This window comes from Lissotriton helveticus, chromosome 12 (genome assembly GCF_964261635.1).
Source record: "Lissotriton helveticus chromosome 12, aLisHel1.1, whole genome shotgun sequence".
Taxonomy (NCBI): Eukaryota; Metazoa; Chordata; class Amphibia; order Caudata; family Salamandridae; genus Lissotriton; species Lissotriton helveticus.
Window position 1 is genome coordinate 632,609,896 of NC_136073.1, and position 72,089 is coordinate 632,681,984.

Here is a 72,089-nt window from a genome sequence, read left to right on the forward strand (position 1 = left end):
CATCCCAACTTGGAGACTATCTCCAGATCTACTTGAGGACTCTGTATTTCGAGCCTCCCTGTCTGACACTATAGTTACATACTTTTCCACAAATACTAACACGGCCAGCTCCCGACTAGTAGAGTGGGACGCCTTTAAAGTTTGCCTAAGGGGGGCGGCAATGGCTGCTGGGACGGGTAGGAAACGTGAGGTAATTGCCCAATTGAAGGAAGTGGAGAACTCACTTGCGCCCTTAGAAAATGAGGCAGCTGGCACCAATGCACCCTTCACGCCACTACAGGAGGCTCACATTAGGCATGCGGAACTACTGGAAGACCTGAGGCTCCTAGACTACAAAGAGTACACGAACAGGCAGCATACACAGGCGGATAGGGCCGGCCCCCTGCTAGCTCGCATTCTACGTGACTCCCCAATTCATCATCCCATCCTGAATATTCTGGATCAGGCGGGCAACCCAACTAACACCCAACTCGGGATTAATACGGCGTTCAAGGACTACTATATAACACTTTACAGCCCTCCGCAGCCCCTACCCGAAGATGCATTCGAGACCTTCATGAGGGACCTGACTCTACCTCAACTCACTGAGAGCCAGGCCAAAGATCTGAAGCGCACCATTACGATCGCTGAAATTAGGCAGGCGATAAGAGCTCTCCCCAAGGGCAAAACCCCTGGTACGGATGGCCTACCGGCCGACTTTTATGCGACGTTCGTAGACCTCCTGGCACCGCGCTTGCACACTATCTATATTGAGGCCTTACGGACGTCGTCCCTTCCACAGTCATCAATGCAGGCATTGATCACATCTATATTAAAGCCTGCCAAGGAAGGGCTGCAAATGGCAGATTATAGGCCACTTTCCCTCCTCAATACTGACTCCAAGATATTGAGCAAGGTACTGGCAGCGAGGCTTGTGCAATACGTACCGCAATTGATCCACCCGGATCAATGTGGTTTTATTCCGGGTCGTAGCACGGCCATGAACCTTAGGCGTTTAGCACAGCTGATGCTCGGAGGCGGTGGAGACGGACGCTCGGAGGGCTGCATATCTCTGGACTTGAAACAAGCGTTTGACTCCCTTAGATGGGACTTTATGTTCGCCACCCTGTCCAAATTTGGGATACCCTCTGAATTCCTTGCCTGGGTCAGATTGCTGTATACCGTCCCCACGGCGAGAGTACGCACCTCTGGACTTATATCGGCTCCTATAGCCATAGCAAGGGGCACCAGGCAGGGCTGCCCGCTATCCCCCCTCCTTTTTGTCCTTGCCCTTGAGCCTATGCTTTGTCGGCTTCGATTGATGGCTCCCCGCTATGGAATACGCAGACACGGGACTGCACATATTGTATCTGCTTACGCAGATGATATTATATTGTATTTCCGAGACCTGAGGGGAGACCTGAGCTCTGTTTCCCAGGTCTTCGAAGACTTTAGGGCGATCTCTGGTCTGACCATAAGCGAATCCAAGTCCTATGGCTACACATTTGCGGCAACGGACTTGATTACTCCCTTACCCTTCGCCCCTCATGCATTCCAGATGGCGGAAACCACCTTTAGATACTTGGGGATGCAAATCTATAGGGAGTCTGACCTGATGATTGACGGAAACCTTGGGAGGGCCATCAGAGCGCTGAAATCACAGATTCAATTCTGGTTGACACTCCCACTTTCCATACCCGGCAGGATAGCGATATCAAAGATGGTGATGCTTCCCCGTCTTCTATATTATTTCACCAACTTACTCTACCTGATCCCAGCAGCGACATTTAAGACCCTGGACACTCTCCTTTCGGAGCTCGTATGGGGGCACGGCCGCAGACGTATAAGTTTGTCTAAGTTACGACTCCCCTCTGGCGCAGGAGGTATGGGCCTGCCGGACTTTAGAGCTTACAACTACGCGTGTCAGCTTCAATGGCTGGCTTACTGGGTGGCTGGCCGCAATCTCCAAGAGATCGACATGTCGGTGGAGGGCTACGGTAGAGGGAGATTACACATACTACTCCTACCTAATTCGGACATGCCGAGGGATGCCCCACCACTTCTTAGACTAGCGATCCTTTACTGGAGGAAGGCTCTGAAATACACTTCGCCTACGTCATCCTATGCCCCCACTATCCCACTTCTGGGCATTCCATTGGGCACAGGCGCTCTCACGATGACCGCACTAACCGCATGGCATAACGTGGGAGTATCGCATGTGGGCGACCTGTTTACAGACGGCCAATTGTTGTCCTTTGAAGACTTCAGAACCACACAAGGCATACCCGGGGGCTCATTCCTTCTGTACGCCGGTCTTCGCAATTATATCACACATACATGGTCACCGGAGGGACAGGAACCTGACACAAACCCTCTCACTAAGATGCACTATCTAATGGGATCGGGTGCACATCTGACGAGATGGCTTGCTGCGGGCATCAGAGAAGGGAGGACATTCCCTCTCTCGTTTCTCAGGGAGACATGGGAGGAGGATATTGGTAGGCCCCTGAGAGACAAGGAATGGGACCGAATACTGCAATTTCCCAGAAAGGTGGCCAGGAACCCCAAGTTCAAATTCATTCAATTAATGCTGTTACATAGAGCCTACCTGACCCCACACCGCATACATACGATGTTTCCTGATGCTAAAAGCAATTGCCCCCGTTGCGACACTGAAGATGCATCACTGATACACATGATGTGGCAATGCCCCAAGTTAGGATACTACTGGACCACGGTCCATGCATCACTTGAGAGCGCAGGGGCCCTGTCCCGATCTCCTACATTAGAAGGCACGTTATTGGGGCTGAGACCCTCCCAGCGCAGCAGGACAGTGGCGACACGTTTTGCAGATTTGGCCCTATTATTAGCGAAGCGAGCTATCACGATGAGATGGAAGTCACCTAAACCACCTAACCCTGAATTATGGAAGGCAGAGGTAGTGCGCTGGGGCAGGGCAGAGGGAGAAGCGCTACAACGCGAAGAATACAGAGGGCTACGGAAAAGGCCGATCTCACTGGACTGGTTTGTCACGCTGGGGGAGTTTGAAACGGGGGATGATGGGGAAGACGGGGATAACAGTGATACACCGAATATGGAATGAAATGTCCGGAGCCGGAATTTCATCTCACACACAGTCACCGGCTGTGATGCATGGTTATGGGTTGGGGAACATCCAATCACTGGCTTGCTGCCTCGCACCGACTAAGTGTACTGAAAAAGAGGCTACATGTTGTACTATTAAGGGTGACCCAGATAAATGTTCGTTCTATTCACTTCATTAGATAGCTGCAAAGAGAGTGTCGGGAGGGTTGTTAGAGGGTGGTGGGAGGGTTTCTAAAAGCAGGGGTTTGTTTAACTGCGACAGTTCTGATCGCCATAAAATGTAAAATCGAAATGACAGAGCAACATATTTGTTTTAAGCAGACATCTGCATGGTTTACCTAGATGTACTGAACCTGAAATATGTGTAACTGCTCCACATACTATGCTAATAAACAGATTTTCAAAAAAAAAAGAGAAGGAAGACTGTTCAATAAATCCTTTTATTGAAAACGCCCGTCTCTCTATTTCTCTGCACCTCTGGTGAAACGAAGCATGCACGATTGACTGAGTAAAATATCTATCTATTGTTTCCGCGACTCTAGAGATACATTTCTTATTCTTGGGAAACAAAGGCGGTTGTCAGAAACTAATCCCTTCTTGTGAATTCGAGAAAGTTTCTAGTGACCTCTGAGCTAGCTGGCACGCACAATTAAGTCTAATATATTTGATAGAGTCCTAGTCGACCCAAGTCCTACTTCCTATCTATAGGATATATTATTCCAATGCGCAGAGCCTATTGGGAATATAGGAACTACACTGGGAGCTCTGGGGTACCTATGCCCTGGGTACCTTAGTACCATACACTAGGGACTGATAAGGGTACCTCAGTATCCAATCTGGGATGTACCTAAGTACTTCCCAAACCAAGTTAGGGGAGAAAGCACAGACACTGGGGACATGATTAGCAGGATCACAGTCAGACTAGTAAGAAACAGCATTACATCAAGCAAAAAGTGGGGGTAACCATAAAAGCAGATCCTACTTTCCTACACAACCCCGCAAATGTAAGGAGATGAGACTAAACTTGCCCAGTTGAGTCTTCTTTTTCTAAGTGGAAATGTCTGGAGAGTCCATCTGCATTGGTATGGTTACTCCCAGGTCTACGTCCCACTGGATAGTCCATCCCCTGTAGAGAAATGGACCACCTCAAAAGTTTGTTCTGTTTAAGTCATAAGAGAGGCTTGTGGTCTGTCTGAACAATGAAGTGAGTGCCAAACAGGTATGGCCTCAACTTCTTCAGGGCCCAGACCACAGCAAAGGCTTCCCTATCAATGACTGACCAACGTTTCTCCCTGGGGGTCAACCTTCTGCTGATACAAGCTACTGGTTGATCCTGGCCCTCTGCATTATGTTGAAATAACACAGCCCCTACCCCTATCTCAGATACACTTGTCTGGACAATGAAAGTTTTGAAGTAGTCAGGGCTTTGCAGGATGGGAGCAGTGCACATTGCCTGCTTAAGGTCATCAAATGCCTTTTAACAGCTTACTGTCCACTGAACTTTCTCAGGCATTCTTTTTGATGTCAAATCATTTAAGGGAGTCACAATGGACCCAAATACCCTCACAAATCTTCTGTGGTACACAGTGAGACCCAAGAAAGCTCTGACCTTAGTCTGGGTAGTGGGAGCAACTCAGTCCACAATGGTCTGGATTCTGCTCTCCAATGAATGAACCTGGCCTCGACCTACCTGGTATACTGGTGAGGTGTGGCACTGCTATCCTTACTAAATCGCTGCGCCGTTTGTCTGTGGAGACCGCTCCCTGTTGAATCACGTGGTATGTGCTCATCCTTAGAGATGTTCGTTTTCGCTTTTGGCTGTGTTGGCTGGTCCAGACATGGTGTGGGTATGGGGTCACCAGCCTAGGTGCCCTAGCGGGGAGCTCCATGTCAGAGCTCCTCTAGTGCCACCTTATTGCACACACCTTCCCCCACATTTTGAATGTTGCTGAAGATAGTGTAGACACCGGTGGTATGCCTTTTCTCATTTGAAAGTACTCATGTGTCCTGTCCACCTTCTCCTGCAAGAAGGAGCACTATGGTAATCATCTAACATATGGCATAGCTGGAGTTATGTAGCACCACTGATACCACGTGGGCCATTTCCTATTAACTGAATCTCTTCGGCAGCCTCCCAAATATATCGCCTCCATATCCTGACCTGTAATCGCCCCTTGAATCCACTCTGCTGTGTTGACACTTTTCTTCTGTGCCAGAACACTCTTCTTTCCTCTTTCTACTTGTGTTACCTGTGAGGGAACCTTCTATTTAAGTCGGGGGTCTAATTATGCCAATGCTGACTGCTTTTATGCACAAAGGTTTGGTCAGTGGCGGTTGCTCCTGGACCCGGGTGGTGGGCCAGGAGCAGCAGTGTGGGGAGATGGAAAAAGTAAAAAAAAACACTTACCTCTTCTTCCTGTCTCCCGGTCTGCAGCAAGATGCAGGAATCAGCAAGAAGCACCCTCCCAGCCTCCTGATAGCCAATCACAACACTGCAATGCAGCGCTTTGATTAGTCTGAGCGCTGTAGATCGGCACTCAGCCAGGGAATGGAGGCGTGGGCCTGTTCTCCTCGTGGGCTGTAATGCAGCCTGCATGGAGAACAAGCAAGTGCAAACAGTCATGTGCACTTAGGAGTGGGCAAACCACTCCTCTGTAGTCGGAGCAGCCCGCCCCGAAAGATGCCAAAGCAAAAGGTTTCCTTTACTTCGCTCCTCTGCCTTAGTGGAGGAGCGGCCACTGCGCTTATGTAGTAATCGCTCAGCATTCTAATGTAAAGGAAAATTTGATGTGGAAATTGATTTTGCATGACTATTGTGTGATGTAAACAACACATTGTTCCATTTTGTAGACAATTTTCCATTTTGCCAACTAACGTGCTTCCAGTTTCAGCATTTCTCTATCAGAAATATTACAACTGGCTCTAAAGTGTGTGAAAACGTTGATACTTCCTGGCTGATAAAGGTTTCACTTTTATCTGTATTTATTAACTTTTATTTATTTGCTGATCTCCTCAATCCCAAATGCTTAAAACAGGTTGTTTCCCAAACAATAAAAAAAAAGTCAACAATGGTTGTGGGAAAACCAGTACATGCACTTCAGAGAAAGTGAAATGATGAGTGTGAGATCATATAGTCCATTATTGTATAAGATATTAATAATGTGCAGAAAATACGTCAAGCATGATGGTTAATAACAGTGAGCGTTTAATTTCAAACTTTCATCAGACTTTTATTAATGTTTAATTTATTTTTGTAGGGCAGTGCTTCCCAAACTATTTGGAACCACAACCCAACTTTTAGGAAAACAAACTTTTGCTAACCACCTACCTTTAATGGACATGAGGCAGGCAGTTTTTTAAAAGTAACTAAAGCATCATGTGGTAGAGCCCTGTCATTTACAGACAGCACATTTTACATTGATGTGGCAACTACATTTGCACAGACATACAGTGTTACTGATAAAACAATATTGCATGCAAACAATAATGTGTTGAGATCTGGTTTCAGTGAATATTTATCTTTTGTGCATCACCAAATAAAGTGTCTTGATTTGTTTTGATCCTTGGAAAATCTTTGTTTCCATCACACATCAGGATTACAAAAAAGTACTTCATTTTTGCTTTCCTAACAGATAAGTGTGTGCACTTTATTTACACACTATTTTGTTATGTTACAAAAAAGTACATCCTACAGCCTGCCCTTTCACTCTCCCTGAACCCCAGCAAGATTGCCCCATAATTCACTTTACTTTTCTTTCTCCGACTGCAACGTTTGTAAATAGCAATTCCCATATTAAAAAAATAAACACCAATTTGTCAGAAGACATAGCCCAACATATGACCTCTGTTTTTTAAGTTCAGTAAATGCGACAAATAAATACAGAATTTAAAGGCATTTATTTTTATTGCATGACCTTTCGCGACTCACCAAAAATCAGCTTGCAACCTTGAGAAATACTGGTGTAGCGTTAGATACCTTTGTTGAAGCAGATGATCCATGGGATGCGAGATGTGGGGCACCTCTATTTAGACTGGATGGTGTTTCAGGGGACGATGTATTCATGTACTTATACATCCACACACTAATGTAAACAAAAGTATAGAAGTAGTGCATTGGCTTTTGTGGTCGTTAGAAAGCCAACCTGAGAGCACAGAGAACCTGTGTAGGAGAGGAAGGAGAAGGACATGTTGGTGCCATGAGTGTAGAGGTGGTAACAAGAGTCCAGTTAAGTAATCAGAAGAAAATCTCAAGTACCAGACATGCTGGGGTGTTGAAACTGAAATAACAAGCATTTGCAATGCAATAGATCTCGCAGTTGTGAGAGTACGAGCTATTGGCATTGTAAATGACAATGCCTTTTATTTATGTGTTGGTTTATAAAACATAAATAAAAGGCATTGCCATTTACAATGGCAATAGCTTAATCTATCACAAATACGAGACCTAATACATTGCAAATGCTTGTCTTCTATGCACTTTGTATGTGAAAAAAGTAGGACAGGGCTGGTGTTTTGAGAGAGAATAGCTTATTGCACATGTCACTTTTTTCCCTTGTCAAGGAACGATACTCTCTTTATGTGGTAAACATAAGATGCACTAGGTTGTTTATGACAGACCATCTCAATGCACATGTCACTTTTTTCTTTGGTAACGTACTATGTGAGAGACTACCTTAATGCACATGGCACTTTTTTCCATGGCAACATATGATGCACTTTTCTCTGGAAAATTCCAGTTTTTTAATGCATGAGTCACTTTATTCGCCTTCTAGTAAAACTCGATCTATAGCATTTCTAAAAACTCAGGCGGAAATATGCAGCTCTAGGTGAAGGCAAGATTAAGGTAATATCATTAAATTCCTATGGCCTCAATAATAAATGAAAGGCTTAGGCAATAGCTGCATGGTTGATAGGACACATGCCTGGATATTGTGCTCTTACAGGAAACACATTTTACAAATTGAAAAATGTCATGAGCAAACATTTTCAACACTGGGCTGGTTTTCAATGTCTAGTAAATGCTGGTGCTGCACATAGGGGTGTGGGGGTTTACATTGGTAGACACCTACCCTTTCGGATAACATTTACACAGACTGATTTGGAAGGAAGATGGGCGCTAATCAATGGAATTTTGAATAAAACAAGGATAACTATAGCCACGATATACGTATCAAAACTAGATTATCCACTTCCCCTCACAGAACTGATACAGGTCTTAATATTCCAGGGCAGGTGAACTTGGGTGGAGATTTTAACATCTTGAAAGATTCGGCACTGTACATATCTTCTATCACATGGAAGCAAAATAAGCCTCAAATGGATAGAGCATTCAGCCAATTGCAAGAGGGAATTAGATCTAGTTGGTCTTTGGCCAAAACAATACCCTAAGAACTGTGGATTCTAATATTTTACACCTAATTATAACTCTGCTTCAAGGATAGAGTACTTGCTTACTACCTATAGCTTGAAGATGGTTAATTATGAGCATTACAGAATACCTCCTCAGATCATGCCATGGTTAAAATGGAAGTGACAGAAATTAAGCTTACAAGAACAGTGGGCCGATGTATTTCAATAAAGTCATCTTAGAGGATGAAAAGTGGTGCACAGAGGTTCGCAATGAGTGTAGGAAAGTAGGATCTGCTTTTATGATTAACCCCAATATTTGCTTGATGTAATGTTGCTTCTGATTAGTCTGACTGGGATTCTGCTATTAAGGACACCAGTCTCCATGCTTTCTCCCCTAACTTGGTTTGGTAAATACTTAGGTACATCCCATATTGGGTACCCTTATCAGTCCCTAGTATATGGTACTAAGGCATGTATTATGCCATCTATAGGAGACCATTCAAACTATCTCTACAGGCCTGTCATTGCAGCCTGTGTAAACTGGTGCTAGCACCACTTATGAAAAGATATAGTTACCTATATCTAAGGTCACTGCACTTAAAAACTATATGTCACCCCTAAAGCAGGCCTAACAATCCTTAAGGCAGGATGCTTCGTTCTACGTTTGAGGGTGCCCATGCAAAAGCAGGGCACCCCTCTAGCCTTCGGAGTCAATTCTTCCAGGTTGTAAGTGAAACAGTCTTGTAACATATAGAGGGACCCTGCGTCATTACACTATGACCATCTTGAAACTGGCTGTAACTAATCCATGTTGGAATCATACCCCCATACCGTAAACGGTATGGGAGGTATGATTCCATGCACCATAATGCTCTTTTAGGCGGCCCTCTGGTCTCCCGGTACCAGTCTTTTAGACCCAGACAGTAAGATACCGGCCAGAGACATGTTTCTGCCCTCCTGCTGCTGAGCCAAGCCCAGGCAGGGGAAGGCAGAGCAACAGGCATCCTGTCACAGAGAAGTGTGACCACATCCCAGGCAGGGTTTAGAGCATTGGGAGAGGGTGAGGGCGCTTGCCATCGCCACATCATCTGCATACAGGGCAAACCTGGTTCACTCGATGCAAAGTCCAGTCTAAACCAGTTCAGGGAGCCATTGTATCCCGCTCTGGCGTAAAACTGGACAAGGGACAGGGCAGTATCCTGCCCCTTGTCCAGCCCCTCCTTAGGGAGGGAACCCTGAATCGTGCCAACCCTTTCCTTAGGTTACTTAAGGACTTACCTGAGTGTGGGTCCCTAGATTCATCGTGGTACAAGATTCCTTTTAGACACCACTTCTTATTCGACCGCCTGGGCACCCTGGACTTCGCTGAACTTCGCTCTGGGCATCAAGGCTGCAACCAGGGAGACTCCTGCTGCTCCTGATCTCCTCACCCTGCTTGTGTGCTGCAACATCCGTGCCTGTGCACCATACAGGAACCTTCCAAGGCCTATGGACATCCAAGACACCTGAAGGAATCTCCCTTGAAGTGAAGAAGTCACTTCCCTATATCTTCGGGCACCGCAACTAAGCTGACTGGTCTGCTGATCCTTGGCTTCCACGGATTCCGAAAAGCTCAACAACACAGGTGGTGGTTCTTCTCCTTCCTTGATGCCTGCCCTGTCTTCTCACCATATTTGAGGCCAGTATCCCTAGTCAGAGCCGCAGAAACCAAACCCCTGTGCAAATGTGTTGACTTTATTGAGGAAAGTCAAGTCAGACACATTACACTGTGCAACATTGCAGCTCAAAACGACAGAGTACAAATCAAGTCAAGCATTTGGTAACAAGTAGACTACATCTTACAGCGAGTGGAAATACGCGAAGGTTGAGATCACAGCTCCACCTCACAGAGGTCCCTTCCATCAAAGGGGGACACACATATGATAATAACATCAGTGGGGAGTGCAGAGGGGCGGGGGCGCCAACAGAAAGGGAGAAGGCAGTCATTGACCAGCACCGGCGGCCGCCGCGGCGTCAGGGCCGGCGGGGAGCGCGGGGAGGAGCATCACTAGAGTGGGAACGGGAATGGAGATAGGTAACCAGAGGGCCCCAAATATCAACAGATCTGTACTTGGCGGGTAGTAAATCCCAGAACTCCGATAAGAGAGTCTGACACCGAGAGGCGTCCTCCAGCCAGCTCTCAGCCCTTGGAGCAGGTCTACGACCCCAACACATGGCCACCCTGCGCCTAGCCAGGACCAGCAGCATCAAAATCAGGCGTCAGAAAGCATCAGGACAGAATTTTAGGAAACCAAGGAGGCACAGGGGAGGGTCGGGATGCACTGTGTTACTAGTAATGTCAGAAATGGTGGAACACACCACCCGCCAGAATTCAGAAACCTTGGGACATAACCACGATAAATGTGCAAAGTCTGCGGCAGGGGCAGCGCACATCATACAAGTGTCCCTTGGAATGAGCCCGACCCTGTGGAGCTGAGCAGGGGTGCGGTACAGCCTGTGCAGATACTTAAAATGTATCAGACGGAGCCGGTAATTCGGTGACAGCTTTTTCGTCTGGTTACAACAGTATATCCAGTCGGCCTGCGCAATGTCCATACCAAGATCCGCGCCCCACTCCTCCCGCGCCCGGTCCAAGGAAATAGAGGTGGACATTAAAGTAAAACTTCAAAGGAGTCCTCCAATAAGATCATTGCGGGGGATTTTAAATGCACGTTTGAGCCTCTTGGTTATGTGGACGGGAATCTAACCAGTGGCGAAGATGCGGTTTGAACCCCCCCGTCATTATCACTTGCCCCAGTTAAGAAATGGACTGAAGCTGTGCTTCAGCTTAAAAGTCTTACAATGGAGTGTGGGCTCCGTGCAGTAAATGGTAGAACAAAATTAGACATGAAAGCCAACTTCACCTTCAGCAATGGGGCAAGGGAAAGTAAGATTGATGATTTTCTCATTAATCTAGAACTCTGGCACAGGTTGAGGGATATGGAGGTCGTGAAAAGAACAGAGAGCGACCATGAACCTATTTTTCTGACACTAGATGTGATCTGCACCCAGAACCGGAGTGGTATCCCGGACCCGGTACCATCAGATGTGATTATGTCCAATGACTCGCGCAGGTTAAAATGGGCGCAGGTGGCCGCGGAAGAGGCCACTGTAACCCAAATCAAGCTAACGCTAGCAGATTCCTTGGTAGCACTTTCCCAACTAGATCTTAATGAGGACACCTTATTAGCTCTTACAGCACATCATGAGGCCCTGTTCACCAAGCTTGGATCCTATCTGGTAAAACCTAGAGCGCGGAGCAATAGGGGCCCAGGGTATAGAGCAGCCAAGTGGTACGATGGGGCTTGCAGGAAGGCTTACAGGGCTCTGTCCAGCGCAATCAGGGAAGGCTCTGTCCAGCAGGTAAGGATTAGGAGGTCTGAATACAAGACTATCCAACAACAGGCAAAAAAGGCCCATGATGAGAATCGATGGAAGGACCTGTTAGTAGCATGTAACGGTAAAAACGGGTGTAGTATCTGGCAATTAATTAAGTGCGAAGGTGACAATGCGGGCCCGGTACCTGCTAATAATGTTTTACCAGAAGCTTGAGTTACATACTTTCAGTCCCAATTCTCCTCCAACATGCACGACTCAGAACAGTTTAAGTGTATTGCTTCAGATGAGATATTATCATTTACCCCGCTAGAAATAGAATGTGCATGGGGTGGCTGCAGGTAGAGCCCCGGGGCCGGATGGCATTCCGGCAGACGTATTTAAATCTGACCGGGAGAATTGGCTGAAATACATCTTCATTCTTGCCAATGGCCTAGCTAGAGGTGCCCCCATCCCAGAATTGTGGCATGGGGCGAAGATTATCCCCATATACAAAAAAGGGGACCGAGCCTCCCCATCCAACTACCGGCCCATCTGTCTTATTGATACTATGCAAAAGTTGGTAGCTAGATTAGTGCTGAGTAGAGTAAATAGGTGGATTATTGATAATGAGATACTATCCTCCTATCAAGAAGGATTTTGTTCCCATGTCAGTACTATAGACCAAGTCTTTAGATTTATAATGTTATATTGGAACACCGTGATCTTAGCTGGGGGCACCCTCTATGCAGCATTCATTCTTAAGTCTGAATTTGACTTAGTTCCCCGTAATAAACTCTGGGCGACTCTTAACAAAGCTGGGATGCCCGCAGAGATCCTCTCATTCATCATTAAACTACACGACTCTACTTATGCCCGAGTCAGATGGGACAACAAGGGGAGACAAGAGAACGTTTTATGGTTAACAAGGGAGTGCAGCAGGGGTGCGTTTTAGTCCCTACCCTCTTCTCCCTGTTTATCAATAATGTGGTTTCATATTACTCTGACTATCCCACGGATGCTCCGACTCTCACTGGTTCGAGGGTTCCTCTATTAATGTTTGCGGACGATTCTTTAATTCTGTCAAAAACTCAAGTTGGTCTGCAAAGAGCCCTCCATCGATTCATCTTGTTTTGCGATGACCATAAACTTATAGTTAATGTTGCCAAGACTAAATTCATGGTTTTGCATAAATTTAAATCAGTGAAAACAAGAGTAGTAATGAATAATGTCCACCTTGAAAAAACTGATTCTTTTACCTATCTAGGGGTTACTTTGGGCAAAAGATTGAATTGGAAGCCACAGATGGATCTATAGGTTGCAAAGCACAATCAACTAGCGGGGGCCCTCCTGAAAGAACATAGTTTTTCCTTAACCAAACCAGTGGTTCCGGCAATGTCTATTTATCAAGGAAAAGTTAGAGCCTCAATAATCTATGGAGCAGAACTCTGGGGGTTTGAAAATGTATCTTTTTTAGTCCAAGCTTAGAACAAGTTCCTGAGGGCACTGACTGGTCTCCCAAAGTCAACACCCTTAAGGCCGTTATTGATGGACCTTGGGTGTATTTCCCTTGAAGAGGAAGTGGGTTTCAAACCTCTTGCCTATTGGCGACGGCTTTGAACCACACCGGAATTGGCAGACTATGCGCAGGCACTCAAGAAAATTAGAGAGGCTGATAAATCCAATAAGATTACATGGTTACACAAGATTAAGGTGGCTATTTCAAGTATGGGTCTTACCCATTTATGGCAGGACCCAGAAGGGAACTTGTTTCCCCCAAAAGCGGAATTCAAAGCCTTATATAGGGAGATGATCTGGCAGAAATCCCTTTCTCAGGTGAACGGAGATTCCTTAACAGGCCTCTTTCTGTCCCACAAAATTGAGCATAGTATGGAGGCCTATTGGGACATCATTACTAGCTTTGGAGACAGGAAGCTTTACCACCAATTTAGAGTGGGAAGCCTCCCTATAAAATTGTTTACTAAAAACTGGGGGCCTGTTCAAGACTCACTCTGTCACTCCTGTTTATATGGGGAAGAGACTCTGTTGCATATCCTCTTCGTCTGCCCTGCATACCAGGTACCTCACAAAAAATGTCTCAAGCCAGTTTGCACCAAAATGGAACAAGATCCTCCCAAATGGCTTTGCGTATTATAAAATCTGACACCAGCGAAGTCGTAGTGGCTATGGCAACATTTTGGAGCTGGACATGGGCCACAAGAAGGATCAGGATGCAGGGCACTACGTAACTATGTAATTATGTATTTATGTTATCACCTTAAAACTGTATCTTCTATCTTGTACCAGGGTGCTGAGTTCGGTGTTTCAGTACTCTAATATAAATAGGTTAATAGGTGCTTATTCCTTGCGAATTTTCTGTTGCATTTAATTGTGGATCTATCTTTTGGTTTTGACCCTATTTACCCTTGATGATAGACATTTTTGTATGTACTGAGATAAGATTTGAATATGGATTTTATTGATTTTATTCTTGATATTTTATTTGTTTTACCAGCCAATTTGTTTTTTTTTAAATGTCTTTTTGCACATGTGTCTTTTATGATTGTTTATAATCGAATAAAGACTGATTGACTGACTGACTGACTGAGTAAGCGCGTATAATTAAGTAACTAATTTGTGCGGCGTCGAGGACGTATATATGAAATCCAGAGCTGGCATAGTGGGTGGGGGCTGAGGGAATGGAGAGTGCAGTTTCCAGCAAATGGCACGGAGCTGGTAAAATAAAAGCGTGTCCAGCAGCCCTGAGGAGTCAGGAAGAGAGTAGAAAGTGTTCTCTGGGTAAAGATCTGCCACCGTCCGCAAACCCAACCGTGACGCAAGCCTAGACATGCCTGAAGGCTGAAGTGGGGGAAAATCTGGGTGGTTTACTATCGGCACAGCATTAGCAGAGAGCAGGGGAAGATTGGAGAGCCAGTGTAGGCCGGACCAGGCCCAGCGCAACTTCTCAACCGTGTCGACCTCCGCCCGAGGGTGTACCACGGGTGCGAACCAGGGGGAAGCAATATCTGTCTCAACGGTGACGTGTGGCTGTTAAGGGGTAGGGTGGATCCAAACAGAAAGCTGGCCTGGGCACACAAGGCATTGATCCTGAAATCAGGCGCGCCCATACCGCCGGCAGACATGAGGAGAGTGAGGATGTCGTAAGCGATTCTTGGCTGTTTACTTGCCCAGACGAGCGAAATGATTAGGGAGTGTAATTTGTGAAATAAATGAGAAGTGAGAGGGAACAGGGATGTTTTAAAACAGATAGAGACATTTAGGCCGGACCACCATCTTGGCGATTGCGATTCGGCCCACCAGGGATAGCGGAAGTCGACTCCACGATGGAATCCTAGATTTCAATCAGTCAACCGCACAACCGAAGTTAGACCTCCACAGTTCGTCCAGATCCCTACTCAGCCAGATGCCCAGATATCGCGTGGGACCGGAGGCCCACATGAACGGAAAGTCCGGTGTGAATGGCATGGTGGCATCTGTCAAGGGGAATAAAACAGACTTGCCCCAGTTCACTTGAATGCCAGAAAGTCCGCCAAAGCGTATGATTTTCCGGACCAGGGGGCTGAGGTTTTTCCGACGATGACAGACGTATATGGTGACATTGTCCGCGTGCATGGAGACGAGTAGGGAGCGGGATGAAAAGCCTATTCCTCTGTGAGTATGGTGCTGCCGAAGCTTGGCGGCCAGGGGCTCCATTGCAATGGTGAAGAGCATGGGCGATAGAGGGCACCCCTGACGTGTGCCACGAGCAATACTAATAGGGTCAGAGACCTGGCCATTAATACGGAGATGCGCCGAGGGATTAGTGTAAAGGAGTTTAACCTTGCACATAAAAATTTCGCTGAAGCCCATGCGTGGCAAGAGGTAGAATAAAAAGGGCCACTCCAGCGTATTGAACGCCTTTGTAGCATCCAACAGGGCAGCTACGGCTGGGAGGTTAGGATTGATTTGATGCAAAACTGAGAAGATCGTGCGGAGGTTGTGCGATGTCGCCCTAACGGAATAAAACCTGACTGGTCGGGAAGAACAATGAGGAGCATGAGTAATAAAAGTCGTGAGGCGATCAATTTGGCAATTTTTTTTATCAATGTTGATTAGGGAAAGGGGGCAGTAGGATTCACGACGGTCGGCAGGTTTGTCAGGTTTAAGGAGTAAAGTTATGTTGGAAATGACACAGGAACCAAGAATAGTTATCCAGTTAGTTTATTATAAGCGGCACAGCAGCAGGAAAAGACAGACACTGTGCAGGCAGAGGCAGCAACTGACTCAATGCCTAGCAGCTACTGTGAGTTCTAAAAGGAACTCTGAACATACAAAGGAATACAAATCATTTAAAGATACAGAAATGAATATACATGTGGATAAGAATGTAACACATCTCCCTTCAATAAGAAAAACAAAGTGATAAAACAATTGCATAAACACAGAAGCAAACTGAAGGAATGAAAAAGGTTATTAAACATAGTCGGCAAATTTCTTGGGAACAAATTTAGGATGGGAAAAAGACTTAAGCCTAGATGCAACAGATTCCATAGTTTTCTGTTGTGGAACAGGAAACTTTGTAGTATGAATCTCTGGACACTTGGCAACCCGTTTGATGTTCCACAGTTTACCATCTTGAGTGATAACAGAGTTACTGAAAACTTTAACAAGCTTCATAGGTTTGCCAAATCTATCTGAACATTTGGTTAGGAAACCTGGCCTTTTAATCCTAACCCAATCACCCACAGATAAATCCGAAACTTTGGCATTCCACTTATTATCATACCACTCTTCTGTCTTAGCTTGTTTAGATTCAACTTTATGAGAAACATGTTTAACAAGATCCTTTGAAAAGCAATTATTTGAACACTTGTCCTTGAACCACCAAGGACAAATATTAGAAGCAGGATCTCGTCCTTTAAGGAGACGAAAAGGACTAATCTCAGTTGTTGAGTGTGGAGTAATGCGATAAAGCGAAAGCTTTTCCCGCAATAGATTTTTCCAGTTACACCCTGACTTGACCACCTCAGACACAAACCCTTTCAAAACCCTGTTGAATCGTTCAACTAAACCCTTCTCATGAGGTTCATAGACAGAAACAGTATGATGTACAATGTTTTGTCGTTTAAGAAAGTCTTCCCTCTCTAAAGAAGTAAACTGAACACCATTGTCAGTGACAAGTGTCGAAGGACAACCTTCTCTTGAAAACACCTCTTTAAAAAAACTCAATAACCATATTGGTAGAAGCAGAAGAAACAAACTTGACTTCCGGCCATTTAGAGTGGTAGTCAATAAGAACAAAGGCATAGCGAGAATCATTGGGAAGACACATAAATGGCCCCGAGATGTCAAATGCTATTTTTTTTCCAAGGCACAGTAGGCCAAGGTGTACACTTCAACGGGGGAACATTTACTTTTAACATCTTCTCACCACTCATACAAACCTCACACTTTCTTACCTTGCGATCAACCATCCAATCTAAACCTGGCCACCAAAAATAATTCCTTATTAAGCGTTTCATCGCAGACATCCCCGGATGTGTCTTATGAGCCAGTTCCAAAATGACATTTTGCATGGCAAATGGTGGTACACATTTTCCAGACTTGAAAATAAAATTATTTTCTAATTCCAATTCATCATAAACCTTGAACATAGGCATAAAGTTCTCAGTTAAATTTTTCTTGTCAGGCCAACCCTCCAAAATATATTTTTTAATAGTCTGTAAAGAAAGATCTTGATTGTCTGCAAGAGTCCAAGACTCTTCTGAAATATCCTCAAACGTACCCAATAACACATCTTGTAAACAAGTGACAACATCAGTATCCTCAGAAATGTTGTTGACAGAAGTTTGACAAGGAAGACGAGACATGAAATCTGCAACAACATTTTTTTTTCCTGGAACAAATTCAGGGGTAAAACAATACTCATGTAATCTAGACGTTAGTCTAGCAATACGTGCAGTTGAATTCCAACCTCCTCCTGGAAAAAGAATGTTAACTAACGGCTTGTGATCCGTTCTCAGATCAAATTTACTTCCCCAAATATAGTTTCTGAAATGTTCAATCGCCCACACACAGGCCAAGAGTTCTTTTTCAATTACAGCATATCTGCGTTCGCTTTCATTTAAAGTTTGCGACGCAAAGCAGACATTCCATCCTTCTTTACCAGATGACTGAGATAAAACTGAACCAATGCCATACATGCTTGCATCAACAGTAATGATACATGTCTTATTTAAACAGAAAGGTTTAAGTGTAGGAGCATGTAAAATCTCTGATTTGATATGTTCAAAAGCAGACTGTTGTTTTTTACCCCATTCAAAAGAATTTCCATGTCTGAGAAGCTTCCTAAGAGGTTCCATTTTGGCTGCAAAGTTGTTAACAAACTTACTATAATACTCGCACATACCTGCGAAAGAAAGTAATTGTTCTTTGTTGCATGGAGGGGGGCATTGCTAATACCTTCTACATTAGACTTCTTTGGAACCACCCCATCACGGATAATGTGTGACCAAGGTATTCAACAGAGTCTTGAAACAACTTACACTTATTTGACTTTAAAGTCAAACCACTTTTCCTCAACTTGTCACAAACACATCGCAAATGTAATATATGTTCTTCAGTAGTACCAGAATAAATCAGAATGTCATCCTGAAAACACTTTACAAATGTGTCCACATCTCTAAAAATATTAAACATAACCCTCTGAAAAACAGAGGCCGCCGAAGCCAATCCAAACACATTCTTGTATATTGATACAGGCCTTGAGGAGTGATAAATGCCGTGAGACGCTGGAGGGACCGCTGTGGAGGAGAACGCTCGTTCCACGACGCTCCTGTAAACTTTGCTGGACCGACCGGCCAGACTGCCTTTCACCGCGATTAATCGCACTAAAAACAGATCCACCGCACTCTGCACGACCCGACCCCTCCAGTCCAGATTCTTATCTTGGAGGCCACAGAATGAACCAGACAAGGAACACCCCGTGAGGCCGCTGTCCACACACATCTCCACTATGAATTCTTCATTCAGTTTCGGCTATATCCAGTCCGTGTCCTGAGGAGAACCCTCAATCGTTTTGTGGTTCGAAACGCGTTGACCCTGAGCCAGGGACAAAGAAGAAGGGTTCCACTAGAGACTAAAATCAAACAACATTCTCTGTCCCTAGTTGTGTAACCGTAATAATATCTAATCACTGGCTCAATAAGACTAGCAGGCAGTTTCCATCAAATGTGTTGTCCGCTTGTCTTTTGCTATAAAATCTGAAGGACTGGTGCCTATCTTTTTGAAATATTATACTTAGGCATCTCATTTATTTAATTTGTTTATTGTCATTTAATTCTTTGGTGTGTTTGCAAATCCTGTATTGATGATGTATATATTGACCACTTGTATATATTGCGCACATTGCTTCTTGAATGCATTCTTTATTGTTTGATGACTGTCTCTTTTTTATGGCATACAAAAAACGAAATGTAAAAAGTATTTTCGAAATGAAAGAAAATAAATCAAAAACAAAACACTGACCGCTCAGTACTTCCAGGCTGGGTCAAAATAAATAAAAAACAAGTAAAACCTGACTAGCCTTCCCTTTGTTCAGAAATTGGAGTGGTCCAAGCTAGTCAGAGACAGGACCCAAACCTTTCCCTTTGCCCCGTGAGACATTTAGAGTCATCAGTCAGGGGAATCTGGTGATAGGCAGATCTAAGATCGAGGGTGGAAAAAACTTTAGCTCCTTCCAACATAGAGACAACTTCATTTATGTTAGGAAGAGGGTGACAGTCCACAAAGATGGCAGAATTTAAGGCCCTGAGATCGACACACATCCTCAAACTTTTGTCCGGTTTCCTCACTAAAACAATGGGAGAAACCCATTCGGCCAAATCTATAGGTTCAATGATCCCTTCTAAAACTAATTCATCCAAATTATTCCTAAGTTCCTCTCTAACATTAATCGGCACCCCCCTTAACTTCTGTTTGACTGGAGGAACTCCCAATTTGAGTTTAATTTTATGGGAAAAATTCTGGATCATGCCCAACTTATCTGAAAAAACATCTTTGAATTCAGATTTAATAATGTCAGTGTTCTTCTCAGACATAATAGAAGAAATGTTATCAAAATTAACCGTTTCATCTAACATAACTGGATCTTTTGCACGGGGATTGAGTATAATACCAAATCTCCACTGATCTTTCCAACCGATGACATTCACACCTTTAACCGCAACATATAGTTTAACACTAACACACCTACACCTGAAAGTAAGGTCCACCTGAAAAAATCCCAACATATCAATTTTGGAACCATTGAAACTCAAAGGACATACATCAGATGGTAGAATATCAACCAAATCCAGAACGGATCCTAGACGCTCTTCAAAATAATCTTTGGAAATTATGGTCCAAGGCGAACCCGAATCTGCCATGAGATCAAGTCTAATTCCTAACACAAACATTTCACAAATGGGTTTCTTAATGGAATCCTCTTCAACAGAACCATTAAAACTAGAAATACCTTCACAAAGGAAAACAACAAAACCCTTCTTTTCCTCAATACACAAAGTTCCACTAACACAAGTACATTTGCATACCGTAGGTGTATCTTCAGTAACATAAGAAATTTTGCTTCTTGGATTTTGGACAAATTTCCTGACATCCCTAAAAACAGTAGAGAAATGTCCCAACCTCCCACACTTCCTGCACCCTTTGTTTATTGCAGGACAGTCAGCATACGAAGCCACATGTCCCGTACTTCCACATTTAAAACATGTAACAGATTTGTCAAATCTTTTGAATTGCCCCAAATTATTAAACTTAGAGTAGCTCTGAGATAAATGTGAATTATCAGTAACTTGACCATCAGTGTGTTTAACCAAGCAGACTTCATCAACTGGCTCAGATTTATGCTCATTGTGTTTTTTAACTGTAAGCATCCATTTCTCAGATTGTTCTAGCGATTTAGCTATGGCAATGGCTTCCGATAATTTTGGATCCCCCAACTCCCACAAACGTTACTGCGTTTTTAATTTTTTTTATTTTTAACATGGACAATAAATTGGTCTCTCAACATTCCACTAACACAAGTACATTTGCATACCTTAGGTGTATCTTCAGTAACATAAGATATTTTGCTTCTTGGATTTTGGACAAATTTCCTGACATCCCTACAAACAGTAGAGAAATGTCCCAACCTCCCACACTTCCTGCACTCTTTGTTTATTGCAGGACAGTCAGCATACGAAGCCACATTTCCCTTACTTCCACATTTAAAACATGTAACAGATTTGTCAAATCTTTTGAATTGCCCCAAATGATTAAACTTAGAGTAGCTCTGAGATAAATGTGAATTATCAGTAACCTGACCATCAGTGTGTTTAACCAAGCATACTTCATCAACTGGCTCAGATTTATGCTCATTGTGTTTTTTAACTGTAAACATCCATTTCTCAGATTGTTCTAGTGATTTAGCTATGGCAATGGCTTCCGATAATTTTGGATCCCCCAACTCCCACAAACGTTACTGCGTTTTTTTTATTTTCAACATGGACAATAATTTGGTCTCTCAACATTTCATCACACATACTACCAAAATTACAATGTATAGACAGGGATCTTAGAGCAGTAATAAAGTCATCAAAAGATTTCATATCATGTTGTGCACGTGTGTAAAACTTATACCTATTTAAAGCAATATTAGAAACAGGTTTGAATATTTTCTCTATTCTAAGTAATGCTTCTTTATAAACATTTGAATCTTCACCTTCACCTTACACAGGTGGAATAGGTGGTAAAGCCCTAAATATCATTTGTCCCTCTAAACCTAAGCAATGTAACAGGATACTTTTCTTCCTCTCGGCACCCATACGTTCACCATCAATAGCCTTCATGTAATTGAAAAATTCTTCCTTCCATCTTGTCCATGGACTAGGAAGGTCTCCTTTATTTTGTAAAAAAAATTCCTGTGGGTCAAATTGCATTCCTCAAACGTAAAAGAAAATCTATACTCAAGAACACTAATGGGTAAGATGATGTTCAATTTAAAGTGATGAAGAAAATAACGAGATGCTCCAATATCCAAATGTCACCTTATAGCCACTTGGTGTAAAATAATGCAGGTGGTTCTTGTAGTAATGACTAGTGCAGAAAATATATTATAAATCCTTCCCAAGATAGATGTTCGCTAAGGCAATTATGACAAAAAAATGTTTTTGAGCGAAACGATTTAAATAAAATATTGTCCTTCCAAACAAAAATTAGAATTACACTTACTTCAAGTATCTCACCGAAAATAAAATAAATAATGCTGTTCCCGTAATGCCACTTTCAGTCTTCTTCGTTTTACAGGTGGATCGGTAAATAAACGCTACCGACCGAAGACAGTAACTATGGAAACCGGGAAACACAAAACCAAAATGGCCGTCACGTTATGTTACGTACGTTGCAACATGATGACGTGGTCTTGAAGAGATCACTCGGAGCTCAGAACTCTCCTTGCATTCGCATTACCTGCGCAAGCGCTTTGTGCACACTCCGTTTCCTCTCAATGGCGCCAGGCTGGAACTGCAGGAATGCGTCCTCTGCAAGCTCGCTCCAATTACCGGTGAAACTTACTTGAAGGTAAACAATTTCCAAACTCTCCAAAACACTTTAAAATGTAGCGTCCACTGCTGGTAGGAGTAAAAATTACGGGATTTTCAGTCCAGAAAGTTTTAAATCCTCTTGGAAACAATGGTGCAGACAGTTTCCTTCTTGCTATGGTCCAGCAAGTAATAAATTTAAAAAAAATGAAAATACGAACTCCACACCTGTGCCGCTTGGCTGGTTCTTCTCACTCGTCGCCAAATTTTGTTGGAAATGACACAGGAACCAAGAATAGTTATCCAGTTAGTTTATTATAAGCGGCACAGCAGCATGAAAAGACAGACACTGTGCAGGCAGAGGCAGCAACTGACTTAATGCCTAGCAGCTACTGTGAGTTCTAAAAGGAACTCTGAACATACAAAGGAATACAAATCATTTAAAGATACAGAAATGAATATACATGTGGATAAGAATGTAACAAGTAATCATTGCCTCATGTAATGATAGCGGGAATAGGCCAGTATCAAAGGATTCGTGGGCCTGCTTCTTTGGTGAGCTGCTCAAGGTCCTCTCGCGACTCCAGTGCCTCTGGCCTTTGGGTCCTCTTGAGGGTCATTTTTTTATTCTTTGGGGCTCCCCTGATTTTTCGGAGCCTGCCCTGGATCACTTACTCGTGGTGAGTCACCTGGACCTTGCTGGTCCCGACATTGCACATTCTTAGCTTTCCATGTTGTTTCCAGTTGCCAAGGCTTGTTGGTGATCCCGACGGACACCGACTGCTCAACTCTCGACATCTGAAATGGAACAGCTTGTGAATGACTCCTGGTCTTCCACAGCATCGCCTGGTCCTCACAGCTGCAGCTCCAAGGCCATCGTCAACTCTCCTGCAGCACCCGACATTGGTGGTCATTCGTCTTCTGTGCCTCCTGTCACTTCCAAGTGGCATAGACTCTGTCCTCTCTGCTTTCAGGTACTTCTCGACTTGAATCCACCTTTGGTTTCCACCAGACACTTTTACCTTGTCCAGCAAGGACATCTGCCTGAAGCCCTCCATTGGGTTCGACTGAGGTTTCCGATGCCACTTCACACATTTGTACCGGCCCCCCCGGGGCAGGTATACCGGTTCCTAAGGTATTCCCTGCTAGGGTGACTCTTCAACGTTCTGTCTTCCATGGGGTTTCTTCAGGGTCCACTGGGAAGGATCCTTCTTCTTTAAAATTGCAACTGCGACGTACCCATTGACTTGCACTGATCCCACAGTCGTTTTCCCACTCTGCACACAGCCTCCGTGGGGCTCCTGGTTACTTATCTTGGGTGGTACCTTGAGTCCTCGGCACTTCTACGTCTTCTGGGTATAGTCCAGTGTTATCTGGATTGGTGTAAGGTATCAACTTACATAAGTGTACATCCTACACCAAGCCAACTTCTCACATTGGTTTGCAGAGGTTGGGATTCAAGCCTTCATTGTTTTACCATATAATTTTGGTGTGTATTAATCGAAAAACCATCACTAATCCTAGACACATATAATACAGGTTAGAATGAGTAAATTCTACTGCATTTAGGGTTGGGTAGTTAAGGGTCTCGCACAACCCTATCTCCCAACTCAGAGAGTTTCGTTTTCACTAGGTTAGGTAGGTGCAACATCTCATTACACTTAGAACCATGTCTTTAGTTGGTGATCCCTGTGTACCCCAGTCTGCTAAGTACATTTGTCGAAAGGAACTAAGGACCCTGTGTAGCCTTGGAAAGATAAATAAAGGTGGCAACCCCACCATTAAGCTGCTCTCAGAGTTACTGCATAAGGATGATGGTCATCCTGTGAGGGCAGAAGAACAGGAAAACATGGGTGGAGATACTCCTGAAAAGGGAACACCAGGAGCTCTTCCTGATGATCCCAATTCTGACTATGGGCAGGAGGACGCCAATGAGTCCAACCTGCCAAACTCTGACCCCTCTGGGCATAGTGCAGAAGGAAGAGAGGAGACAACCTTTGCCCTCCTGGGAGGGTTCAGGATAGACTGAGGAGGTCTAGATCCTCCTCTAGGGAATACAATCCTTCAGGACATTCAATAGGGACCTCTATATCTAGTATGAGGGACAGCTCTTTTGACAGGTAGTGCCAACTGCTTGAACTTGAGAAAGCTAGGCTCAGGCTCAGGAGAGATCAGTTGGCCCTTGACAAAGAGTCCCTAGAAGTCCAGAAAGCCAGGAGGAAATTAGGACTACAGTCTCATGGTGCCAGCTACAGTGTCCCTAGCATTAGGGAAACCTATTTTGATAATAGGAACCTGGCCAGGACAGTCCCTTCTTACCAGGAAGGGGATGATAACCATAAATGTATCACTTCTTTGGAGAGGGCCTTTAAAGTTCAGAGGGTCCCTCAAGAGCAGCAGGCAGCTATCCTGTGGCTCTACTTCGCTAACAAAGGTAACTAACAAAGGTCGCTAAATAAGCTCCTAGCTGTTAGAGAAGAAGATGCTGACAATTAATCATTACTGAAGAGTGCTCTCATAGATGGGGTTGGCTTAAGATTAGTCCCATACATGACTGGCCATTCACTAATAGGAGGGGACTTTAATAGGGTGGCTAATGTAGGATTGGACAGATCCCATCCCCACTGCATGACTCAGCAACAACATGCACCACGCGAGCATTCGCCTCCTGGTAGAAACACTGGTGGCTGCTAGACTCTAGGAGGAATCTCCACCATCACGATAGGGACTACTCTTACTTCTCGCTCATGCATGAACTCCATGTCCGACTAGATACCTTTTTGTGTACAGTAGATGTGCAGAGTGCGGTGTCCTCTGCCAAACATCTGGCCCGAACAATCTCGGATCATAACCCAGTTTTGCTAGGACTTCAATAGGTGCAGACCCAGCCTGTAATTCCAACATGGAATCTCCTCTTGATGACCAGGTTTCAGGGAAGTGCTCTGGATGAAAATCACACAATATTTCAAGGACAACGCAGGGACAGCTTCTCCCCAATGACGGAGTGGGACGCCTTTTAAGCAGTTCTGTGAGGTTACTGCATATCGGAAAGCAAGGGGATTAGGCGAACGCTCCTCTTGGAGATAGAAGGGGCAGAGCGGACCCTCAGGGACCTAGAGAAGGAACGCCCAGGACCAGATATCCAGACAGAAGTGCAGGACGCTAGGGAGGAAGTAGCGAAGCAAACAGAACACCTTAGAAGCTTCAATTATTAGCAATACCTGGGCAGTGCACATGCGGAGAGAGACAAGTCCGGGTCTCTGCTAGCATGGCTGGCTAACCCCAAAAACAGGAACTCCCTGATAGTTGAATTAGAGGTCCAAGCAGGCACTAGATGCTTTACCCAAGAGGCAATCAATAACATATTTGCACAATATTATGCTGGACTATACCACAGCTCCGCGAGACAGATCTGCAGCACGGGAATACCTAGAGGGGGCACAATTGCTAAGACAAGAACTAGAGGAGAAGGATGAACTAGGGGACGACATCGCAGAGCAGGAGGTACGTGGAGCCATACAACACATGGCATGTAACAAAACCCCCTGCACCGATGGGTTGCCGGTGGTGTTTTACAGGAGATATACCGAAGAATTGGCGCCTAGACTCATTGTTCCGATACTAAAGCCAGGGAAGCCGGCACACGACCGTACAGCCTGTCGGCCCCTTTCCATGTTAAATATGGACTAAAAAATACTAAGTAAAATCCTAGCAACATGACTATTACCCTACAAGACAATGTTAGTGCACCCGGACCAGCTGGGTTTATCCTGGGACGAAACACAGCAATCAACATACAGCGGCTCCTGGCCATCATGGACTCAGGGGATCACAATATACCTGAGGCAGCTGTGTTCACAGTGGACATCGAGAAGGCCTTTGATAGCCTTGAGTGGTCCTTCCTCTATGGGGTGCTGGATGCAATGGGACTTGGAGGTGGTTTAGCTGCATGGGTGAGATTGTTGTACACCAGCCCTACGGCAAGGGTGTGCACAGGTAAAGTGATATCCAGAACACAGGCAGTGTAACGGGGATTGCGTCAGGGCTGTCCCCTCTCCCCGCTGCTGTTTTCCCTAGCTATAGAGCCTTTAGCCTCCCCAGCGAGACAGGGACTGGCCTTTAGAGGCCTCCTGGTTAGAGGTGTGCAATACCACATAGCACTATATGCGTACAATCTACTGATCTTCCTCCAAGACCTAGGGGGTGACCTGCGGGGAGCACAGACCTTGATAGAGGAGTTTGGCAACCTGTCGGGACTCAAATTTAATTGGCAGAAGTCTAAACTATTCCCCATGGTGCCAAACACACCGCCACCCCTGGTATTGGATAACCTCTAATCGGAGCCCCAATGCCTGCCATATCTGGTAGTAATAATCTACCATGAAACAGCGGACCTGCTAGATGGCAGTAAGCTCTCTGAGAGCATTCATGACCTTCTGGGGAACCCTGCCATTGTCTGTGGCTGGCAGAGTCACCCTACTGAAGATGGTTGCACTGCCCGGACTGCTGTACTTTTTCAGAACCCTCCCAGCATGGATCCCAAGGGCAACATTTAAGGACCTGGATTCCATGATCACATCATGATGGGAAACGGGGCATAGGTGAGTGGCTCTAATCACGCTGAACGTTCTTCAGCAACAGGAGGACTGGCGGTACCAGATTTAGAGCTTTATTACCTGGCGGCGCTGCTCAGCTGGCTGATCTAGTGGCTGGCAGCGGGGTGGAACCAGGAAAGGACCCAGTATAAATTAGTGCCGTTAGAGGCAGAACAGGCAAAACTGTTACTGAGAGTATGAAGGCAGACAGCACAAGACACTGTGGAAACCAAGGTGATCAATAAGTACTGGCCCAGGTACCTCCAGCACGCAAATCATAAAATACTGTATTTACCCAAGATGATGATGGCACTACTTCGTGGCCTCCCACACAGAGGGAGTTAGGTGGGTATGGAAGACTGGGAGGTGGCTGAAGTATAGAGAGTGGGAGACGTATACAGTGACTCTGAAATGCTCCCCTTTGAGGACTTTCTGGCAGAATATGACCTGCCCCAGGGTCACTTCCTACTACATAGGGCAATCACCATGAGTATGAGGAAGCACTGGGGGACAGGAACCATGGAGCGCTGGGCACTGGACGGCTGCCGGTATGTCGCCACGATGGCGGGGAGGATAAAAACAGTTTCTTGCCTATATAGAGCCCTGAGCCAAGACATTCAGAAGCCGATAGAGCGATTGTGGTCGCAGTGGGAGGAAGATCTGGGGATCCTGCTCCCAGAGGAGGCCTGGGAGAGTATAGTCGAGAGAACACTAAATCAACTAGGGATGCAAGGTTTAAATTAATTAACTATTACGTCCTACAAAGGGCCTTCCTCACTCCAGCACACATCAGGAAGCACTTCCATGTTGGAGAGGTGGCATGCCCTAGATGTGGGTTTAAAGAGGCACTCCACCTACGCATGTTCTGGGACTGCCCCAAGTTGAGTCCATTCTGGGAAGACGTCCTTCACATCTTAGGAGTGATTGTAGATAAAGACACCCCGGGGCACTGAATACTGGCCTGGTTCCCACATACAGCCAAGACCAAAATAACAGCGAAATTCCAGGATCTTGTTTTAGTATTAGCCAAGCGGGAGATCACTAGGAATTGGAAATCCCCAGGGGGACCAAGGGTTGGAACATGGAAGCATGAACTTGAAAAATGGGCAAGTTCAGAAGGGAGGATACTGTTGGCAGAGGCAGGAAGGGGCATAGGCACCATTGACAGACCCAGAGCGTGGGGATAATTAGTAGATGAACTGACAGCACCTGAGCAGGAACAGGAGCAGCCAACTCCAGATGACCCCCCACCACGAAACCAGACAGTAGAGGAAGAGTGGGCCAGATAGAGAGGAGCCAAGTCCTACCCAGGAAGCCTCTCCATTGACATAAGACACATGACATATACAATCAAAAGATCCTACTGTAGGAAGATACTAGTCGTCAACTACCTAAGGAGAGAGAACAATAAGCAGAAGCAACTCAAGAGGGCCAGGGACAAACGGGATACTAGTTGAACGTTTGAGTATAGAGTAAATTAAACAAAGTCCTGGGCACACATTAAGGGTAAAGTCTACAGGCAAGATAATCACAGCTGGCTGGTTCTTCCTATGATGTTACTGTCTGAAGAAATTTCGCTAAATACAAACAGAAAAAAGTATCGACTCGTGTCAACCTTTTGTAATTATTTTGCCTGCAATACAATTGGAGTGGACTGACATTCTTGTACTTTACCCTTAATGTATGCCCAGGACTTTGTTTAATTTATACAGTGCAGGCCTTTTCCCTCACTTTCAGGGGTTGTTGGGTTCCCCCTGACCTGGTTAGCACCATATCCATTTCGGACTTTCTCACCCTACCGCTTACTGCTTAGAGCGCCATGCTTCCTGTTCACGTAAACCCTACACAGAATTGTTAGTTTGAGTATAGAATGCCAGCAATGCATTAAAGATATATGTATGTATCACACATACTGGTTTGTATGTACTGTGAAGGATTTTAAATGCCAATAAAATGAGGTTACAAAAAATAGATGGGTTTGGCTTAACCACTGAGCAGTATAGGATTAAGTTCAGAGACACCCAGAAAGCACAGGCCAAGGACTGGGTAGATTTTGTATACAGTGCTATTAAGGCTCTGGAAGGCTGGCTTCATAGAAGCAAGGTACAGGACTATGAGGGGTTATCCAATTTGATTATGAGGGAGCGCATCCCTAATAACGATCAGAATCGGCTTATGCATCAGTACCTGGTGAACACAGATCTGACTTCTCCCCAAGAATTGGGAAAGAAGGCAGATAAGTGGGTCAAAACCAGGGTTAAGCAGAAGAACCATGGTAATGGAGGTGACCAGAAGAAGCAAGATTCTTCTAAATCCCAGGATAAGGGTGGGGACAAGGGCAAAGATAATAAAAAGTCTTCTCAAGGCCCCCAAAACCTGTCCCAAAATTCCAAAAAAGGCTAAAAGAAACCTTGGGGCCACCTTTGTAAAGTGAAGACCCATTGGCAAAGAGATGCTGATTGTCCAAGGCCAAGGAGACTTCTACTACCACTGCCCCTAGGTACCTGCTCCCACTAGCACAAGTACAAGTGGTAGTAGAGCAACCAAGGGATACGTGGGGTTAACCTTGGGTTCTGAGATGGGTTCTGAACTCCAGCTCAGGCTGTTTTAGTCTGTGATGGTGGCATAGATTTTGTCACCTTACTAGTCAATCCCACTAACCTGGGCAAGTAAAGACAACAGCCTTTGTCAAATGGAATAAAGGCAATTGCCACAGGGACACAGGTATCAGTGTCACTATGGTGACAGAGAAACTTGTGTCTCTTGAGCAGATCAAACTTGAACACCTGTACCAAGTAACCAACTCTAGCAATGTCAGCACTGACCATTCCTTGGCAGTTGCGAACCTCATCTGGGCGAGGGATAACTGGACCTAAGAGGGTTGTGGTATCTCTGGACCTACCTGTAGATTGTTTGTTGGACAATGATCTGGAAACTTCAGCCTGGTCTGAAGTGTAGTTCAAGACTCATGCATAGATGATGGGCATCCCTGCCAGTGTGTTTGCTGTCGTCATGGCTCAGGCCAAACAGTTCACCACTGAAAAAGCACTGGCTCCTGTAACAATGGACCAGGAGCTTCCGAGGTATTGGAGTAGGACGGGTAAGGAATTGCCCTCCTCACAAACTCACAGTGAAGAGCATTCTCCTGAGGGAGATGATCTTAGTCCTTGTGCAGGAACTGTCCCAGAGGAGCTTGGGCCTGATCAGGCAGATTTCTTGGGGGCAGGGGGCCCTCCCAGGGCAGATTTGAGTTTGGAGCAGCAGTCCTGCCCCCTCTCTTGAAGCCCTCAGACAGCAATCTGTTGCTTAGGAAACAGGGAATATTAGTGGGTCCCATCAGATCTATTGGAAAGGTGGACTCTTGAACTCTGAGGGTAGTGACCCCTTCCTGGTGCCACCAGGAGGTTGGTAATACCCCAGAAGTTTAGAGGTTTCCTTCTGTCCCTGGCACATGCTATTCCTCTTGCAGGACACTTAGGGCAAAGTAAGACCTAGGACAATCTTGTCCCTCACTTTCACAGTCCCCATATGTCTGAAGACACCAAGGAGTTTTGTAGCTCCTGTGCCACTTACCAAGCAAGGTGGAACCACATACGCCCCCTTAAATTCACTTCCGGTGGTCAGGGTGCCCTTTGAGAGGGTAAGAATTCACATTGTTGGTCCCTTGAACCATCCAGCTGCATCTGGGCACAGTTACATACTATTGCCACTAGGTACCCAGAAGCTATTTTCCTTAGGACCACCACAGCTCCAGTGGTAGCTTGGGCCCTTCCTGTGAATCTTTTCAAGAGTGGGCTTCCCTAATGAGGTCATAACTGGCAGGCCTAGCAACTTCATGTCAAGTTACATCACTGCAATGTGGAAAGAGTGTGAAGTAAACTATAAGTTTACCACACCCTATCATCCTCAATGCAATGGGCTTGTTGAAAGGTTCAACAAGACCCTCAAGGGTATGATCATAGGACTCCCAGAAAAGCTTAGGCGAAAATGGGATGTCCTACTACCCTGCCTTCTCTTTGCCTACAGAGAGGTACCTCAGAAAGGGGTTGACTACAGCCCATTTGAACTTCTGTTTGGGCATCCAGTTAGGGGTCCACTGTGTCTGGTGTAGGAAGGTTGGGAGCAACCCCTCAAACCTCCTAAACAGGACATTGTAGACTTTGTCCTTGGCCTGCGCTCTCGCATGGCTGAGTACATGAAGAAGGCCAGTAATAACCTGCAGGCCGGCCAAAAACTTCAGAAAGCTTGGCATGACCAAATGGCTGTCTTGACTGTTTATCAGCCAGGCCAGAAATTTTGGATGTTGGAGCCTGTACCTCTAGCGGCTCTCCAAGACAAGTTCAGTGGCCCCCACACCATCGTAGAACAAAAAGATGAGGTCACCTACCTGGTAGACCTAGGTACTCAAAGAAGTCCCCATAAGGTTCTTCATGTGAACTGCCTAAAACCTTTTGTTGACTGGGCTGACATGGGCTTGCTCATGGCAACTGATGAGGGTCAGTAGGAAGAGAGTGACCCTCTCCTTGATCTCCTCTCTCAGAACCCTGATGATGGATCAGTAGATGGATTAGCCTTGGCAGGCAGCCTCACTGATCAGCAGCAGACTTTTGCAGGCAAGTCCTCAATCAGTACAATCAATTAATCAATAAGTTTTTTTTTAAATCACGCTACTCACCCATGAGGGTCTCAAGGCACTGGGGGGCTTTAGGCTCTTCCTGAAGGTATGCAGGGAAGGGGAATGCCTGATGATGACTCGGAGCACGTTCCAGGTCTTTACTGTGATGTAGGAGAAGGCTCTTCCACCTGCTCTGGTTCTGCGGATGTGCAGGGTCTCTGCTAGGGCAAAGTCAGCGGAGCTGAGGTTTCTTTTGGGTATGTGGAACTACATTATTTTGTTGAGGTATTGGGTCAGATGATGTGGGGAGATTTGTAGACGTGGGTGAGTAGCTTGAAGATAACTCTATTCTTGACGGGTAGCCAGTGGAGGTCTCACAGGTGTTGGGTCATGTGCTTGTGTTGTGGGGTGCCAAGGACGAGCCTGACTGCATTGTTCTGGATGGTCTCGAGTTTGTGTAGCAGGGATTTCTTGATTCCAGCGTAGAGGGTGTTTCCATAGTCCAGCCAGCTAGTTATGAGTAAATGGATGACGGTCTTTCTGGCTTTGGGTGGATCCACTTGAAGGCCCTGCGGACGATGCGGAGAGAGTTGAAGCAGGTGGAGGTGACGGCGTTGATCTGGTGAGTCAGGGTGAGGGAGGAATCCCCAATGATACTGAGGTTCCAGGCGTGGTCTGTCGAGGGGGGTGGGCTTCCGAAGGCGGGGAGCCACCAGGAGTTGTCCCAGTGGTATGGGAGGGTCCAAGGACAAAGATCTCTGTCTTCTCCGAGTTGAGCTTTAGGCAGCTGTTGGTTATCCAGGCTGCAACATCCTTCATTCCTTCCTGGAAGTACAGACATATGTTCTCCCTGATGCCTAGTCAAACCACCTGGTGTAGATACAGGTGACAGTCTGCCTGTGAAGAATAAAATCTACAGACACCCTGACCATGTCAATGACTGCATCCGTACAGAGGTCCAAAAGATGCTGGAATTGGGGGTCATTGGGCCTTCTGATAGCCCTGGGCTAGTCCAATAGTCCTTGTACTGAAACCTTACACCAAGGGAGGAAAAAGAGAGATGAAGTTTTGTGTGGACTACAGAGGCCTCAATGCAGTCACTAGGGCTGATGCTTATCCAATTCCCAAGGCATATGAACTCCTAGATACTTTGGCCTCAGCCAAGTTTCTGAGCACATTTGAACTAACAGCTGGCTACTGGCAAAACAGACTAGCTGAGGATGCCAAGCCAAAAACAGCATTACCAACCTCCAGTGGGCAGTATTGATTTATGGTGATGCAATTTAGTTTGAAGAATGCTCCTGCCACATTTCAGAGGCTGGTGAATAAAGTCTTAACAGGCCTGGAAGTCTATAGTACAATATATCTAGATTATATAGCTGTCTTTAGCTCCACCTGGGAAGATCACCTGTTCACCTCAGAAATGTTCTAGAGTCCCTGCAAAAAGCAGGCCTCAGTATAAAGACCACAAAGTGCCAGATAGGGCAGAGCAAGGTTTTATACTTGGGCAGCCCTCTGCATCTCCTCCAGTCATAGAAAGAGTCCTGCAGCTGGGTACTCCCAGTCCTGGATGGACATCTTCATCTAAAGACTAACAGTAATATAGGCTAGCACTGCACTCTATGATTCATTACAAATAAAAAAAAAGTGAGGAAAGTTGATTGCTTTTAATTCCAAGAACCTACATTTCCGTTCTAAAGTGTAAAAACACTTCTTATCTCCACTCCCCACAGCAGATGTCTCACATGGCCTAGAACCCTACCTGCTCTATGTGTGACCCTTTGCTTTAGATCCCTGTAAATCGCGTTCTCTTCCCACTTAGTCCTACAATGCCTGGAAGGCTGCTCGCTCGTGGAAGAGTCTCCACCCCCTGAGCTTTGTGTCACATGATGTCAAAGATCACCCTCCCTCTGTCTGGGCTTAGACCTCTTAAATTGATCAATCGAAAAGGAAGAGATTGGAGCAGCACTTTTATAGAGATGCTACATGGCTCTGATCACAGCGAAAAACAACAAAACAAGCCTGCCATGGAAATGAAAGTGTCTTTGTAGAAGGGGTTGTGATCCCCTCTAAGCCAAGCGCTGCGTTTCATGGACAGGGCACACAAGGGCGACTTTCATCCCTCCGAGCACCGCGACCGGATGCTGCTGCTCGACTTGAAAGGCCCGGCGCTGCTCTCCGTCTATGTCAGCCGCGAAATGGAGGGGAAATGGGTAAACAAGCATTGTCCGTGCGGCAGTAAAGCCGCGCGGCAGTGAAACTGACAGCAGGGGGAGGGGGCATGGGCACGGCAGTGAAAGTGGCAGCAGGGGGAGGGGGCATGGGCGATTTCCTTTCAGGAGCGTGCGACCATATGGCGCCACCATATGGCGCCACGTGCTCCCGAAAGGAAATCACTAAGATATGCAAGCGTTGCATTGCATTGCAAGCAATGCAATGCATGCACGTTTTTGCCCCCACAGCTGTGGCGATGGCTACAGGTCTCTGTCCTATGCAGCGCATGTGCGCTGCGTAGGCAGCGAGACCTAAAAAAAGTACTAATAATAATGATGCATTTCTCTGACTACCTAACTAAAGCGTCATGTGCTTTAAACTGCATATTAATCCAATTTGACCTGGCCAAAGTGCAAAATATAATATAAAGTGCATTATGTAATAAAAAGTGTATTTTATACCTTAAGCTTGCTTTCCACTTTAATGCAATCTCTTTGTCCTTCTTTGACTTCACTTTTGTCATTCTTATAGTTGTTCTCATTTCCACAGTTCTGGCTTTGTTAAACCCCCATCCAATGTTGAGAAACATGTACGCAAACTCTCAGTTTTTTCCTTTTCTCATCCCCACAACCTTAAATTGCATGTGACTTTCCCTAAAGAAGGATTGCCCAGACTTCCCTCCCCACTCCATCTTAATCTGGATGCCTTTGTGTTGCACCCCTTCTGCGCTCCACCTCAGACCCTCCGGGCCATCCCTCTCCCCCCAGACAGATCCAACATGATTATTAAAATCTAAACAGCTACCACTTTTTAGGATTTCTAATTAGACATTTTTGTAAGCAATGACTGAGCTTCCCAATGTCAGAAAACAAAATTTAAAAAACTGGTCCTTTGCTAATACTATAAGTTTAGTTTGTTAGGCTACGGATGCCTGCGCACCCTTAAAATAAATCAATCATTGTCACAAATTATTTTCGTCCTCGTGCTGTTACTGCTGACATATCTGATTTTTTTTTGATTGGGATATTTCTGGAGTTGAGAAAGTTCTCCTTGCTCTGGCCATGCTTAAGATGCGATCCTTATGTGCAGGGCCGGTCCTAGGATATGTGGGGCCCCGGGCAGAATGGGAACATGCGAGGCCCCTATAATTTGCATACGATTTAACCTCACAGGAAGTGACATCATAGGAAATGATATAAATTGGCCATTATTTATATGGCATTGATGAAGCTGCTTTGCAAGAAGCTACTTATCTAGTTTGGATATCAGTAAAATGGTTAAAATAGCATTAATCATTCTAATAAAATGTACATAGATATTAAATCGCTATTAAGTAGATTGAATGAAGTTTAAATGTAGTTTAAATTAATTAAACTTGGCTATTGTTCTATTGAAAGGGATGAATGAAAATGATATGCTAACTGGGCATTCTGATTCTGACATTTCGAGAAGTCCAAAGGAGAGGTGCAGACTTTACTAATGTGGAGAAAGGACAGTTTTAAGAGTTATTCCAAAAGACTGAAGTTACACCATGGCTCAGAAGTGAGATAGTTCCAGTACTGCACAGCTAGAAAGGAGAAGGATCTGCCTCCAATCAGGGCCATCTAAATTTTAGGATGACATAGGAGTTTGGTTGGCACAGAGTATGGGGTTCTGAACTGAACGTAAGGAGTGCTGTAGAAAGAGAGAACCGTTTTAATACAGTTCACAATGACAAATGTGCCTTGCAGATACATAGTTTTGGACCAAAAACCCAGCAGACAGCATAATGGTGAGAAGAAATGGCATAGTGATGCAGCCATCTCCGATGAGGAGCCTAGCACGGTTCTGAATGATCTGAATGGTACTGAATGGAAAAAGGCAGGAAGCCCAAGAAAGAGCGCATTTGTATAATCTAGTGAGAAGATAATTGACTGTACAACAGCCTCACGGTAGTGAGAGGGTAGAAAATGAATAATTTTCTGTTGCTTATGGCTGTAGTAAAGGGAAGTGGATGAAACATGGATGCCTAAAAATGAATCCGAGATTTTTTTGCTGACTCTGCCAATGTGGGCAATTGACCTACATCCTTCAGCCACAAAACAGAACACCACATGGTATGAGAGCCTTTAAAAATGAGAACCCTTGATGTGTCACTATAAGGTTTTAATGAATTTGTCTTCATTCAGAAATCAACTGCTAGCATGCACGTACAAACATATTCTTCAGCAGAGACTTGATTTCCACTGAGGGAAATCATGCTTGGGTATCAATATGCACAAGATATCAGCAAGAAATCAAAGGACTGTAAGAGTAAGGCTAACTGGGGATGATAAAGATTAAATAGCGTAGACCCAATAAAATCCACAAGCCAGAGGTTTAGTACGTAACAGAAATAGGTGGCGAGTGGATTGTTCCATGTAGGCTGCAGTGCAGCCTACATGGAGAAGGGCAGAGTGCGCATGACTGGTTTGGGCGGCCCCAGAGGGCTGGCCAAACTGTCAGCGCCCTCAGGAGTGGGCAAGCCACTCCTCCCCTGCCCTAGAGCAGCCCAGCCCACCCGCCCGCCCCCAACCAAAACCTTCTGATTTCCCGCAGTACGAGAAGCAGAAACATAAAATGGTAGTTATTACCATTTTATGTTTCTTCTTCTTGCACTGCAGGAAAGCAGTGGGGCGATGCTCCTCCGCCCTAGTGGAGGAGCCGCCCCTGTAGAGAACAGTATACAATAAGGTGAGGTGATTATTGGGGGAGAATGTTGCAGACAGGAAAGTGTATTGTTTAGAAGGGTTAAATGGAGCATATGGGAAAGTGGGGATTACAGAAGTAGGAAGGGAAAAGACAGGAGTGCGGTTCTTACATGAGAATGAGGCACAGGAAAGTGGTGCAGACTGATTAGAATTGATCACACATATAGCAACACATATTTATGGAATCTGAGCCACAAATACTACCTTCTGCCATGTTTCAAAGTATTCTTGGGGAGGGTTAATACCCAAAATCACTGGGAAGGGTAAAGGTTGCCTGGCACACCACAAATTAATGTATGTTTTATTAGGGACATCTGCATTTCAAAGTTCACCAGTGTCCCTGCCTCTTACATTTTTTGTGTAAATTCTGTTCCTCTTTTTTTTTTAACATACTTTATTGATGACCTTGACATCCTATCCAATGCAGTGAATATTTTACAGAGACAGTCTTTTGTACTTGTAATAGGTACAACATATACGTTGCATGTATCTACCATATATTTTTCGCACTATTCCGTAGGAAATGAAGAACAAATGATCTCTAAAGACAACGTGAGTACCAGATTATTGTAGTTACGGAAAATAAATTGACAGCATAAAGCATTTACATTTCCAATTAACGAGAATAACAGATTCAACCATGTCCCTAACCCTCCCAACCCATACTCCTGGTCAGTCGATATTTAACTTCCATAGTCACCGAAAGGAGGATGTTAGTAGTGTAACTCTGGGAGGTCTGCAGTGCCCTTGGGTTATAATGCATGAGTCTGAGTCTCGGAACATAATGATAAAGAGTCGCAGAGTGGCACTGTGTGTTATGAGGGTGGGGTACCCTGTGGGTGTAATAAGTCAAGTGATTCATACTCATGTAACATAATCTGCCAATCCATCGAAATGGGTTGCTTTCGTAGCCCCCTCTCTTCTTCCCTTCTAAGGCTGCTCTCCCCCACTGAAGCATATCAGCTTGCAGCTGGATACCGCAGGACACCTGGGGTATTTCCACCTCATGGTGAGGGCTCTAACTACCAATGTGAAGGCCAAGTCTAGGAATCTTAAACATACCTTCTGCACCTTTTTGCGTCTACGGAGATCCATGAGGCACTTCAGAACGTCGTACGAGAAAGGGATTTGTGTGACTTCACTCAGAGAGTAGCGAACTCCCTCCTAGTAGTCTTGAAGGCGGGGGCAGGACCATAGCATATGAAGGAAGTCTGCCTCATCTCCTTTACAACGGGGGCAGCAATGTGAAGCATCTGGGAACTTTCGATGAATCCTCTTAGGGGTGAGATATGACCTATGAAGGACCATGATCTGAATGAACTTTAGTTTCGCATTACGTGACACTTTTTTTAGGTGTTCTAGCATACACTTCCAAGCCTTGTCAATGATTTCCGTAGTAGAATCCTCGGACCAGTGCGTTCTGAGGCATGTAAGTGCAATTGCGGCGTGTGCCCGAACCGCCGTGTATAACCAGCGGACCAGGTGTCCCCATTTCCCATGTAGTTTATGAGGTGTACCAAGTTATGTTGTGAGGGTTCACTATGCTGTGGGGCCCATGTGTTCTTTATGTAATGGGATACAGCAGCGTGTAGTAGATATAAATGTGTTGGTGCGCCTGTAGCCTGAAGAAAGGAGTCATGATCGAGCAGGGTACCATCACCGAAGAACGCCCGACGTCCCTTACTCCTGCTTCTATCCAATCCTGTATCCTGGCCTTCATAAGCCTACCTAGTGGTGTGGGAATGCCCAAGAGGGGGATGTTCATCGCATAGGGGGTCGCCGGGAAGGTATATGATAACGCCTTCCTCCAGTACTGTAGAGCAGTCTTCAATAGGGGGTGGCTATCTACGGGAATTTTGGCCTTCGGCAAGAGCAGTGTGTGCAGCTCATCCCGGGCCAAATCTCGAGGTGTGTACCCAATTTCCCATACATTTCTGCCCACGTAAGATAGCCATTGGAGCAGGCTAGTGTAGTAGTAGGCCCTGAAGTCAGGAACTCTCAGGCCGTCACTCCGGGTCTCTAGCTGAAGTTTTTGTAGACTCACTCGTCTACGGCCCGTTCCCCAGATAAGGTCCACCAGTATAGTATTCAATGTGTTGAAAATAGACTGCGGGACAACAACAAGTTGTATAATAGGCGAGGGAGCATCACCATCTTCGAGATGGCGATATGCCCCATCACCGATAACGGCAGAGAGGGCCAAAAGGCTACACTGGCACGGAGGGCTGTTATGGCCCGCACTAAGTTACCTTCAAATTGATCCGCCTGCGTTCTATAAACTTGGTTGCGTAAATATTTTAAGGTGGTGGGGGCCACTGGTAAGGCATAGTCGCCGAACCATTTTATGTTTCTTCTTCTTCTTTAACATTAGAAATGAAAAATAAAGAAATGAAGGAAATAAAATAGAGAGAAGATAGGGAGCGTCATTTGCAGGTAACTGGCCAATACGCTGGTCGGCGACCCCTTTATCCTATCCTTAATAAACCACAAGATGATTCCCTGTTATTAGATCGTTCTCCGCCTCCGTATTCTTTTCCTTCTGCCCCTCATGATTTGGATGAGGACTCTTCTACAGAGCAGGAGAAAGCACAGGAAACTCGTTCTGTGTTGACCGCTGAACGTACATCTGAGCTTAGGTCCTGTGCTTGCAAAGCCGTTCGTGGTACTGCTTCTGAACTTATAGATAACATGCGAAACTGGCAGGAAAGGGAACAAATATATTTTACTGAGGTATTCACCGCAGAAGTCATTGAGCGGTTTAGGAAACATTCTGATGAGTTGGAGCCTGATGATATAGCAGATGACTGTAAGCAAATGCGTGATGGTCTTTTTGTCTTCTCTTAGGTGGCTGACTCAATCAGATGTTTGGTTAAATTGTTTGCTGTAGCAGTCCGTTTGCGAGACGAGAAAAAGGCAGCAGACGCAGCTGCACAAACATCCCAGACCACCGTGACACAGGCTTCTACTTCCGAAACAGATAAGAATGTAGTCGTTCATGTGAGACCTATGCGGGAAGCCGCTCCTTTGTATGTTCCTCCTAGAGGTACGGGAACAGATGATAACAAGAATTCCACTGATGCAAAGGGTTATTTTATTTATAATTGGGTTTACAGTCCTTGGAAAAGAGCGGATGTTATGGCTCTTAAAACTGCATTGCCTGATCCGCGGAAAAATCCAGCCGCTTTTTATGAGGAAGTTGAGGGAGCCATTAGCTCTTGTACCATGACTCTGCCTGATATTAACATGTTCTTTGGATTGATATTACCCCCTGATATGTGGAGAACTGTTCGTAAAGTTGATGATTGTACGAATTTTGGGGTGTTATGGAAAGAATTGGAACAAATGGATGTAGAAAGGGAACCCGCACAGAAACCATGTCAGTTAATTTTAGACCTTCCAGCAGCTATATTGGTTAAGTTAAAGAAGATTATTCCCCCTAAAAAGATAGACTGGACTGTATTAGCATCGTGTAGGCAAAAGACAGATGAATCGGTTTCTGACTTCTTTACACGTTTTGAGGAGGCATTCCACGATTTTAGTGGCCAGTCATTGACTGATGACACGGGCAGGCATCTGTTTGTCAATAAATATGTCGCCAACCTGTTGCCAGGAATAGCTAGTCAACTAAAGGCCAGTGAGAGTTCATGGACTACTTCTTCTCCGGTTTCTCTTTTGACTATGGCTCAGTATTATGAACGCCAGGAATTAGAAGGAAAGAGTAATGAGGATAAGAAGACTAAGGAGTTAAAAACGAAGGTTATGTTAGCTCAGGCTTATGGTCTGCCTTCTAGGGGTAATAATAGAGGTGGACGTGGGTCTTATGGTCCGTCTTTTCCTCCTTACGCTCGTCTGACTTTGTCTTCTGACCAGTGTGCGTACTGTAAGAAATTTGGACATTGGGCTGCTGATTGTCCGGTATTGCGTGCTCCGCAGTATCCGCGGGGAAGGGGACAAATGAGAACTCGTTCAGGATATTCAGCGATTAGAGGAAGCACGGATGATCGTGCTAGGTTTGATACTAATACGCGTAGACAGAATGGTTTTAACACTTTAGATAGACGGAACCAACATCAAATGTCTGACTATTTGCTGTCTGATTTGAAGGACTCTGTTTATGCATAGGACTGCCTAGGATGGGGTAAGGTATCAGTTGAAGTCCCGGTAGATCAGAAGGGTCCCTATGTTAACAGCACATGTTTTGGGTTCTACTGATCAGTTTCTGGTTGATACAGGAGCTACTCGTAGTGCCTTGTCTAAACAATTGGTTCCAAGGGCTCCCCTGTCTGGCTTAACCATTACATCAATAGGTTTCGATGGAACACCTTCCCTTAGCCCACTGTCACAACCACTTTCATGTTGACAAATTTACTGCTCCTTGTCCGTTTTTGCTTTCTCCGAACACACCAGACAATATTGTGGGTCTTGATATGCTTAAGTATTTCAGGGTTACGATACGATGTTCTCCAGAAGGTGTACGTGTTATTTTGAATGACAACTACCCCGTGCCTGAGAGATCTTGTCTTGTAAAAGAGGACATTGCATTAGCTTCACTCCCTAGTACTTTGTGGGCTACTTCAGATACCGAAGTAGGGCAAATAGTTATTCCACCAGTACATATTAGTGTCAAGGAGGGCGCTATATTGCCACGCTTGCCTCAATACAAAATTTCTCAAGAAGGCGAAGAAGCTCTTATACGCATTGTTCATGATTTAATTGAAGTGGGGTGGTGGAAGAAGTTTCTTACAATATTTGCAACAGTCCTATTCTTCCCATTTTGAAAAAAGACACTGACACTAGGATTTACAGATTCATCATTGATTTACGGGAAGTTAACAAGATTGTAGTACCACAATATCCAGTGGTTTCTGACATAACGACACTTCTTACTTTGGTTCCTCCGACAGCGACTACATTTACTGTAATTGACCTAAAGAATGCTTTCTTTTCGATTCCTATTCACCCTGATAGCCGATATTTGTTCGACTTCACTTTGAATAATCGATCATACAGATTTTGTAGAATTCCTCAAGGGTATACTGAGAGTCCTAGTATTTATAGCCAAGCATTGAAAAAACAACTTGATTCTTTTACTTTACCTGAAGGAGTGCTCTTATACAATATGTCGATGACATCTTGTTGGCAGCCGATACGCCTGAACAGTGTAAAAAATATACTTTGTCTTTGCTTTCCTTTCTTGCTTCCCACCACCACAAAGTGTCACGGAAGAAATTACAATATTGTAGACCGAAGGTTACCTACTTAGGTCACCTTCTTTCTAAGGAGGGGTGTGCACTTACACCAGATCGCATTCAAGCAATTTTAGACACACCAGCACCTTCTACTCAGAAAGATGTCCGTGCATTCATTGGTCCTACTTCTTTTTGTAGGCAATGGATATTAGGTTTCTCACATATTGTTAAATCCTTGTTGGTGCTTTTGACCAAAGACACTCCAGTGCCCCTTCCATGGACTGAATGCCAGAAACCTTTTCATCAGTTACGTCAAGCTCTTTGCTCTGCACCAGTGTTAGGCACTCCAGATTACACAAAGGCTTTTACACTCTATGTACACGAGAAAGATGGGTGTGCATTGTCAGTTTTAGTGCAGACACGTGGTGACAAGCAGCGTCCCTGTGCATATTTTTCCGCTGTTCTTGATCCCGTTGCTCGTGCATTGCTGGGTGCTTTCGTTCAGTTGCAGCAACAGCTGTGTCTATACGTCAGAGTGAAGGGATAGTTTTGTCACACAAATTGTTGGTGCTAGTACCCCATGCGGTTGATGCCCTTTTGAACCAGACTAAGACGCAACACTTGACTAGTGCTCATTTGACAGGATACGAATTGACACTCTTGGCCCCTCACATTACCCTGAAGAGATGTGTGACTCTGAACCCAGCTACTTTGTTGCCCTATCCAGCGACTCAGTCTCAGTCAAAGGAGTCTGATCAAAGTTAGGGGCATAAAAACCTGTGCCTACTAGGTTTCGTTAAATTCTGCCCGGATGTCTCCTGCCGCCTGATTGCGATGTTGCTGGTCCTTGCCAGGCATAGGGTGGCCATGTGCTGGGGCCATAGGCCTGCGCCTAGGGTTGAGAGCTGGCTGGAGGACGCCTCTAGGTGTCAGACATTACTTTTGGAATTCTGGGATTTACTACCCGCGCAGTCCCATCCTGCTGACATACGGGGACCCTTGGTGACCTACCTTCACTCCTGTGCCTCCTTGTTTTTTGCCATTCGACCCAAAAGTATGGAGAGAGCCCCTCTGGTGCTATATGGTCCCTGACCCATGCTTCCATAAATTCTGCTGCCTTAACCCCCTCGCTGCTTTCATGTAGGCCAATGACGCGTATATTGTTACGCCTTTTTCTGCCCTCCGCATCTTCCACCCGATCCAGGAGGCCCGTCATCTGTTGTTGTAACTTTTGTAAGATTGATGAATTTGCTCTGACTCTGGGGTCCAGGTCCGTGAGGGATTGTTCGTGGTCCTTGACTGTGTCAGCCAGCTTTCCGTGGTCCCCTCTGAGTAATGTAAAGCCTGTAGTGAGCGTACCAATCTGTAGTTCAAGTGCTGCCCTGGAGTCGCGGATTTCCTTGGGAATTAAGTCCAGCTTGTCGGGTGTACCCTCCATAAGCTCTGAGGACGTAGCCCTTGGCGAGGAAGGTCGACTAGAGAGGTCTGTCATGGTGGTGGGGGGGCTGTTCCTTGTTGGCCATTTAGCGTCTTCGCCCGGACTCTGCCATTGATGTGGTTTCCCAGATTGGCGTGAATCAGTCTCTTCCAAGTGGGTGATCAGGAGAAGTGTTGGCGATACTCTGTGCAATTGCAGGAGTAAGTACAATCCTCCCCTTGGTAGGCCGTGAGTGTGTGTTGCTGTCGGAACTATGCAATCCGAAAGGGGAGTCTGGTAGTTGGGGGGTCCCGCAAAAGAATCAGCAAGAGAACCCTTCCCACAGAGTAGCTGACAGGGTTGGCTGATAGAAGGACTGTGTTATAGTAGGCAGTGTCAAGTAGGCCAATGCGGGTCTTAAGGCCAGGTACAATCAGCTAGTGGCACAGGAAAGGTTGCTTGGTGATGGCACTGTCTGATTTCGGCCGGCCGTGCCCCTCCCCACACGTGCACAGCACCGTGGAGCGTGGCGGAACCCTTCTAGGCCGCTCCGGCCGGTATGGTGACCCTATGTCAGTGATGTAGGCCCCACCTCGGGGGATAAGCACAAATTCGCTGCAGCTCTTTAAGGATTAGCGTTGTATATTGTGGAACCACTGCCATGGTGTCGCTCGTCGCTGTAGGGGAGAAGCCTGCTGTGTTCGCAGGGACATCCCAGGGGCCTTCAGCTCATGTTCACAGTGTCTGAGCCTCACCGGGCCTCGAATCGTAGGGATGAACTCAGTGGCGCACCCTGGCAGAGAAAGCAGACATGGGGGTGAAATGTTCAAGCCAGTGCGGGCCAATGCGGGCGCCGTAACTCATCGCACTATCCTCCGATGGGTCCACAAACCGGAACACAGTGATCCACCGGCGGGGCTCCCTAGGCGCACCCGCCTTGAGATCTACTACAACACTGGATTTATTTGTTCTAGACTTTTCAACCCCCTTACGGCATCTCGCTACGCAAACTACAAAGTCTCACGCTGGTCCACCGTGACCTGATATGACGTTTTCCAATCCTTTGAAAAACACTGTTGAAATTCACCCAATGCATGCGGGATATTCGCCATTACCGCAGACTTGATACGTCCAGAACAAACAGACTCACCCTGGCTGGCTTTGCCCAGCCGGGTTGGAATTATCACCGGGTGAGCGACAATCCGGATACTCGTCATCTGTATTCAGCCCTGAGGAAGTCGCAGAAGTAATTCCCACATGCGACGAAACACGTGTCGGCTGGTTCTTCCACTGAATCTTAAGAAACAAATTAAAAGGCTGAACATTACTCAACATCTTTGAAGACATTTTCCTTTCCGTTTTATGGATTTTGTACTGTAGCACTTACTAATACATACTGTGTAAACTGACTATTTATGTGTGCCTAGGTTTCCGTTTTGCTTGTTTAGTGAGGGTTTTTACCCACACACAATTGGGGGGTTACAGAGCTCATCCCCTCTCCTAGCTGCACCATACAGATTGTACCTTAATTATAGAATTGATGCATATATAGGACAGAGCACCTAGGATCTTTCCCTGATTACCAAAAACCCTTCCTCTGGATCTTTATCCTCCGATGAGTCCCCCAAGCGTGCTGGTGCCCCTGGCGCGGCACTGGTCTCAGGCTGCGCAGCCGCCCGCATGCGCCTCGCTGGGTCGCCGTATGGCGTGCCTTTCCGCCCGCGGCTCGTTGAGGTGTTGGAGCGGGTCACACAGAGTATATGGCGCTGTGGAAGGGCGAGGATCGCACAGGTTTTCCAGCCTTCAGCCAAGTTCCGTAGTATTCCTGATGTCTCTGGTCTCTTAGCGGGCCTCGCCCAGTAGCGCGCTGGGCCGCCCACACCGTGCACAAGCCCACGTCTCACTTTAGGCCCCGGCCTCCACCGTTCACAGCGGCAAGCAGGCCCGGGCTCCAAACTCCGCGGCGTTGCAGTCTTGGGGTTCATACAGGGCATACAGCAATGCCGGGAACTCCAGTGCATCAATATCGATATCCCCGGTCGACTGTTGGCCGGGGATGGCGGTACAGGAGAAGTAAACCCCCCCGAGGGTCCGGAGCTCTACCAAGACCCAACCGCCATTTTAGGTGGCTAGCCACGCCCCCCAATTCTGTTCCTCTTACATCAATGTCTTTTACATGCAATTCCGTAAACCTCATCTCTCCACAACCCTGTTTGCATTGATTCTGCACATTACATCTATCTCTTCACTTCCCCCAGCTTTCCACGCGCCCAGGGCTTTAAGAGGGCTGAAAAAATTGGTGGGTCTCTAAAAGAGGTGTGGACTATGTAATTAAGGGCGTAGCTTAAACACATAATTTTGATTTCTGTGATTCCCATAGTATTCCATCTGACTGGCACTTTGGTTCCCCTCTGTGCTTTCTGTGATTGAATCCAGAAATATAGCACAACTGACATACACCTAAAAACAGCCAGAAGTATTGGTTTTGTCAATAGTTGTTAGCTGTTTAAGCTAAAAAAAGCAACAACAATAAATTATTTTACTTTCACCATGTCACTGTTTTGACCAATAAGTAGTTCCTTCACACACATTTGCATAGAATCACAACTGGAATGCAGGACCATTTCTCTTTGTGCTCTGCAGAGAGGCCTTTATTGTATGATCATGTTATCTGAACACCTTTTTGACCCACAGACAGGCAGAGTGTGAGAGCCTCAACCCCAAAGTGCTCAATTGTAGTCTGTTATAAACACCTGGAGGGGACTCAGTACAAAGTGTGCATCATCCAAGAGTAATATGCTGTGAAATGAAATACAGAAACACACATGTTGGAAATAGCTAGCACTCTTGGGGAATGCAAGATTAAGTAAAGCATGGGAAACATAAACAGAAACAAAATCACTGCCATGGATTACCCTAACCTCAGGGCCACTGGAATTATGCGGCACTAGAGGGCTAAATTATATGGCAGGGTGAGCAAATTATGTGGCAAGAGAAAGGCACATAATGCGGCATAATGCGGCACATTTTTAAATAGTATTACTTCATTTTTTTGCCATTTTTAAACTTGGTAACACTCTTTGGGCATTGGTTGCACCTCATTAGTACCAATTTAACACCCAAACCAAAATTTACCAGAGGGAAACAGAAAGTTGACTATTCCAGTTTTGCAAAGGACCTTCCAACATGCAGCAAGACGCGTTGCTGCATTTTTAGTAACTTTTGAATAGTTTGATCCAGAAACAACTTTTTTTGTTAGAATCTGTAGACTGTGAAGCAGATGATAGATTATGTGGAAAATGCAGCAAATGTATAATTATGCAAAAATCGCCGCCGCCGCACAATTGACAAATGACAAATGCAGCATCAGACTGGGACAGAAAATAGGCCCCCGGTACCAAAATAAAAGGGACCCCATTAGTAAGGTAGTTAGCTGGAAAAGTATGTAATGTGTGCAACCTAGGACAGTTTTCAACTTGTAAAGACATGCTGTATAGGTTTTTTGTAAGGTATGGAAGACTGCATTGATTTGAATTTGCTGCAGGCAATGTTTGCTTTAATATCATGAAAATCAACAGTAAAAACTGGCTCACCTGACCATAAAGCAGGTCAACAAAAAGGCAAAAAAACGGGACACACACTGACTTTACAGCAGGGCTTTAAGTGGGATGAAAAAACTGGGGGATCTTTCAAAAGGGCATGGCTGATGTAATTAAGGGCGTTGCTTAAAAACATGTAAGCTATACATTCGTGCATAGCAGAGCGTGCCACCCTACTGGTGTTTTGCTGCTTCAGATCAATAATACAACAAGTAAAATTACACCTACAGCAAGCCAGGACTATTGGCTTTGCCAGTGGTTATTAGTTGCATAAGATTAATAGGTAACATCTATGGCTTAGTGTAAATAATATTGAAAATGCTTCCGTTCTGACATGATGAGACTGTGAAAGAACTATAATGAGTCTCGAAGTTACATCAAAGGCAGAGAAGGGTGGCCCTGCTGCAGAGTTAAGATTTTGTTTTTCACTCAGAGGGTGAGGGCAAAAATGGAGAACGGGACAGTCTCCGCACCTTCTTTTTAGAACTGCTGGTGCTGTTCACTGGCAGGACCCGGCCCACTTAAAGCAGTGCCTGACAAATTAGACCGTCGGGCACAGCCTGATTGCCCTATAGACCAGTCTGAACCTGCTGACCTGTTATACATTCATTGTGCGGACAATGGATCAATGTTTTTACAGGCAACTTATGAACATGAATGTAGTGCCTGATAGGGGTCCTTCTCAATGTCCATTTTAATTTACTACTGGGTCTAACACGTGAGTGACCCACCACACTTTAAACCCTGCTCCATCCACTTTTACATGCTGATTCTGCTCCTCTGCCTGCGCCTCGTCTCACTGCCATACTCACACCTATCTGCTCCCCCCTCACTTTATTCCGTTTCGCATACCCCTTTTGCTCACCCCTCTGCTCCCTTTCCCCCTCCTCCTAGGTGAGCAGTTCCCATTGTGATGCGCGGCAATTCTATCATTTGTTGTGCACCCTGCAGGATATCCTGCTTTTCATTCATACAGGGGCAGGACGCACTTCACACGCAAGGGCACTTTCAGTACCTGTCTAATGGCTGTCATAGACATGCAGATGCGACCATTAGGCCCGAAGAGAGGGGTCAGCAGAGGAGATTGATAAAATAAAGAAAACATATAAACTCTCAGGGGGGCTTCTGGGCCTTGAACCTCTGAAGTCTTTGAAGGTGTGAGGCCCCACGGCTGCAGGCAGACGGAGGGCCCTGGGCAGCTGCCCACGCTGTCCATGCCTAGCGCCGGCTCTGCTCATACGATAGTACTGGGGTATTGCATTTGAATGTCTCTGAGCCGGTACCCTGCGAGGTCTCTTAATTGTTGGATCCCCCTCTAACTCCGGCATAGCTTTCTTTAATTGTGTTCCCGAGCAATTGGCTGGAGTTCGGTCAGTGTGCGTTCGGCATTTTTCACTTTGTCCGTGAGCTGACGGTAGTCCGCGTGTAGGAGATTTAAGTCTGCTGTGACTTTATCAATCCTGCCTTCCAGCGATGTGTGTGTCAGTTGAAGTGTGGCACCAATGTTCTCCGACAGCCAGCCAGAAGGCGTCTCATGTGGCAGATCCATGGGCAACTCGGTGTGGGCCCGCGCTGGCGGGGCGGCTGAGTGAAAGAGACCCATGGCCAGTTGTCGGGTGTTAGGCATCAGAGGGGCCAGTGCTAGACAGGAATGCATTAGGATTTATAGTACTCGCTAGTTAGCAGTGTGTTATTTTCACAGCCACGTAGTTCCCTCTGCCGCTGAGACAATAATGAGAATCCTCCACCACCTCCATCGCGTGCTTGCTGGCAAGGCTGGCAATGGCTGGCAGAGCTGGGTGTGTCATGGGGAGGAGAGAGGAAGGGGTGTTCACGCATCCCAGGTAGGAGTGAAATGCTATCATGGAGCAGCATGATAAGGCCTGTAAGTCTCAGAGTCAATAGCTGCGACCCCTTCATAATCGTCAGCGAATGTTGTGTCCAGAGACCCCAGTTATTTTGTACACCCTCTAATGAATTAAGAGGAAGCAACAAGGGTATCTAGGGGAGAGAAAGACTGTCCATGTCAGGCGCTGTCCTCTGTAGCCAACACAGCTCTCTGAATATATATATATTTTTTAAAACCAGTTTTATTGCTTTTTAAGAACATACAGAAGCTGCTGGACACGTTTGACCACACTGTTAACGGCTACGCAGGCCACTTTTGCAATTATTTAAAAAAAAAAACACAGGTACTTATTTCACTTCATAACCTTCACGTACAGGGTATACATTCATGTACATAAGCGGGATCAGTTATACTCAGTCTAGTTGGCCTGTCCATTTACCCCATATCCTGCTGTATTTGGCGGGGCATCCCTGAGCCTCAAACAGGGACTTCTCTTGTGGCACACCAGTCCACTCCCTGACGCCACCGCTCTCTGCATATTTATATATATCCATCCATCACCACCCCCTTTTGTACCGCTTTGGCCGCCATAAGTGTGTCAGGGTATGCTCAGACGTGAGTCCCTTGCTCACTTTGCCACTGGATTCAAGCAAGCCGAGCTGAAGACGGCTGTAATGCCAGAAACCGGTCCTCGGAAGCTTGTTTCCGGTCCAGGGAAGGCATGGCTTGGCAGTTCGGGCTGGACTGTTCCCATGAGGCTCAGGGTCAGACTGATTTGCATATGGCCATGTCTGAACTGGGGTGGCAGAGTGGGCTAAAGAACGGTGATGGATTAAACCCAGATCTTTTGACTGGGTGTGAGTGTTTGATTGGTTCAGATGCTCCGTCCATCACCACCCCCTTTGTACCTCTGCATATTTAAGGCACCACACAAGCCTTGTGGCCAGGAGGAGAGCAGCATCGCAGTGCTCGGCATGTCCGACCGCAATGGCTCTCCCAGGCACAACCAGGGCATGTCTTCACAGGCTCAGCACAGGTTGTGAGTACCGCAGGCCACAGAATGTGCTCGTGCGAGAGGAGGACTGGGCACAACACCGACCGGGTGCCCCCGCCCACTCACTGGTCAACAGTAGGGTCCCCATTGATGTCCAGGCCGGGATGCAGCTCCACAGGCATCGCCACCAAAGACTGCTGGAGGGAAATGCACCACAGAGCACAAGACAGCACACCACCCCCCATCTCTCTCTTTCAAGTCAAGTCAAGTTAATTTGTTAATCTCTTGTTTTATGTATTTACTTATTCATTTTATGCATTTTTATATAGCGGGACTTTACTCGAAGGTGTCAGAGCGCTTCACAATAGGAACAGTAGCGTTACATGAGGAGAAAATTACAAGTGGGCAAGTTACAAAAGCAAACGTTACATTACATGAGGCAAAGGTGACAATTGTGCATGTATCAAAAGCAAACAGAATACAAGAAAAGGTAGCAAACGATACGTTACAGGAGGAAAAAGTGACACGTGTGCAAATTACATAAGCGTACAAGATACAAGTAGAGGTATAAAACTGCAATAAATGGCAGACACTCAAAACACAAGAACACACTGGGAAGGCACTTCTGTAGGCATGGAGTACAGAATTTCCTAAATTGGAAGAACTTCCATCAGGGAATAGTTAGTGCGTGAATTAGATTTGGAAGTGGCTTTGAAGTAGGGGAACTTTGAGGTCAGTTTTGAAGGACCGGGAAGAGGTGGTGGTCCGGAGCTGAGGGGGAAGTGAGTTCCAGATTCTCACCGCGTTGCCTGAAAAGGATTGGGCCATCGATCTTTTCTTTTTGAAAGTGGGAGGTTCAAGCAAAACATTTTCCGCATTACGTGATGGTCTAGCGCCTCCAGAGAGCTTCAGTTTATTCACCAGGTAGCGAGGAGAGGAGGAGTGTAAGGCTTTGTGGGTGATACAGGCAGTCTTGTAGATTGATCTTGCCTCAGTAGGAAGCCAACGGAGGATGGATAAAATGGGTATGATGTGGTCGCTTCTTTTGGCCCCATATATGAAACGAGCTGCTGAATGGAGAACAGATTTAAGGGGGGACAGCTGGGATTTGGGGACGCAAGTAAGAAGAGAATTGCAGTAGTCCAATCTAGAGAGTAACAGCGATTGGACCATGGTTTTAAGGTCTTGCTCTGGGAAGAAGCGAAAAATCCCCCAAAGAAGGCGCAGTTGGTATCGAGCAGACTTTGCAATGGAGTTGATGTGGGAGAGTAGATTGAGGTTTTTTTGAGGATGACACCAAGGGATTTTGCGCTGTCCACAATGATGGGTTTATTGTTAAGTAGATTCATCTGATCCATCCATGATTAAACCGGAGGAGGAGAAAGTGAGGAGGAGAGGAGGAGGAATTCAGTTTTGGAGGGATTCAGAATCAGTTGATGAGTTAACATCCAGTTTTGAATGGAGTCGAGAGTAGAGTTTAGAATGGAGAGATCGTAAGTGGAGGCAACCTTAAGGTAGATTTGAGTGTCGTCCGCATAGAGATGATAGAGGATCCCGGATTTACTTAGGAGATTTCCTAATGGTTCCAAATAGAGGTTGGATAGAGTGGGTGCAAGTATAGAGCCTTGAGGAACACCTTGATCTACCAACAAAGGAGATGAAAGACTGTTCACTATTTTGATCATTTGTGATCTATCAGAGAGGAAGGAAGCAAACCATTTAAGCACAGTGCCCTCCATGCCCATTCTCTGTTGAAGAGTGTTAAGGAGAGTGTTGTGATTGACAGTGTCAAAGGCTGCAGAAAGGTCAAGGAGAATTAGAAGACAAGACTCCCCCGAATCGAGTAACCGCAGAGCTTCATCAATCACTTGCAGCAGGGCTGTTTCAGTGCTGCAGTTTTGAATGAAGCCAGACTGGAAATTGACAAGAAGATCATTGTCCTTGATATGACGGGAGAGTTGTTTCGCTACACATCTTTCTGTGTTTTTCGCAAGTAAAGGTAGGTTAGTGATGGGGCGGAAGTTGTTGAGGTCGTTTGCATCAGCAGTGGGTTTTTTAAGCAGAGGGGTAACCTGTCCAGTTTTGAAGGAAACAGGAAGGGAGCCTTGACAGAGGGAGATGTTAACCAGAGTGGTCCAATAGGAAAGAGAATGGGTATAGAAGCCAATGGCAATGGCACTAGGGATGGGGTCAAGAGAATGGTTGGAGGGCTTTGTTTCGAGGATGCATTTGAGGAGGGCATCTTCAGAGATGGGGTCAAAGTTCTGCCAAATGGCTAAGGATTTGCGCTCCTCTGGAGGGGTAGGATGAATGACCTGATCCGCAAGTAATTTCACTTTTTCGTCGAAGAATATAGTGAATTCTGCTGCTTTCTTTGTAGAATTCTCCAACTTGGAGGTTGGGGAGAACAGTTTGGATACTTGATGAGATCGAATAGTTTTTTGGGTCTATTTTTGGCTGAGTCAAGGAGGGTTCTAAAGTGCGATGCTTTTCCAAGGAAGATGTGCTTGTGGTACTTGGATCTTGCTGAATGAAGCGTGGCCAAATTATCGGTGGAGGGCGCTTGTCTCCATTGTTTCTCCAGGATTCTTAGGTACTTCCTTTCTTCATAAAGGGATTTGTTGACCCAAGGTGCTGAGAGAGTAGGCCTTTTCTTTTTGCTTTGAAGAGGAGTGACGTTATTGATTTTGACTGCAAGGACTGTGAGGCATTGGGAGGTGAGTTCGTTAACATCCAGGTTCGGGTCTAGCTTTGGAAGTGATAGCAAAGCGGAATCACAGAGGGTACGGAGGTCAATATTTTGAGTGTCACGGAACCAGGAAGTATCCCTCTTAGGTTGGCCGAGAGTTATAGAGTGTGATAGGTGAAGAGAGAATGGGATGAGGAGGTGGTGATAACCAGTCTACATGAATAGGGATAGCGATAGTAAGCATGCCTGCTTTAGACATAACAAGGTCCAGGATTGAACCTTAGAGTGTGTTGTTTCTGTGCAGTATTGGATAAGATTATTTGCAGAGGGGGGCGTGGCCAGCTGCATGGCCGAATAGACGTACCTTACTGCAGCTCCGGCCGAGCTGCATCAAAATCCGACTTTTCACTTGCCCCTGGAGCCAGAAACGAAACCGGAGGACAGACGGAACACGCTGGCAGCGGAAGGGAGAGCTGCAGTGGCGGTGGCGCTTGAAATCGCCAGGAAACACAAGTATACAAACCGACCCGGCGATTCCCTGGGAACCCAAGATGGCGATCGCGAAACCGGACAGGCTGCGGAGACCCTAGGGGCCCGCTCACGGCCCGCAGAAGCGCTTCCAGCCAGCGGAGACATCGGGACCCACCCGCCGGTCAGGAGGTACTGTGTGACAGCGGCTGGGGCACTGGTGCAGAGGTCGGGACATAGCCGGTGTCCGCCCGCCTTTACTAAGATGGCGGCCGGCGGAGCAGCTCGAGACCTGTGACGAGAGGCCACCTCTACGGACTTCCCCGCATTACTGTGGGACGCAGGAGGGGGTGCGGCGCTGTGTGGAGGCAGTGGGAAGCGGAGCCCGAGTAACGCGGGCAGCCGGGACGGCTGCAGTTCCATACCGCGCTTCACCATTGTGGCGGCGGGAGGCCAGGGACACCCAGTGCAACTGATGACATCAGACCCGGCCTGGAATGTGCAAAGCTGGGGTCTGGATAGCGGAGGAACGGCCCCGCGGTGATATTGTGGTATATAAATAAATAATACCGGATCTAGGTTTTACTGGACATAGCAATAACAGATAGCTCAATAAATAAGAGTCAAGATTCGAGGTAGTAGGAGTTTGCAGGTTTAATATAGCATAAAGGACAGGAACAGGACAACCTGCGCAGGAATAGGATGGCAGAGCCCGGCAGCTGCCGGGGCTGGATCTGGGATGAGCGCGCTAACTTAAATAACAGTACACAAGCATATATACTAAAACAGTTGCAATTGCAATACATACAAATAGGCGGAGCAGTGGGTGTGGTCAATAGCAGTCGCGAAAGATAAGGGTGAAAGTAGGTGTAACAGGAGGCGTATACATAGACATGTGATGTAAACGTAACGGAATATGTCATAAATGGGGCGGAAACATGGAGGGGGCTACCTAAGGAGCCGGGACCTCTGACCTAATGGTGCGCGCAAACTGACAATGACGTATCACTAGGAGAAGCTGGGGGCTATGAACTCTGTGCTAGGAGCAGAGACTGAAGTCTGGAGAGTCAGGGCAACATGTACCTACCACTATCTAGTATCTGATGTTTAGAGGACATGTTGATAGAAACTAAAAGTTATCAGGGTAAAGGCTAACAGACTCTAAGACTGGTGCATGCATTATTCTACATGTAGTGCGTGATGAAGAATATTAAATGCCCATAAATACAGTATTTCTCTTGCATGGAGACGTAAAGGCTAGACTATGACGGAAACTATTGATGCGATTCAGTAGCTTAGGAATGCAGAGAAGGAGGGCTGGACTGATAACTAGAATCATAACATACTCTTGGCAGACTCGTAGGCAGAGCCAGGCTGAGCCGGGCACTGTGAGGCAGGAAGTAAGTGAAGGGTCGAGGATACAGGTGGGGGCTGTATCGCTCCTCAGCGAGGGTTCAGGAGACAGGAGCTGAATCTGGTGTCCGGGCCCTTTTGAGGCCTAGAAACGGGGACTTTTCAATGAAATAACGTGCACACTGAGAAACGTGGCAACGTAACTTTACATAGGCCTGATATTCGTAGTTTTCACGAGAACTGGAAACTGGCATACTAGGGATGGACACAACTGTAATTGCGTCTTTAATCGAACATGGGGAATACATATGCATATTAATCATGCACATACAACATAAGATGGGGGACACGTAGGGACACAGAACATGGCAAAATTTACTTTTCCACATTCCCTCCTTGTCACTACGTTTCCATCAGGAAACATCAATATTCATGATACCATCTATCATTTCATACAGTATCATTTGCTCGTCTCGAATTTTCTTGGAACGGGATTTAGAACGGGACTTGGGACTAGGAATACAAGAGGTAGCACAAATGCCACAAATCGCAGGGCCACATTGTATACATAGGCAGCAACTGAATATGGTCGCTACTGCAATACCTAGAAAGGACAATACTTTCCATCCCCAGGCGGAAATCATATTCCAGAACCAACCGGACCATGTCCAGGTGCCTGGATCTTGGTGTAACATATGGGCAATTTTATGGAGTCTGGTTATAGCTGAATAAACAGACGGTGCGTTATTAGGAATGAAAATGCAGCAACTAGATCCGATGACTCTACATGCCCCGCCCCTATCGGCCAGTATGACGTCAAGGACGAGACGATTCTGGAGCACGACAATTCTCATAAAGGATTGCTCTTCGGTCAAGTTACCTAGAGCAGAAGTAGTCTCAATCACTACTGCTTCAAGGGTTCTCGTTAATCTACGTATCAATTTACTATTCACAACAGTACCTAAATAAGGGAAGACACCTTTATTGATATCTATGTATTGTTCTAGAGCAGTTTCAGTATAATCGACAATCGGGAGGTCTCTCTTGTGTCTGGTATGTACTAGGTGGGAATTCCTATGGTAGTCAGGTGGGGCTAGAAAAACTGGTGGCAGTAGGAAGGCAATGTAACAGGTTCCCTCCCAATCGAGGGGCAGACGAACATATGCGGTCTGACCACAAACAAAATAAGAATGACGTGAAGCTTTGAAAATAGATTTCCTACTGTCACTATACTTGACAATAGTAGTACAATCACTATGGCCTACATGTACGGAACCATTCTTTCGGACACATAATTCGCCTTTAACTGGTAGTACTGAAATAGCAGGTAAGTCTGGAGTAGTATCAGACTGAACATTCAGGACCATGAAATTCGAAGAATAATTACCTAAATTATAAACTTCATTTTCTAGATCTAACCCTGTTCTGTGGGGAAGACCTTGCTTGTCTGGAAAACATGTACTGTTAAGAAAAGACATATCTGTTGAGGATGACGTTAACGTGGACCATGCTCCACACGAACCATTATGTGAAAATGGATAAGGAAAGAGTGGCAGAACTCCCTTCGGTGTCTGGAAAGGGGGGAGTCGACCACACACCCAACAATTAGTGGCATTGCTGGTCTGGTGTGAATAATGTAACATGCGGATAAAGGAATTATTACGCATAGCAAGACGATATGAGAGTTCATGAGGAGGCAGATCACTAAACGTGTGCTCTACCGTAGCATTAGCAGACTTATTTACATGAGAAACTGGAAAATACAAATAAAAAGCATAACTGGTGCAGGTAGTCATAAGGCTGAAAAACAATATGAAACTTAGAAAAACGATACATCGGATTGAGTTTTGACTAACTCTCTCACTATGGGGGTCTATTTTATACATGTCAGAAACCGGTCTAACCGTTTCACCTAGGGGAGGACTTAGACAATCAAACTGGCTGACTTATTTTACTAGACCTTAATTTCTTCTTATACTCCTGTTGCGGAGTTTTCTCTAACAGGGAGGGTTCAGTATCATTGTCTTTTGCGGGACAGTCCTTAAGAATAGTACTTTGGCAGTCTTTCAAATCCTGGGAAATGTTCTTAGAAACAGGCTTTAGTCCGTAAAATCTTTTCACATGAGACAGGTGGACCCAGCCCTTCCTGCCTTCCAGCTTGACGGCAGTACGGGTGGCCAGGAGGACCTGTCGGGGTTCTTTCCAGCGAGGCTCCAGCGGACTTGAACGATCAAAGTTCCTCACGAGAACCATGCATCCGGGAACGATTTCATGCGGTGCCACCTCGGTATTGTCTGGAAATGCGGCGGCAACCTGTGAACGACAAGAGTGTAGGGCAGACATCAAGGAAGCTAGGTAATCTGTCAGCATATTACTTGAAACATCGGTAATACTTCGGGGTCTAGGTGTACCCCACATGTTAGGGGGGCGGCCGAATACGACCTCGTACGGGGACAGACCTGATCTGGAATGTGCGACCATGCGCATATAAAATAAAGCGACTGGCAGAGCTACTAGCCAGTCCACACCTTTCTCTTTACAAATCTTGGCAATGCGGATTTTCAGGGTCTGGTTATGTCTCTCTACGAGACCGGCTGCTTCAGGATGGCGTACACAATGGAACTTCCACTGGTACCCTAACAAAAGGGATACGTGTTTCATGAGCTCAGATGAGAATGGCTGGCCGTTATCAGAATATACGACTCTAGGGAGTCCATAACGGGGGAAGAATTCACGAACCAACTGCTTGGCAGTGGTCGCGGCTGTGTAATCTGGAACTGGATATGCCTCTGTCCACCTGGACAAAGCGCATACAACTACAAGGACATACTTGAAACCTCGACATCGCTCCATCTGAATATAATCCATTTGGAGGACTTCAAAAGGGTGGTCAGGGGGCTGGAACCCACCTTGTTCCACCGGGACACTTTTACCTGGATTGAACTGGCAACATATCATACAGGTACGGACTTTCTGCTTGGCTGCAGCTCGTAAATGCTTGTTGAACCAAATGTTCTGGATACTGTCTAACATAGCTTTTTCTCCTAAATGTGCTGGACTATGTGCGGTATTGATAATGACTTGAACCATAGAGTCGGGGAGAAACCATGTGGCTCTACCCTTCGTTACCCATCCCTGATCTGTCTGGACCCCTCCTTGTTCGGACCATTTCTTAATTTCATCGGGAGTAGCATGTAACTGGATATCTATGACATCTTGAGTAGGGTCCTTAACTGTCATACAGGTAGTTGAATCTGGAGTAGGTGTCTGTGTCGGATTAACTGGAATGTCTGGAGTCTGTGCTGTAAGCTTGGCTGTGCGATCTGCTAGATCATTACCTTGGGAAATGATGTCTGTAACTTTCGTATGTGCTTTGCACTTCATGATTGCAATAGATGTCGGTAAATGTATGGCATCTAACAGAGCTTGAATAAGGAGACCATGCTGAATCTTGGTTCCATGAGAAGTCATGAAACCTCTCTCCTGCCAGAGCACTCCGAAGTCGTGTACAACTCCGAATGCGTAGCGTGAATCTGTATAAACATTAACTTTCAGGTTCTTGGCGTGTATGCAGGCTTGTGTCAGAGCAACTAGCTCTGCTGCTTGAGCAGACAGGGTGTCAATACGGTGTGTTTCTATAACTTCAGTGTCAGTAGTCACTGCATACGCGGCTACTAGTTCTCCTGTACTTGTTCTCATACATGAACCATCCACATAAAGTGTCAGGTCGGGATCTGGTAATGGAATATCTGTCAGATCTTGTCTTGGCTTAGTCATAATATTAACTACTTCCACACAGTCGTGTGTGGCAGGATTCGAATTAACTGACGGTAACAGTGTAGCAGGATTTAAAACGTTGCAGCGTCTGATTTCTATGTGTGGCTGGAACAGTGTCAGTTCATAACCTGTTAAACGTGCAATTGTCAAGTGCTGAGTCTGTGTTCGGTTTAAAAGAACTTCCACGGAGTGTGGAACTTGTACTGTCAAGGAATGTCCTAATACTATGGAATCACTTTGTCTGATAGCTAGAGCTGTGGCTGCAACTGACTTGAGGCACGCAGGCAGAGCCTGGGCTACAGGATCTAATGTGCTCGAAAAATAAGCACAAGGCTTGTACTGTCCTGCTTGATCTTGTGTGAGAACAGATAATGCTGTACCTTCGCGTTCTGTGACGAAAAGTGTAAAAGGCTTACTGTAGTTCGGTGTAGCTAGAACTGGAGCTTGGCATAAAGCTTTCTTTAACTCATTGAAACTAAGTGTATGTTCAGATGTCCAAGGGAGGACAGTCGATAGGGCTGCCTCCTGTGTCGTTAACTGTATCAGTGGTTTAGCTAGAAATGCATACTGAGGAATCCATTGTCTGCAATAAGAAGTAAGGCCGATAAAAGCACGTACCTCCTTCTGTGTCTTGGGCTGAGGAAGACTCGCTATTAACTGGATACGGTCGGGTGTCAACTGCCTACCCCTCTTGGACAGTAAGTGGCCTAAGTAGATCACTTGCTGTACACAGAATTGAAGCTTCGAAGGGGACACCTTGTGCCCCATCTCGGCAAGGAAATACAAGACTGTAAGTGATGCTCGCTCGCAAGCACGTTCAGAACGGGCTGTGATCAGTAGATCATCGACATATTGGAGCAGGGCAGTGTCAGTTGGCATGTGAATGTTGTCTAGTTGTTTCTTAAGTGCTTGACTGTAAATACTAGGACTCTCTGTGAAACCTTGAGGAGCTCGTGTGAACATATAGCTCCTTCCATTTAAACAAAATCCGAAAAGAAACTGGCTGTCTGGATGAATGGGGACACTGAAAAACGCGTTCTTGAGGTCTATGACTGTAAAAAATGAGGCTTCGGAATCAATGGCTGTCAATAGGGAAGAGATATCTGGGACAACTGGATACTGGGGAATAATACATTTATTGAGTTCTCGAAGGTCAATCACTAATCGATATACTGGGGGTGCATTTGGATCAGTACGTTTCATGACTGGAATGATCGGAGAATTACATACATTGGAGTCAGTTTCTACAACTACTCCTTGAGCGATGAGCTCGTCAATAATTTTGGATAAGGCTGTTACAGCCTCAGGTGGCAATCTGTACTGTCTGATTCGTGGTAACACTACACCTGGCTTGAGAGTCACACGATGGGGTGTGATTTGCATATAACCTACATCAGTTGGACCTTGCGCCCATAAATGCTGTGGAACATTGGACAATCTCGGATCAAAATCTCGTAATACATAGTGACCCTTGAAGTCACGTAGAAACAGTCGTATTCCCTCTGGGGAGCAGCAAATAACTGCACCTAATTCTTTCAGTGTCTTAATGCCTAACAAATTTTCTGGACATGACTTTGTAAGTAACAGATCAGTAGTGCGGGACAATGGACCTACTTCTAGAGTAACTGGCTTTGATATCTTGTTTACAATAGGCTTTCCTGAAAATCCAAGGGAAACATTTATAGAGCCTGAGAGCGGAGCCCCTGGAACTTCGGCGTGACTGATGGTCGTCCTACTTGCCCCTGTATCAATCAGAAACTTTCTGTCTTTCCCTAGTACTTGACTATGAACATAGGGACCTTCTTGATCTACAGGAATCTCGATGAGAGGCAAGCCTACCTCCCTCTCTAGGCTGTTTCATGAATATGGCTGATACTCTGGATACTCGGACTGTGCATACTGGTACATCTGTTGTGTAACATGCTGTGTTGCAGCAATAGGCTGCGGTGCTGGAACTGTCTGTTGTGCATTCTGTGGCTGAGAAGTCTGTGAAACTTGTTCTTGTCTAGGCGGACGTGGTCTTTCTTTAGTTTTACCAGTGGCTATATTATGTTTCAGAACTGCACACTCGTTTATAAAATGACCTGGCTGTTTACAGTAATTGCAGGTCCCTTTAACGGGAACTGTAGGATGACTGGCTTGATTCGGACCCCTCTTCTGACTGTCTTGAGGAACAGATTGTGCAACTAGTACTTTCATTTTCGTGTCTTTCATACGTTTTCTTTCGTGTTCTTGCTCTTCTCTGATTCTATTCTGGTGGTACTGGAGCATCTGTAACATCTGGGACGGGGTACTAGCTTGCCATGTACTTTCGACTTTCAAAACTCGATTCTTAACTTGTGGACTTGAATTCTCGACTAATTTAGTAACAAAAAGATGAGGGTATGACTCGCTACTCGTCTTCAAGCCACTGTTTATAATAAAACATTTTTCAAATCTAGAATAAAAATCACTAGTGTCTTCGTCTTGTTTCTGTTTACAGGCTGAGATTGCATCCCAGTCTTCCTTTTTAGTGGCTAATAATCTGGGCAAAACTTGTATTAACAGTTCTGGTAATTCTTTACATTTCTCTCCAAGACCGGTACCTGGTACTCGTATCTTATCTTCAGCTTCTAGAACTGCCCAATCGATCTTTTTCTCTCCCACCTCCCATTCTTTTTCCTTGAGTTTTTCATATATGCCTGCGGGCAACAGGACTTTTAGCATTTTAATAATATCTGGATACGTGTATTCTCCCATACGGAGCATGTCTTTTAATTCTCGGTGGAACCCTGCTGGATCTTTGTCGTGACAGGGAATTCATTTCTTCATTTCTAAGAGTTCCATCTTTGTAATCGGAGTGTAAACAAATACTCTTTGCATTTCACCATCTGTTGTCCTGACTGGGTGTACTTCTCGTAACGGATTCTGTCTGTCTATGTAAAACGGTTTACTTTCTGGGGGTGAGACATGGACAAAATGCGGGTTCAAAAACGTTCTATATTTGTGGCGCTGTTCTAGAATAACACTAATTAAATCGGTACCTAAACCTTTCCATCTATACTGGAGTAACTCGTTCAGGACATCGTGTAACGGACCTGGATCAGAATGTTGACCCTCATACAGAGTAATGAGGTGCTGGATCATATACATACCCACCAGTCGCTGCTCGGCTGGGGGCAGTTTCAGAAACATTTGTGCCACTATTTCGTCTGGAAAAGTGGTAGAATCAGTAATCCATCGGACTGCTGATCGGACTAGTTCTTGTTCATGCATAGTACTTAACTCACTATAACCGATTCGTGATTTCAGAATGTGATCGGTAGCTTGAAATACTTGTTCCAGAGAACCTTGTTCTGGTGCTGGGTGATGAAAAACTGACTTGTGTTCTAGGCGTAAGTGGCGGTCTGGAAATCTAGATTTTCCTACATACGCTATTCTGGCGGGATTCTCGTCGTCTACCTCTTCAGTAGAAGAGTCATTCTCTTTCTCGCTTACTTGTGCTGCTTTACGTTGTTCGTGTAACTTTATTATTTCCTTACGAATTCTCTTGTACATACTCTCTATACTACTGATGGTTCTGTGCTTACCCTCGGCTATATTATCACTCCACCTTGTCAGGATTCTCATTTCGGCCGGATCTTTGGACGGGTAATCTTGTTCTCTTATTAAACAATTAATCAGAAACTTTAATAGCATGAGCTGGATTTCAGCTTTCCTTTGGGACATGGCTTCGCCAATACTTTCTGGATCATCCCCTGTACGGATGAAACGATATATTCTGTCTAGATCTTCTTTCATATTCGGTAGGGTATCCAAATACCCGGTCACCCGTCTTACACGGATGGAATATATAACTGTACTATCATCACCTGCAACTGGATCATAGCGGCATTCAGTGAGAGCTCGTCGGATATCTGCAACGGACTTATATTTGGGCGTACGCTGTAACGCACATTCATGTAACTCGACTAACGTTAAACGTTGGTGTGGTGGCGGGGTACCAGGAGGACCTCCTCCTGCGGCCCCTAAACTGGTATCATCGACTGATACTCTTCGTGCTGGCAGAGTGGGAAATTGTAATGTGGGCTGAACCGGGGGTACCGTAGCAGGTACTCCGGTGACTGGAGGAGCAGGAATGGCATGATTTACAGGGACTGGCGGAACAGGATTTGCATACTCTGGGACTGTGTCGTCCAAGTAGGATGAGATGAAAATATCAGCTGCGGTCGGTTTGTGACGTAGCTTGGTCGGAACTAATGGTGGCGGAAAATTACTGGATGCCTCCGGGGTCGCTTTTGGCAAGCCCTCGGCAAGAAGAGGATACATACCCTTAGTGAGGGCATGCCTCTGTCTGTCTGACTGTTCGGTTTTGACTCGTTCACCTATCTCGATTAATTCCCTTTCGTGGGCTCGTTCTAAGGATTCTCTACTTAATTCTGACTTTCTGATTTCTTTTTCGGTTCTTTTATGAGATTCTTTGCGCCATAACTCGATGGCATCTTTCTGTGACTGTCTGGCTTTCTTTTTCCATAATGCTTCTTCTACTCGCATGATGCACTCGGCATCCCATGTACCCGATACGGGCCATCTATACTTTTCTTCTAACTGTTTGGTATATTCTACCCATAAATCTAGATACAATATGGCACTTATGCCATGCTTCTGATACATAAAATGACCTGGACTGTCCCTAGGCGGGACAGGAACTGCTTCTTCTAACAGACCTTTTCTAGTTCTTAACTGACGTAGTCTGGAAAATAACGGCATGACTGAACTGTAATCTAGACACAATACAATACACAATGAACACGATAATTACTCCACATTCATACCACGACATTAAAATACATGAAGAACATTTAAAATAACAGTTCGGACAGAATACTACCTGGAATACTGAAAACAGAATACATGGATTTTCTCGAGAACAGAACTGACTAGAACAGAAACTAGATGCACTGCTGAAACAGTACGAAACTTACCGGTCTCATAAAGAGACACGTCAGGACCCGCATCCACCGAAGTGGACACTTCGTTTTGGGATCTGTGTACCACCAAACCCCTCGGACCAGAGACAATTAGATTGACCCTGTCTAGATACTACCCCAGCAACAGTACTCACCGGGCAGCAAGAACGGAAGGCCTCGGACTGGACTGGACTGCTTCGACGCCGGACGGACGAACTTCGGACTTCAGTTACGGGTGGGCCTCCGGATACCTCGGACCTTGGACTCTCGGCTTGGGCTCTGGTCGGGACTCGCCGCGTTCCTCCACCGCCTCGTCTGGATGCTGGACCGCCACCTCCGTCTCCTCCGTGGGCCTGAGGGATACTTGAAGCAGAAATATCTGCACGTGGCCGGTATGGTTCCGTCACGGCTGCAGAGGGTCAGGGGGCCGGCGTGGCTTCACCGGCGCGTGGGTAAAGGGCAAGTCCCTATTCGGGCGCCATTATGTGGTATATAAATAAATAATACCGGATCTAGGTTTTACTGGACATAGCAATAACAGATAGCTCAATAAATAAGAGTCAAGATTCGAGGTAGTAGGAGTTTGCAGGTTTAATATAGCATAAAGGACAGGAACAGGACAACCTGCACAGGAATAGGATGGCAGAGCCCGGCAGCTGCCGGGGCTGGATCTGGGATGAGCGCGCTAACTTAAATAACAGTACACAAGCATATATACTAAAACAGTTGCAATTGCAATACATACAAATAGGCGGAGCAGTGGGTGTGGTCAATAGCAGTCGCGAAAGATAAGGGTGAAAGTAGGTGTAACAGGAGGCGTATACATAGACATGTGATGTAAACGTAACGGAATATGTCATAAATGGGGCGGAAACATGGAGGGGGCTACCTAAGGAGCCGGGACCTCTGACCTAATGGTGCGCGCAAACTGACAATGACGTATCACTAGGAGAAGCTGGGGGCTATGAACTCTGTGCTAGGAGCAGAGACTGAAGTCTGGAGAGTCAGGGCAACATGTACCTACCACTATCTAGTATCTGATGTTTAGAGGACATGTTGATAGAAACTAAAAGTTATCAGGGTAAAGGCTAACAGACTCTAAGACTGGTGCATGCATTATTCTACATGTAGTGCGTGATGAAGAATATTAAATGCCCATAAATACAGTATTTCTCTTGCATGGAGACGTAAAGGCTAGACTATGACGGAAACTATTGATGCGATTCAGTAGCTTAGGAATGCAGAGAAGGAGGGCTGGACTGATAACTAGAATCATAACATACTCTTGGCAGACTCGTAGGCAGAGCCAGGCTGAGCCGGGCACTGTGAGGCAGGAAGTAAGTGAAGGGTCGAGGATACAGGTGGGGGCTGTATCGCTCCTCAGCGAGGGTTCAGGAGACAGGAGCTGAATCTGGTGTCCGGGCCCTTTTGAGGCCTAGAAACGGGGACTTTTCAATGAAATAACGTGCACACTGAGAAACGTGGCAACGTAACTTTACATAGGCCTGATATTCGTAGTTTTCACGAGAACTGGAAACTGGCATACTAGGGATGGACACAACTGTAATTGCGTCTTTAATCGAACATGGGGAATACATATGCATATTAATCATGCACATACAACATAAGATGGGGGACACGTAGGGACACAGAACATGGCAAAATTTACTTTTCCACAATATGCACACCTACAGTGGTAATTACTGGACCACTCAAACTACACTTTGGTAGGGCATCGCGTCACCTGCGGTGTAGGGTGCCGGCCCCCCTCTAAACAAGGAGTTGACTGAGGAGGCGAGAGCCAGATACAGGAGGGTGACGAGGAACCCCTTGGAGGAGCGCAGGGGAAAATATTACCCAGAGCCTCTGCATAGGGTGACCAGAATTTCAGACCCAAAAAAACCGGGAACTTGCACAAAAGAGAAGAAGGACTACAATTTTACCTCAAGCGATGACAGCGCTCCCTCGCAGAGACTTACAGAACAGGCAGTGAGACCATACATACATTAGAACTTTTACACCCTGTAGCTTCCCTATTGGTTCAACTACGTTCTTGGGACAACTGCGGGCTCTCCCTGCTTTGTACATCATAAACAACAACCCCCACCGCTTTTCAGTCGACCCTCTCTACAACCGGTACAAGAGCAATATTTATGGAAATTTGCTGAGACAGCTGATTAAAACAGGGACCGTCCTGGTGAGAGGGGGACCCCTGGCCGCCCTGCCTCTGCACCTGGCCACAGAGCACGCTAGCCTACCCCACTGCCGCGGAGAAAGGTGAACCTCCAGTACGAGAGAAAATCAGACATGGGGAAAAGAGACCTGGTGCCCAAATCTGCAAAGCAGGGTCCTATGGACAACTTCGCGGCACCGCGACAGGTGGCGGAGCAGCAGTCCGTGCCTCCAGGATCAAAGACGGATATGGCTATGCTAATGGAGGCCATCCTGGCGTCCAGGACGGACATACAGGCATCGCAAACAGCCCTAGAGATGAAATTGGAGAGGTAGGCTCTGAGGTAAAGTTGCTGCGGCAGGATTTTTGGAACCTAGCAGAAAGAGTGACGGCGACGGAGACTAGAATAACAGACAATGAGGAATCGATCTCGTCGCTGAAGAAAGACATGGCAGAACTGCAGGCGTCCCACCGGCAGCTGCTCTGGAAGGTGGATGACGCGGAAAATAGATCAAGGCGCAACAACCTTCGCTTTGTAGGTTTTAGGGAAGGAATTGAGGGAAAGAACATGTCCGCCTTCCTCCTCACCTGGCTGAAAACTGCCTTCCCAGCGGCGCAGTTCTCCTCGTGCTTCATTATCGAGAGGGCTCACAGGGCCCTTCTGGCCAAACCACCGGAGGGAGCAAGGCCGAGACCGGTTATAGCACGCTTCTTAAACTTCGCAGACAGAGACTTGATATTGCGAGAAGCCAGGAAAATGGGGGAGATCCGCCTGGAGAATTCCACCATTATGATTTTCCCGGACTACAGCCAGGAAGTATCGAAGCAGCGCCGCTCGTTCGACTCCGTGAAGGCAAAACTGAGATCCTTGAACATAACGTACATGCTCCTTTTTCCCGCTAAACTCAAGGTGATATACAACAACAAATCCTTCTTCTTCACACACCCCGAGGATGCTTGGCTGTGGCTGGAGGAACGCCCCATCTTGAACAGTAGAGAGGCGGCGGGTCGAGAAGCACTAGACAGAACGATAAGGGACAGACCGCGCAGGGAGTGGTCGAAACCGCAGCGGCGGAAAACTCGGAGAGTGACACAGAAAACCCCGACGACACCTTACCGAACCCGAGGCACGGAGGACCGGAGAGGAGGCAGATCTGCCTCCCCTGGCACCGATTCAGTGGCAGGCTCTAGGTTCAGCTGTCTGCGCAATGGAATCCGCTCGGAGGGTGAAGAAGTGGAGGACTCAGAGGGCCGCGCGTCCGGAGGAGAGGAGGAGGTCGAAATGGGCGAGTCGATTCACCCTCTGGTCAGGGAGATCCAGCAGTTGGAACAAGGCTCCTTGGAACAGGAGCCGACCATGGAAACACAGGACTCGCACTCCTGAACATTGGTGGACAGGGCTCGGGGAGATTGCAGCTCGGCAAAACGGAACACGCAAGTTGACACACCCCCTACTGTTAATTGAGTTTTTCTTTTTGAGTTTCTTCGAACTAATTATTGTTTAGTGTGGGGAGGGATGTGTGGGAGGGCGACAGACCTGCTCCCGTTGATAGTTTGGTCCCAGGTTGGGACGCAGCTGGAAGGGGAGGGAGGTGGGGAGGGGGGTGCGGGGGGGAGTTGGTTCTGGTATTACCTCCTGTTGGGGTTCCGGGGAGTTGTAGGGGGGAAAGGGGAGTTGGGGGGGGATTCGAGTTGAGAAACAGCGATTACATGCCACTACGCACCTTATACCACATCACCTCGGGAGCCCTGCCTGGAAATATGAAAGGAACACACAATGGCGGATCCACTAGATCACACTCCCGCGGGTGCCTCAGGCGTCACAATATTATCTTGGAATGTAAATGGCCTTGGGTCAAAAATCAAACGGGGCCTAGTCAATGCATATCTAAAAAGGCTGGTGCCGGACATTATATTACTCCAGGAAACACACCTAAGAGGCACTCAGTGCGCCTTTATAGCAAGAGGCAGGCACGTGGTGCTTGCGCACTCCGGCTACACGGCGGACTCCAGGGGGGCGGCAATCCTAGTTAAAAAATCTACACCGTTCACCGTCGCTCGTACATGGTTGGACCCTCAGGGGACGTATGCAGGGGTGCAGGGAACATGGAAGAGGCGCAGGTACACAATCGTCTCAGTTTATGCCCCCCCAAAACTCCAGGCACGCACCCTCACGGCAGTTACTGCTATCCTTCTAGACACGGCAGATACGATCCAGATAGTGGGGGGGGACTTCAATGATGTAATGTGCACCACCAGGGACAGATCGGGGACCACACGTACAGAGGGGCACAACACGGCACTGGCTCGACAGATGCACACTCTGGGCCTAACAGATGTCTGGAGATGGCTTCACCCCACACAGGAGGCCTACTCCTTCTACTCAGGGGCACACAGGGTCTTTTCCAGGCTGGATTATATCTTTACCTCCAGGCAGGAAATTACGGTCAATGACTTGGCGGAATATAAAGCACGGGGAATCTCGGACCACTCCCCCCTATCTGTACACTTGGGACGAGGGAGGAGGGAGAAGGCTGTGGAATGGCACCTTGCGGCTTGGGACCTACAAACACCAGATCTATTGAAGGGAATTAGAGCAGACATAAAGGTGTACATGGCTGAGAATGAGGGGTCAGTAGAATCAGGGATTACACTCTGGGAAGCACTTAAGCCAGTCCTTAGGGATCGTATAAACAGCAGACGGGGGGCAGCCAGGAGGGTATTACAACAGACGGTTACGACTGAGGAGGTCTCGATCTTAGCTCTCGAGGCAGAATACCACCGTGGAAATGAAGAAAGAATACTTAGGAAATTACTAGACACACAAAGACACTATAGAGAACTTGTCACTGGGGAAGCACGCACACAGGCACTGGCGACACTCCACCGCCTATACGACGTGGGCGATAAATCTGGTAAACTTCTGGCGTGGCTGAGCAAGAGGGAAAGGGCAGCACGATGGGTAGATAGGGTTGAAGTGCCGGGGAACGGGTCAGCCTGTACGGATGAGACTATAGCAGAGGCCTTTGCTACGTACTATGAAGACTTTTACAGAGCTAGAGACTTGGGGGACGAGGTTGATGCCAGCCACTATCTGGGCGTCATGGAGGTCCCGACGCTGTCCCTGGAGGACGCTACGGACCTGGAAGCAGAGATTACACTGGAGGAAATAACAGAAGCGATAGCGTCCCTGAAGCCGGGGAAGACGCCGGGACCCAACGGTTTCCCAGCGGAATTCTTCAAACGTACGGCGGACCTGTTGCAACGCCATATTAAAAAGCTCTTCGTTGAGGCACTCCAAACGGCGAGCCTACCTCCGGATCTGGCCACGGCCACTATTGTCCCTATACACAAGGAGGGTAAACCCAGAGACATATGTGCCTCCTACCGCCCGATCTCTCTCCTCAATATGGAGACGAAGATTCTGGCTACTGTCCTTGCCAGGCGCCTACGGAGGGTAATTTCTGATTTAGTACATGCGGATCAGTCCGGGTTCCTTCCAGACAGGGCAACCAAATTAAACCTCCGCCGCACACATAACTGGCTGCAGGAAGTTCGAGAGAGGAGCGAGCCCCATTGGTTCCTCTCATTAGATGCAGAAAAGGCCTTCGATGCAGTTCACTGGCCCTTCCTGTTTGAGACGCTACGGAGGCTCGGCTTTGGCCCTAAGTTCTTACAATGGATAAGACTCCTGTACTCTGCCCCAAAGGCACGAGTGAGGGTGAATGGACGACTGTCACGCGAATTCCACATTCACAGAGGAACGCGCCAGGGGTGCCCACTGTCCCCCCTTCTGTTCACACTGACGATAGAAATACTAGCAATCCGGATCCGACAGAATCAGGGTATTAGGGGGTTCACTTGGGGAGACTCGGAGGCTACCCAGGAAAAAATTTCACTATATGCGGACGATGTCCTGCTGTTTGTGACGGAACCGGATGCCACGATCCCGGTCCTGTTCAAAGAGTTGGATGACTTCGGAGCGAGAGCTGGCCATACTATAAATTGGCATAAATCGATTCTATATGACCCGCAGGGCCGAGAGCTGAGGGATTGCCTACCGGATCTCCTCATTCACACCACAGAGGGATTCCAGTACCTGGGGGTATTCATAACACTAGACGAGACACTTTCCCTTACTAAAAATGTGACCCGCATCATGGCTAGTGCGAAATTAGAAATGGACCGGTGGAGGCAGCTCCCGCTCACCCTATTGGGGCGCGCAGCGCTATATAAAATGGTTTTGCTGCCGAAATTCCTTTATGCACTCCAAAATGAATATTACCCGCTCCCTCCTACAACCTTGCCTAAAATCCACGCGGACCTGCGAGCTTTCTTATGGCTGGGGAAACACCCGAGAATAGCCTTAGCCACACTACAACGCCACCAGTACAGTGGTGGGATCTCCCTTCCCAACTTAGAGGCATACTATTGGGCGGAACACCTTACCCCGATAAATGACTGGTTGCATGCGGCAATAGATCACCCTACTTATGCTCTAGAAAGAACCAAATGGTCTCACACAAACAGCTTGCACTACCTATACGGAGCTCCAAGGGGGAACCACCTTCTGCCGGCTACTAGGATCACGTTGACTGCATGGAATAGGGCGACCAAACGCATGGGTTGGGACAAACGGCCCACTCGACAGACGCCACTATGGCACTGTAAGTGGCTGGATGAACTTAACAAACTGACAGGCTTTAGGCAGTGGGATGACATCGGCATTTCGACCATAGGGGACATAATTGCTAGAGGAGAACTGAAAACATTCCACGCATTACAGGGGGAATTTGGCCTACATAACACTCAGTATTACAGATACACACGACTAAGGCACGCCTGGAGGGCGCAGAACATCATTCTGGCAGACATCCCTGAGTACGCCCCGCTGGAGGGTAGGTTGCTGCAGGAGCAAATAGGGAGGGGTGCGGTGTCCCTCACATACAGAACACTGACCAACAATACATTGGGTACCCTACAGGATCTGAGAAACAAATGGGAAGCAGACACGGGTGAGATGGAAGACCTAGACTGGGAGATGGTTCTTATGCACCCTCGTGAGGTAGCGATTAAGTCCAGACTCCGTCTCATACAGCTGAAGGTGTTACACAGAGCCTACTACGACAGGGTGCGACTCTACAAAATGGGGAAGGTCATGGATACTGCATGCCTTAGGTGCCATCAACCAGAGGGGAATTTCTACCACATACTTTGGGGCTGTGAAATTATACAGGAATACTGGGAGAACATATTTGGGGAATTGGATGAAGTCCTGGGAACTCCTCTACCACGTGACCCAAAACTAGCTCTGTTGGGGTTGACGACTGAAGTCGACTTGGCCCGCCCCTTGATCATATTCTTGGTGCTGGCATTGGTGGTGGCCAAGAGAGACATTGCCAGGCGATGGGGAGCGGCAGAACCGCCAGACTTGGAGGAATGGAGGAGAGGGCTAGACCTCTATATGGCGGCTGAGAGAGTGACATATAAAGCCAGGGGTTGCCCAAAAAAGTTCCGGAGAGTATGGACTAAGTGGAGGCAATATCACGGACTAGAGTGAATTCACAGGGGCTCTGAAGGGGAATTTTGTCATACTTGAGGTTTGGTGCACACCTAAAGGTGGAGACGGAGAATGGTCCGGTTAAATGTCTTACGGTAGAACCCGGTTCTCGCCAGGTGGATGTAACTTTATCGACAAAGGGTAAACGGACTTCGGGGTGAGGGAGGTGGGCGGGCATGGTAGGAGCTGTTTTTAGGGGTTGTTTTTCTCGTTTTTTGCATTTGTAACCAGCATATTCGCAGAAGTGTCTTGAAGCGAGCCCCAATGGAGATTGAAGTCACCCACGAAGATCTGATTGTCACTTTGCGAGTATTGGTTGCTGATGAAGTCAGTGAGTCCTCCATAAACGAAGGGCCGCTACCATGTGTGCGGTAAATGGCATGGAATCTGAGGGGTGAGGGGTGGTGCAATTGAAGCTCAAGAGATAGGCATTCAAAAGTGTGGAGCTGTTAGGAAAAGCCTTAAGTTGAAGAGAGTGTCTAAAGATGACTGCAACACATCCCCAACTTTGTCTAATCTGTCATTTCTAAATATAGAATAGCCTGTCGGTAATAGGAGATCAAACATTTTGTAGTACTGGAAAAATATCGAGAAGGACCACACTTGCCAATAGCCCAATAACATTACCAAATAACCAGTCAGTTGGCAGTGAAGAAATAGCAATTGTTTATTTATAAAAGATTCTGCGCAGAGGAGCCCCCTTGTCCACACCAAAATCAGTGCGCCGAGAAGACTGACGATTTACACATGAGGCAAGTCATTTATACCTTAGTTACATTACATGAAATAACCATATTTGGCAACCTCCTAACAGGTACAGGATCTTAAGGAAGAACCATATATGGCACCCAAAGCCTGCTCAGAATCTGTCTCTGCTATTAGGGAAACATCCTTTACAACGCAACTTTTACCACGCAGTGCTATTACAACACAGATTTTACAACGAAAACCATTACAACGCATTGCGCTGGGGGGTGCTCTAGGATAGGGAATAGATTTAATTTACTATCCAACACCTTCCCTAGTGTTCACGGGGACTGGAGTTGGAATAGTAAATTAAACTATTCACTATCCAGCACCCCAAAGCGCTATGCTTTGTAATGGTATGCGTTGTAAAAACCGCGTTGCAAAAGCATGCGTGGTAAAAGCATGCGTTGTAATGTCATACATCCCTGCTATTATGAAGAATGTCAGAAAGGGTAACTCCCTTTCGTCTCGGTACATGGGAGTAACAGCCTGGCGCCGGAAGGAATGTGCTTATCACCTCTAAAGCCAGATGCGACCTTGGGCCTTAGAGCAGAGAAAAACATCATGAATTCAGCTGTCTTGTAACTCAACTAATTGGGACTTGCTCGGCAACAAGAAAAACAACACATAAACACTACCCAGGCCCGAGTCGACAAATGCAAAATGGCGTTAGTGTGGTTTCTCTAACTAACGTGCAACTTAACCTATAACAAGAAACAAAAGCCACTCCTCGTTATTAACACTAAATGGTACATAACTATGAATATACGTGTATGCATCTACAACAGGCTAACAATGCCATATTAGT